At 37.2% G+C, this 71,501-nt stretch overlaps 7 protein-coding genes and 1 long non-coding RNA gene across 8 annotated transcripts; 1 reads left to right on the top strand and 7 right to left on the bottom strand.

The window, feature by feature from the left end:
- The first annotated feature begins 7,233 nt into the window (after window positions 1-7,233).
- Window positions 7,234-8,184, top strand: LOC109793536 (uncharacterized). Its single transcript, XR_002239331.3, has 3 exons — window positions 7,234-7,305; window positions 7,404-7,498; window positions 7,590-8,184. It is a non-coding gene; the product is annotated as an uncharacterized LOC109793536 (long non-coding RNA).
- Window positions 8,185-16,392: 8,208 nt separating this feature from the next.
- Window positions 16,393-41,620, bottom strand: LOC109807383 (uncharacterized). Its single transcript, XM_083068186.1, has 9 exons — window positions 41,229-41,620; window positions 40,849-41,143; window positions 39,196-40,689; window positions 37,561-37,781; window positions 37,369-37,478; window positions 36,978-37,254; window positions 36,784-36,888; window positions 26,593-26,705; window positions 16,393-20,763 (listed from the first exon to the last, which is right to left on the bottom strand). The coding sequence occupies exon 9, from the start codon at window positions 20,096-20,098 to the stop codon at window positions 18,542-18,544; it is 1,557 nt and encodes a 518-aa protein (XP_082924312.1). The 5' UTR covers window positions 20,099-20,763; window positions 26,593-26,705; window positions 36,784-36,888; window positions 36,978-37,254; window positions 37,369-37,478; window positions 37,561-37,781; window positions 39,196-40,689; window positions 40,849-41,143; window positions 41,229-41,620; the 3' UTR covers window positions 16,393-18,541.
- On the bottom strand, window positions 21,547-23,921 carry LOC109793537 (uncharacterized). Its single transcript, XM_083069612.1, has 6 exons — window positions 23,820-23,921; window positions 23,426-23,734; window positions 23,079-23,360; window positions 22,731-22,971; window positions 22,414-22,541; window positions 21,547-22,302 (listed from the first exon to the last, which is right to left on the bottom strand). The coding sequence occupies exons 1-6, from the start codon at window positions 23,919-23,921 to the stop codon at window positions 21,547-21,549; spliced, it is 1,818 nt and encodes a 605-aa protein (XP_082925738.1).
- On the bottom strand, window positions 23,261-26,717 carry LOC109793538 (disease resistance protein RPV1-like). The gene is made up of 5 exons (XM_083069611.1): window positions 26,613-26,717; window positions 26,178-26,426; window positions 25,916-26,097; window positions 23,820-24,896; window positions 23,261-23,734 (listed from the first exon to the last, which is right to left on the bottom strand). Exons 1-4 carry the CDS (start codon window positions 26,715-26,717, stop codon window positions 24,308-24,310), a joined length of 1,125 nt encoding a protein of 374 aa, XP_082925737.1. The 3' UTR covers window positions 23,261-23,734; window positions 23,820-24,307.
- On the bottom strand, window positions 40,468-41,561 carry LOC145949306 (disease resistance protein RPV1-like). Its single transcript, XM_083069610.1, has 3 exons — window positions 41,229-41,561; window positions 40,849-41,124; window positions 40,468-40,689 (listed from the first exon to the last, which is right to left on the bottom strand). Exons 1-3 carry the CDS (start codon window positions 41,559-41,561, stop codon window positions 40,468-40,470), a joined length of 831 nt encoding a protein of 276 aa, XP_082925736.1.
- Window positions 41,621-41,844: 224 nt separating the features above from the next.
- On the bottom strand, window positions 41,845-45,216 carry LOC109790655 (disease resistance protein RLM3). The gene is given in 3 exon segments (XM_083068187.1): window positions 41,845-42,306; window positions 43,315-43,427; window positions 43,430-45,216. Coding segments are annotated over 3 exon segments (627 nt in total). The 5' UTR covers window positions 43,760-45,216; the 3' UTR covers window positions 41,845-42,122.
- Window positions 45,217-51,063: 5,847 nt separating this feature from the next.
- On the bottom strand, window positions 51,064-52,149 carry LOC145954919 (uncharacterized). The gene has a single exon (XM_083069609.1). It carries the CDS (start codon window positions 52,147-52,149, stop codon window positions 51,064-51,066), a length of 1,086 nt encoding a protein of 361 aa, XP_082925735.1.
- Window positions 52,150-61,961: 9,812 nt separating this feature from the next.
- On the bottom strand, window positions 61,962-62,993 carry LOC145954918 (uncharacterized). Its single transcript, XM_083069608.1, has one exon. The coding sequence runs from the start codon at window positions 62,991-62,993 to the stop codon at window positions 61,962-61,964; it is 1,032 nt and encodes a 343-aa protein (XP_082925734.1).
- Window positions 62,994-71,501: the final 8,508 nt, after the last annotated feature.

Below are 71,501 nucleotides of genomic sequence, written 5' to 3'. Positions count from 1 at the left end.
ACAGAGAGATGACCAGCCACTTTCTAAAAATGAATATTTAATTTAATTAATTTATGGAATGAATACGCTCTTGACATGAGCTTGATAACCCTCCATTTTTAAGGCGCTGCCTTTTTAAAACAGAGTGTTACCACCCTCCTTGACTTATGATCTCTCCTCAACGGAGAATCTCGATAATTATGGGTCTCTTTTACTCATGTCAAGAGGTATTGGTGAACCTAGAATGCATGGTTTATGAGGATGCATGATATCTTATTGGTAATGATGCACATGCTCCTCACTTTTATTATATTTTCACACATGGTTTTTCCTCTCATGTCATGGTTTTTTCATGCATGGGGATTATTCTTTAGACCTTATCACGAGGTTATTTATTAATGCACAAACAATTTGCACATAAGCATTTACACAAACAATTCACTCATCCACGAACAGTCACGAGCGAATCACGAGGTAGGGGTTTCCTGCAGAAAGGTGCATATTCAAGGTGGTTCTAACTGTTCTCACCGGTCTGAGGCCCCCAAGGTGCCCCCATTATAGGGACCCAATTCCTCTCGTCGTAAGTCGATGGAAAGCTCCAACGCACTGTCGGACTCGAGTTCATGGTTATCACCTTGAGTGATGCTTTTCGACAACGGTCTACGGGCACCTATAGACCCATTCGACAACCGGCCGTACTAACATCCACTCCCTATGGCTTACCACTCATGCCCCCGGGTATAGAGGGAACTGTCGTGTGCAAAGGTTTGTGTGCAGTTTTATTTCAAACAATTGCGTAAAATTAAACATACAACAGTTATTAAAGCCATATAAATAAAGCATGTTATCATACAAACAAGGGGATAATGAAGTAATTTTAACTATTATTTGTTAAAAATAATCTGCCACTAAATGGGACTGACTCTCGAGGCTTCCCCAGTGGAGTCGCCATCTGTCGCCACCGGCCCGAAACGGGCTTTCGGCATTCGCGAGGGATGGTTGGACTCTTTTATTTGTTTAAAAATATGGATTGCTAGAATGACTTATTCTCAAACTGAGACCTCGTCAAACGAGCAATTTTATTAAAAGGCTCACCAATCCATGTTAATCTCAAGCGGGACCCTCCATGGATTAGTGGTTTTCATAAAAAGGAAGGGTTCATGGAGTCGCCACCAATGTTTTACTCAAAACATTGGAAAAAGAAGTTTAAGGCAATCGATTCAAAAATCGACTTCGGCCATTACAACCAGAGTCGGGTAAGGGAGTCGGTTACGCGTGGGGAAGGTGTTAGCACCCCACAGCGCCCCTTTCGGGTTCCCTATGACAGATTATTTATTAAATAATAGCGCAAAATTACTAAATTACCCCTATTTATTCTAAGCGATTGTAAATTAACTATCTACATGATGACAGTTAAATATACACACAGAAAGCAGTAAAAGGAAGGTCTTAAGAAGAAACCTTTGAAGCGTGCTTTTTATATATCAAGTAAAACTGGGAAGCTTTTTGGCGTTCCCTCGCTCTACAAGCCCGCTCGCTCCCTCCTAGAAAATTTTAACTATGGAAATCCGGAGGATTTCCCTTCGACTAAGTTCGAATCTCCAAGCTAAATGCTCGGAATTCGAGAACTTCGTCGGATCGACTCCCAGAGAGATTTCTAGGGCAGAACACTGCTCAAAAACCCCAGAATACTCAAGGAGGGAGTCAAAACTCAGTGTGAAAGTGTAGAATGACGTCCAATTGACGTCATATTTATAGGGATGAGGCTCAATACGGTTTCTGGGGGTCAATACGGTCCGTATTGAAGTTTTGAACTACAATACGGCCGTATTGAATTCAATACGGCCGTATTGAAGTTCAAAAACCTCAATACGGCCGTATTGAAGTTCAGTGCAGCCGTATTGAGTTCAAAAAACCTCAATACGGCCGTATTGAAGTTCAGTATAGCCGCATTGAGTTCAATGCAGCCGTATTGAAGTTCAGAAACTTCAATACGGCCGTATTGAACTTCTGGGAGGCCGTATTGGGCTTCATTCCCTCCACTTTCTTATTTTTTGCTACTCTAAGACCTCTAAACCTACAGATTGTCATCCTAGGGTCTTCCAGGGTCTTCCAGGAGTCCTTCCGGCTGACTTTCCTTTGATCTTCGAGAGTCTTCGAGTTTTATTTCCGACCCGGACAATTTTAGGGGTCTACATTGTGTTGCAGGCGATCATCAGCATGAAGATGTTGGTGATGAGGCTTAGACTTCAGTTGGGCATGCTCTGATAGGATATGTGACATTGGGGCATAGCTAGGCATAATTAGGACTTCGTTATTGTATTTTGTTTTAGAAGAACTCATGTTTCATTTTTTTCGCATTTGATCATGTTTTAAGTTTATGAATGTGAATTCTCTACTCTCATGTTATTGGAATTTTGTTTAACCCAATAAGATATTTCTTTTAATTATTATATATTTATATTAGGGTAGAGGGTGTCACATTTAGTGGTATCAGAGCAGGTCGATCCAATCGACCATGAGTTATGTACTTATCATGATTTTATTATGTACTCTGACAATGTTTTTTTTGTTGTGTAAGTTGATGATGCTTTTCTTTGATAATGATGATGATGATGTTCTCCTTGTGTTGATATTGTTGAGTTTTTTATACTGTTAGATTATATTGTAATTAGAGGAATGATAGATAGTTTTAGCTAATATCATTATGACGGTTCTTCTTCATTCTTATGAGTGCTTAATTGTTTGATATTTATTGCTTATGTAAGAAGTAATGGATGAGTGATATCATTTGTGTTGCAAGCATATGTGTGAATAGTAGTAGACAAGATATTGTGCTAATCAACTAGAAACTATTGGGACCTTAGATTTGGGTGAGACATTGATTTGTCGAGTGTATTGAGAGTTTATGGTTGATGGAGTTTTTGGAATCTATAGTTGTAATGATTGAATCCAAGAGATTATGTGTTGAGCATTGGAGTTTTGCCTGTTCTTGATGAAAGGTCGAAGTGTTAATTTCCTTAAGTTTTGATGCTTGCATATTAACCTTGTTAGGAGTTAGGTTGCATGAGGATTTTATTTCAGCTCTAAGTCTTTTGTGTGAAATATGTGAATTTTTTTGGTGTAGAATTGTAGTGGGAAGCTCGGATATGAGTTTAAGGAGGAAAGGAGTGAGTTTGAAAGGATAAAGTATTTTTGTGGCTTTAGAGGTTGATACACTATTGTTGTCTAGTGTAAGGGATGTTTGCTGCATTTTTGTTGTGCCCGCACGAGTTTTCTATTGACAGATTTAGATTTGATGGTCTTCACAAAGGTTGTAGCCTTGGACGTTATCTTTCCAATGGAACTGGAATCAGGTAAAACAGATGTCTAGTTGTAAGTGCTGAATATATTTGTGTTTTTGAATTTTTAGCTCAGAAGATGATCTTTTTGGAATCTTATGTCTTCGTAAGAGTTTTGGCTTATTCTCTTAGCTTTTTTTTAGATAGGTTTGAGATCAATTGGATGAGTATAACTCTATGTGCATCATTTTCTTTCATAGTTTTTGAAGAGAGATGTATGCTTTTATAATGTTTTTGGAACTGTTAGGCAATGCAAGGATAAGAATTGATTTGGTTATGATGTTCTGAGGTATTTTCATGTAGATTGAGAAGTTGTTTAAGGTTGTATGATGCTATGTGGTAAGGTTGGTTCATGTACATGCTATATGGAGTAAACGATGATTGATTCGTACATGCTTAGGGATGATATATATGAATGTTTAAAATAGGTGTTCTAATATGATTTGATATGCATGTATGTTGATATGAGGATAGATGACCTTATATATCAATTAGTGGGTGTTTGTGTGTTTAGTAAGATTAACCTTAAGATGTGATATCATCTAATTGGAGTTGAGGATGAGGATATATACTAGACAATTTTATGCTACTTATCTACGTGTGATTTTTGATTATATGAGGTGAGTGTTCTAGGCTCTGTAATTTCTAGCAGAGGTATAATGTAGATTTACCTAAGGTAGAAGTTGTGCTTAAGTGGGAGATACCAAAAGTCAATTAGTAAGGTTAACAATTTTCTTATATTAGCTTAGTATTATAGGAGAGCTATTGAGAAAATTTATAGGATAACATTACCTTTTACTAGATTGACTAGGAAGAGTGTTGTCTTTGTGTGGGATAGTGTGAGAGTAATTTCCATACTCTTAAGGAAAGATTGGCTAGTGTTAATATTTCCGGATTTTAGTGAGTCTTTTGTTACATAGTGATGCTTCTAAAGATGGATTTGGATGAAGTGTTGATGCAAGAAGGAAGGATAGTAGCCTATGTTTTAGGTAATTAAAAATTCATTAGAGGACTTACCTTACGCATGACCTTGAGTTAGTGGTTATGATATTTATACTAAGATTTGGATACACTATTTGTATGGTTCTAAGCTTGAGGCATGTAGTGATCATAAAAGCCTTAAATATCTTTTGACCAAAGGAGTTAAATAAGAGACAAATGAGATAATGGGAATTTCTTAAGGAATAAGATTTTAATCTTATTTGTTATTTGGGCAAAGCCAATATGGTGACTGATGCTTTGAGTAGGAAACCTCTATATTTATCTTCCCTTATGATTAGAGAGATGGATCTTTTGATTCAAATTAGGGATTTAAGCTTGACTTATGAGGTTACCCCTAGTAATGTGAGACTAGGTATGACTCGTGTAACTAGTGGATTTTCAAAGGAAAATTGAAGTAGCATAATTAGTTGATTCATTTTAGTGACAAGACTTGGAGACCGAGTATGTGTACCTAGGAAACTTACGCTTAGGTGTTTGATCTTTTGAGAAGATCATAGAAGTAAAGATGATATTCCAGCACATGTCTTGAGTAGGATGGATATTTATCTATTATTTTTGATGAATTAAGGGTTGGACCTAATTAAAGAGTTTAGAGACTTAAGCTTGGTGTGTGAGGTTACCCTTAAGAGCATTGGATTGAGTATGTTGGAAAGGACTAATAGATTAATGGATGATCCTTTCTTAGTGAACCAAGTGGAGAAGATTGGTATAAGTATAGATAACCTTTTTTGAGTAGGAACCGACGTTGTTTTGAGGTACAAGAACAAAATTTGGTAGCCTAGTAATCCTAAATTAAGAGAATGATCTTAGAGGAAGGACATAAGAGTATTCTTAGTATTCACTCGGAAGCTACTAAGGTGTATCAAGACCTTAAGAAGATGTTCAGGCGGCTTAAGGTGGAGAGAGAGAAGTAGAGGAATTTGTGTACTCATGTTTAGTATGCCAGAAGTTTAAGGTAGAATACTAGAAGTCTTTAGGATTTTTACAGCCTTTAGACGTCCTAGTTTGGAAGTGAGATTTTATATCTATGAACTTAGTTGTAGTTTTGCCTGATTTTCTTAAGAAATTTGATCTTATTTGGTTAATAGATAGATTCACCAAGGTTGCTCACCCTATCCTTATTCATATTAGATATCCCTTGAGAAGATTAATTGAGTTATACATCAGTGAGGTAGTGACGTTACATGATATTTTCAACTAATATAGTTTCTACATCAGAGTGGCGCAGCAGAAGCACGATGAGAAATATTTAGGAAAGTGTTATTCGGCAGTGTAGAGCAAGATTCATGAAGTTCATCCGTTCAGGTTTTCGGTAAATTTCGAGGAAGAAATTTCAAAAAGCGGGGGGGGGGGGGGAATTGTAACACCCCAGTTTCCATACTTTTTATGGAGGGTAATTTAGTAATTTTTATAAAATTTATTTAGGGTTTTTTTAGTAGCCCAGAACGAGTTGTTCTCAAATTGGAACGGGCCGTTCCAAGCTATTCAAAAGTTTATTTTTAGTAGCCTAGAACGGGCCATTCCCAAACTAGAACGGGCCATTCCAGACTACCAGAATGGCCTTTAACCCTAAATGGGAACGGGCCGTTCCAAAGATGGGAATGGGCCGTTCCAAAGATGAGAACGGGTCGTTCCAATTATGGCTGTTGTGGGTTAAACATAAACCCAGAACGGGCCGTTCTAGTTTGAGAACGGACCGTTCTGGATGTGAAATTTTACACATGACGAAAAGTCCAGAACGGGCCATCTGGATTTGGAACGGGTCATTCCGGTGACTCCTGATGCCTATAAATAGAGCGCTCTAGCACTCCCAAAAGCACACTTTTCATTTCTGACTTCTTTTCTTCTACATTCTCTGAAGACCAAGGAGAACCAAGAGAAAGAGGTCAACTAGATTTCGCTCTAGCTTCATCTTTGGCCTATCCAGGTAAGGGGGGAGTGAGAAACCTCACTCGGGAGTGTGGGAATAATTGTTGGGTAGTAGGAAATGGACCTCCGTTATGAAGGAAGGAGCTCCCGAAGCAAGCAAACAACAAGACAGGACATCAGAAGGCCTAAAGGTCAAATAAGGTGGTCATAGTAGCCTGGAACGGGCTGTTCCAAAATTGGAACGGGCTGTTCCGAACCCTAGAATGGGCCGTTCCAATATCATAACGGGCATTCCAACGTGATTAAAACACCTAAAGAGTCCTAGGTTGGAACGGCTCGTTCCAATACCAGAACAGGCCGTTCCAAACAAGTCAAATTTGGAATGGGCGATTCTGGAAAGGGTAACTTTGTGTTAATTTCCACTCTGGAATGGGCCGTTCCAGGGTGCATAATTTGCACATAACTACTGGCCAAAAATGGGTTGTTCCAAATCCGAAGCGGGACGTTCTGGCCCCCTTCTGATTCCTGTAAATAGAAGCCTCGGGCATAGTTCTCAGGGCGGCTAGAGAAATTTTGAATAAGACTCCTTTAAGCACGAAAATTCTCTATCTCTCTCCATTGTATTGTATTTCTTGATATTTGTGTTGCATATCTATCTTCTCTCTCCCTCCTATTGTATTTCTTGAGATTTGTGAGGCATACGGTAGTTTGAAAGGTTGCCACAAAGCACCTTCTCCATATTTGAAGATTCAATAAAGCTCGTTCAAGAGGTATTTCAGTCAATCTTCTTCTCTTCCTTTTATTTCTCATATTTATCTTTTTTTGTTATAATAAATGTCATAATGTAGATATTTTGGGATTAATCGCTTAATTTATATTTTAAGCATGTAAATAAACATTAATAAAGGGGATTCAATATTTAATTTATTAATTCTTATCGTGTTAATTTCATCATAGGGTAAATTGTTTAAAAATATCTAATTTCTTTTATTGATTATCATTACATTTGACTTTATACTAATCATAATGTCATTTTATCATTAGGGCCATGGAAGGATATCATATACTTAAGGGTTCAAAGATGAAGAAAAAAATGAGTTGGGTCTCTCCTAAAGTAAGATTTTAATTCTAGCAATGATATTTTTTTTAAGTAATTTAGTAATTTTCTTTAATTACTATTCTATTGAAATTGATTTTATATTCTTTTTGTAGTCTCATAAAAAAAAGGAAATTATGAGTGCGGATACTATGTAATGAAGACAATGCATACTATTGTCGATTCACAAATAGTATCTGGGTGGACTAAAGTAAGTTTTACAATTTTGAAAGTTTTTGTTTTAAGTTCTCATTCTATATATTTTATGAATTATTACTAATTATTTTAATTTTTCTTAACAGATATTTATAGATCGATCACCATTGCCGCTAGAAGACATAAACATCATTAGGGAGCAATGGGCCACATTTTTTATTGACCATTACTTTAACTAGTTTGGGCTTATGTTTTATAGTATTACTTTAACTAGTTAGAACTTACATTTCATTGAGCAATGTAGTCCATTTATGTATTAGATGTATTTAAAACTATTCAATTATATATATATGATTAACATTTATCATCTTGTCATTTGTATGCGATTTGTGCTTCACTGAGAAAATATTTTGAACTATCTGGTTTTTCTGCAGGTTTTTTGTTCTGAGGTGCTCCTAAAACAAGTCAAACATACAAAAAAAATCAATGCTTTTAAGATCGGTTATGCCATAACCGATTTTAAAAGTAGACTTTTAAGATCGGTTGTTGTTATAACAGATTTTAAAAGTCAAGACTTTTAAGATTGGTTATAAATCAACCGATCGTAAAAGTCTATTTTTAAAATCGGTTGATAACCGATCTTAAAAGTCTACCTTTTCAAAATCGGCTCTTTTAAGATCGGTTCCATAACCGATTTTAAAAGTCCAAAGTAACCGATTTTAAAAGCCTTTTTTCCACTAGTGGAAGTTATTTTTGCATCCTAGTCAATCACCGAACCCCTCTTGTTTTAAAGTCCATAATCTTTGAGCTAAAACATGAATAGAGTTTGGCGGTGTTTTCTAGGAGCCCCACATCCTTGACTTTAGTATATGAGCAACGCGTCTCATGTCTCCAGACTTTTTGACTTGAAGGGTAGACACGCAAAGAATCTTTCTATAATTTTATTTTTTATTTTTTACTACGTCAACAAAACAATTCAGTGGGTTTCACTTTTTGTTTTACGCTCAACAAAGCAATTCAGTGAAACTGAAAAGCTCATACCACCCAATAGGAACGTGCCCTCATTATGTACTATCCTCCTGTTAGTACCAAAAAAATAAATTTGGAGACACTGGGTGCTCGAAATTTTAGGTGATCAGAAAATGGTAAAGAAGTTTCTGAAGAAGGCATACGAAGCCTGAAGAGAATCAAGAGATACGCGAAGATATTTTTCGTGAAACTCTCGAAATCCTCGAACCAGGAAGGATGCTGCTCATGACAAAGGCTCACAGCCTCGCAACCTCTCAAAGTACAAGAAAAATCAAGAAACATTTAAGTGTAGTTTTCGTTGGTTACTCAAAATCCCAAGGATCCGGACATACACGAGCATACTTCGCAACCTCTCATAATGAAGAACTTAAAGAGAACACGATTTAATAGCGGTTGAAGTAAATTATGAGATAAGTGTCAAAGACTGCAGAACGGTTTGGGAAAGTTAATGAGCGGTTCCAGGAATGAGTCACGATGTGGAAGTTTAGAATGGTTATGCACTTTCGGGGCACGTCAGAAACAGTTACATTTCCTAAATCTTTGTCTATAAATTAAACGAGCCATGCTCGTAGCAAAGGGTTAGAAATCACACACCCACAATACCTCACACGCACTCCTCAGCATGCGCATAAGGCACACCGTGCATTCGAGACAACTTTGGGTATGATTTCTCGACCACCTTTCTTTTTCCTTTTTTCGCGTAGCATAGCATAGCGTAGCTTAGCATAGTCTAGTGTAGTGTAGTCATCTGAACCTGTTTCGTTATCCTTACGAATTGTAATTCTGTTACCATTTAATGAAGGATATGATTTCTACAGTCAATATACATGTCATCTGTTCAATTCACGTTAATTCTTACATGCATGAAATTGATTGTATAATTAGCATAGATCTTCTGATGTGCTAAACAAGCATAAATCTTCTGATGCGCTAAAACCAGCATAGATCTTCTGACGTGCTCAAACAACGAGCATAGATCTTCTGACGTGCTCAAACAACACCCTAATTTATTGAACTCTATTTGTTGCTTGTACGATTTTATTTTTTCACTGAAAGTCTTCGATTCTGTCATGTTGCGAACACGCATAAATTGAAATCGTGCTAGTTCGAATAAAAAGAACCTACAAACGAAATCCTCCACAAACACCTCCATGATTTAATATTTTATTTACATTTATATTAATACAATATAAATAATATGGTGGATAAGATTAGAAAATATATAAATTTACAATAAATAAGTGGTTATATATATCTCCTCTTTTTGAATATAATAATGATAATAATTATTATTTGAGAATTCTTTATGGATTGACATTTTTTAAAATTTGCATTTAAAATAAATTATATGCATTTCATTATTGATGCAAAGCACATGCTAATATTTAATTTAAATTAAAATAACCACTACTAATAATAATTAAAAAAAACATAATCTTACGATTTGATCCCTTAGATTAGAAGTTAATGTAATATTAATTCTTAAAATTAAAGAATTATCAAATAAATTCTTAAAGTATTAAATAAGTCCTTAAATTCAACTATTTATTTTAGTATCTATACATATACCAATATTATCATTCTAGTCACATTATTTTGAATTTTGGATTGCTAAGATTGTGATTTTATAATCTTGGGAAACATATTCACTACAAAAAAAATGCATGATTTGTGGCGGTTATTTTGGCAGTTTATGGCGGTTAAAAAACGCCACAAATCGCATTACCGGCGTCATTAATAACTGTCGGATCTACGGTCGCCAAAAACCGTTTGCGGCGGATATTTCATAAACGCTGGTGTTGGGCAGCAGAAAATTCAATCTCTTTTGTGGCGGTTTCAAACCGCCACAAAATGCATTTTTGTTTGACTTGTTTGAAATTTTTTGGCGGTTTTAAACCGCCACAAAATTGCATTTTTTTTTTCTTGATTCAACATCTGAATAAGTGGTCAGTTAAGATCTCAAAAATACTGAACAATTTACAGCTAATAGTGAGCTCCTAGTCCTGACTGCATAAGATTGTTCAACAGAGATTGATGAATGACAATATATATAAGGTACTGAGCAGCAGCAAAGGTGCCTGGAGGATAATTTAGCATTTCAACCTTGTAGCGTTTTATATGTAAATACAACACAAAAGATTTAGACAACCTGGTTGTTGTAACATACAATAGCAGAATTCAAATGGTTCAAAAGATATGGGAAGATACAAAACAAAAACGTTTGCAAAAGTACAACCAAGGAAAGTTTGCAGAATTAAAGCAACAAGAAACTAGCTAATCAAATCCTCAAGTTATAATTCCAAAAGAGCATATTGTAGGGAAAAGAATTTCTATACATCTTATATCTAAAGAAAATTTTAGATATTCAACCATGGTAATACTAATAACAAAAATGAACATCAGTACTTAACTACATGAACTTCAATTGAAACAACTATAAGATCTAGCAAAAACAATTTTTTCTCAGGATAGAAGCATCTCATGTTTTTCACTTTTGCTCCACAGAACCTATAAATGATGGTGTTGAGAACTTACTTTATAAGGAATTCATCATAAAATCCATATACTTGAGTAATCTACATTAAAAAATAATAAAGGAAGAATTAATTCATCATATAATAAACATCAAACAGCTACACAAGTCGCCAAAAATGTTCAGAAACAATAATTAGCTTAATCTAATCCAGTCCTTCTAGGAGGTTCTGTCTTAGTGAATCTCATGTTGGTCAGTGCAGTATGTATTGGTTTATATTTTTACTACAACAGAAGAAGTTCTACCAATAAAACTGTTGCAGAGAGCAATTTGCACAGTTTCCTTTGGAGAGCAACAAATAACTTCAAAGAAGAATTGGGGGTGCCAAATTAATTTGTTTTTTATATAAATTAAATTTTTTATTAATTAAAAAATCAAAAAATTCTCATTTTCTTTATTCAGTTTTTTTAATTTTATTACAATTAATAATATGATAATATATATATATATATATATATATATATATATATATATATATATATATAATATAGAAAAGTTTGGGAGAGCCGTGGCTCGTCCATGACACTACTAAAATCCGTCTCTGTACACAAGGCAGGATTCGAACCCCTGACCTTGCTTAAGCGTGGATCAACCTCTACCACTGAACCACACGCTTAGGGTTAAAAAATCACAGTTAATGCCAACAGTTGGATAGCTAAAAAGCTATACATCATAAGAAACATACAACCGCACTTTAACTCGTTTACCTCTATATTTGAAGAACAATTTATATTTGAAGAACAATTTTTTCCTGTCACTTGTACTCTCCTACCTTGACCAATGATATGTTGCTATGTCGGGTAATGAATTTCATTTTAGAGTTTGCTACTGAAAAAAATATTAGACTACAATCAAGTAATCTAGATAGTAGAAATATATTTAATTTCTATTTTAAACAAATGCTTTTATTTATCACAACAAAAAAATAGGTAATTACTAGCAGTTTTTTTTTGCAGTTTTCATAAACCACCAAAAAATGTTACATTTGTGGCATGGATGGTAACCATTGTTGACATTTTCTGGTGGTTTTAAATCCCATGAATGGTAATCACTACAAGTGTTGACACTTTTTGACGATTTTAAATCCTCAAATTTTTCAATAATTTTTATTAATTTTTTTTTTGTTGATTATACATGTCTTCCACATGACTGAAGCAGTTCTTTTATGAAATTAAAAAATAAATAAATAACTTCAAAATCAATTTAAAAGAAAATAGAAAACAATTTATTTTGTTAACAAATTAAGAATCCTAACATCAAATTGAAACTCACGAAAAGTTATTTCCCAGACTCACACATGAAACTCATTTCTTTACAAAACCCGTAGGCATTGAAGTTCATTTTTCATAGGATCTGCACGCAAGAGATGGTGAAAATTGATTTGAAATTCAAAACCGACTACTAAGAGATGATGAAAAATTAGAGTGATGAGTATTTTTATCATCAAATAATCAGGACTCAGGACTTGGTTAGTAACCATGTATTGGCGATTTTATTAGATCCTAGCCTTGGTGCAAGAAGTTTAGGATTGTTTGAGCAATGATTCTGAAAATTTTGTTTCTAAGAAATTTTAGAAATATGTAAAATAATGTGACCAAGAAAGCATTGATATAAAATTTCTTTTCATTCGTGTTTCTTTAAGGAGAAGATGTCAACAGAAATGAGTCAAAGTGACAACTCTGATGAAGTTTCAACTAATGATAGTATTAGTAAAGTGTTGGGAAAAAGATCATGTTGGAGGTGTATGTTGCTTAGGATTAGGAGGTCTACATAGTGTTGTATTTCAATCATCCACAAGATTTAGTGATGTAGGGTGCAATTCTTCAAATTTTGATTCCGTTGAAAATTCTCAATTGAAAAAAGAAGTAATTGGTTTGAAGGGTCGATTGACAACTTATCAAGAAAATGTCAAGATATTAAAAAATGTCATACTTGCTTACATATAAATGAAGAAAGGACATATTCCTATTGAGTTAGAAGTTATGTTTGGTAGTAGTACTAATAATGTAACGGTAAGTACTTTATATGTTTTGTACTAAATTAAATTATATTAATACTTAACTGAAGTTTAATATTTTATGCATATTTTATTAATAAGGATGAAATTAAACAATTTGTATTTTATAGGATGAAAGGAGTGGACATGACATCCCAACACCACAAGGAGAATCTTCATTCGATAGTAACCTTCATAGAGTTTGACATTATTATTGTTTTGTTTTTGTTAGACATGATGAACTCATGAATTTGAACCTATGTTTTTATATTTGAAGCAAGATTAATTTTGGAACAATTTACATATTTTTTTTTAGCATTGATCATGAATTTGGTTTGTTTTAGTTACTTAATTAATAGGTTGGATATATGTTTTTAGAGTTGATGGATGTTAATGTACGTCTTAATAATAAAAAAATATATGTCATGCTAAACCTACGGCTAGATGTTGTTTTGATTTTTTTTATAATGTGAAAGTTGTTAATTTAATGTATCTTTATATAATTTGAACAAGAAACATACAAAACACGTAAATATTATTATAATTGTAGGTAAAATTTAATAAATAAGTGAGCTAAAAATTCAATAAGTAAAATTTTTATTTAGCAATTACTTGAATTAAATAACAATATAATATAGTCATTATTAATTTTAAATTATTAAAATAAATAGTGACAATTTTAAATAATAATTTGATAAATATCTAAAATATATAGATTATTATTTGTCAATTTATAATAAGAACACACTTTTAAAATAATTTTAAATAATTTTTAAAATAATAAAAATGCATCAGTTTAATATAGAACGAAGTGCATTTTTTAGCGTTATTGTCAAAAAAAAATGTGAGACAAGTAAAAAAATACATTTTTGGCGATTTAAAACTGTCAAAAAAATGTGAAACAAGTCAGACAAAAATGTAATTTTGTAGCGGTTTAAAATTTCCAAAAATATTCAATTAGGCGAAACTAAAATACATTTTGTGACAATTAAAATGCATTTTTTGGTGGTTTTAAATTTCTACAAAGTGATTAATTTTCTGACATCCAAAACCAACATTTACAAAATATTTGTCACATCATTTTTGGCAATCGTGAATTTGACGGTTCTTAATGACATTGAAAATACGATTTGTGGCAATTTTTAACCCTAGAAATTGCCAAAAATAACTCCCACAAATCACGCATGTTAATATTTATATTTTAAATTTATCACATGAGACTTTTGTTCGTAGATGTGTCCTTGAATTCTAAGCGATAAAGTGAAAGATATAATAGTTTAAAAATTGAACTAGTCATCAAACTAATTAAAATATTAAGTCCATAGATAAAAAAAATCGAACTGGTGAATCACTAATTGAACCACATAATCTAATCTTTATTAATTTTTTCTCTAAAAAAAGATAGCATATATTTTATACCTATAAATTTCAATAAAATTTATATTATATTTTAATGAAATCTCCAAAAGAAATTATAGTCAATTTAATACTATTAAATAAACCAAATTATGAATTGTTGAACCACATATATTAATTAATATATATATATATATATATATATATATATACTTAAATTAAAAATATATTATATAAGTTATTTAACTCAATTGTATAATAACATAAGATGTTAAATAATTGCTTATATGTGAGTTCAAATCACATATTATCCAAAATTGCCTTTATTTTTTATGGAAAAAAAATAATTATATAAATATATATATATATATATATATATATATATATATATATATATATTATGTTTGTTAAATATATGAGGTAAAACTCATGTGACGAAGATATTTGGTATGTCTTGTGGAGGTATTATATTTAAGGTTTGATCCTTATTTTTAAGTGCAATTATCATATTTTTGTAAGCATAGCCTCCTCATTATACAACACAATCCAATCAATTTTTGATTGATTTTGTTTCGATTGGATTTATCAAAGAGTTTGTGATCCAAACAAATAAACAACAGTTTGATATGGTTTAATTAGTTTTCTTAAAAAAAATAGTAAATATTTATTTTTAAAAAAAGGAATACATTATTTTATCCTAAAAATTAAATAAAACCTATTATTAAAATAGTGTAAATAACATTTAAGAATAAATAAAAATAATAATAAAAATATCAAATTAAAACATTTAAACATAGTTTAACATTTAAAGTTAAAGTATATATTCAAATATTTAAAATTAAGATAGTCTCTTAATTTTTAAGTTACAATTATTATCAAAGAACTCTTCATCCATTTTCTTCTCAACTTGAATGTCAATATGCAAATACTATATTGAGTGAAAATAAATGCTAGAAATTTTTTGGTGATATGTCTAATGGCTAGATTAAGATGAATTAAACAGAAACTTTTAAACTAGTAAAACAGTGATAAAGTTGAATGATAAAGGACTTGCTTTGTGCATCTAAGTATGAATTGTATGATAACTTGAAAGAGAGTGTATGATAACTATTAAAATAATAATATTATAAAAGATGTTAATATTATCATTAAATAATAATATAAACAAAGAACTACCATAAATGTAGTATTGCTAGAGTGTTAGTGTGGTATAATAATATTGCACTTAAATGTTACTAGTAAAATCATATCATAAAATAATATTAAGATAATAAATATAATAATATAATAATAATTTTAATTGTTTCAATTTTAGAATCATGACATTTATAAAATACAAATCTGTGATCAAAGTCAACACAAGTTGGATTTAATTGATTTGGATCTTATTTAATCCAATCAAGAAATTCACTAAACCAACTTAAATAGTTTGATTCAGATCATCTAAGATATTAGATTGTCTGAATCGAGAAACATTTCTAGCACATCACAGTTTGATATCACTCATCTTATTGACAAGAGGGGAAAATAGGTTTTCCTATTTTGGATCATAAACTCATTATCATGAAAATTTAATATCACTCATCTACCGTAAAATAATCACCCTGTTTTTATTTGTAAATGATGTGAAATAGACCACCAATCCAAGTATTTCTTGGACTTTTGTACCATGCTAGAGCCCATTTCCCGCCAATATTCTTCGTAAGTATTTCAAAAGAAAACATGTTCAACGTTAGAGTACAACACAATGTTATTGCAATATGTAAGGTATAATCTTCTAGAATCAAGAGTATTTCCAACATATATCTACTATATTTGAAGGTATAATTTAATGAGTTAATCACCTATACACTGTTAGTGTAAAGTTTTTTTACACTGATAACCAATTATATCTTTTAATTGTGTCATGTCACTATAAACACATTTACTTTTGTGACATGACACAATTAAAAGATATAATTAGTTGTCAGTGTAAAAAAAGTTTTACACTGACAATGTATAGGTGATTAACTCTAATTTAATTTAAGAAATGAGTTAAAAATAAGGAGCCTACAAAGAAGAAGTGAAGTAGGTGAAGTTTCACACCGATGAAGTAATCCCATGAAGAAGTTGTCCCCACTCCAATTCATTATCATTGTTAGAGCCTTTAGCTCTAACCGATTCATGTTGTGACTCATTCTCACATATTTGAGTGATGGATTCTGATGGAAGAGGTTAGTGAGAAGTGATGAATGTTCTTCTCCTTAGCTCCTCCTAGCCACGGATCCTCTTTAAGGAGATATTACCGAATGAAATGGAACTTAATTGATGAAGCAACACGGATGGATGAAGGCTCAAGCCTTGGATGGAAGCATCCAAGCTCAAAGATCAATGGAAGACTCACTTCAAAGAGAAGGAAGAAGATGAACTCCCTAGGTTTTTGAGGTGAATTCTCAAGAAGACTTTGAAAAGGAAATTCGGCTCTTGGCCCTCAAATTTCATATAAGGTTCAAAGTGAATACAAAAGGTGAAAGAATGGCTTAAGTATGCACGGAATTGTGACCCATAGGTGCCTAAACTAAAGCCTCACAAAATGGCGCCTAAAGTTTGAATTCAAATTTGAATTTTGAATTCAAACTTTGGTGCACATGTGTAAGTCCGAAAATTTAGGTACCAAGGTGCATTTAGGTGTGATTTGAGAGTCATTTAGGGTTAATTTGAGTGGCACATGTTCAGCCACCCATGGTGCTAAACATGTGACTCAAATGTAACTTAAATGACTTCCAAATTAAACCTAATTTAACCTAATTAGCATACTTTAGTATTCTTTGTATTTTCCTATTCTAATGACCTAATTACATTGGTCAAACAATTACAATGGAAAGGAAAAATTACAAGAATGAAAATGAGCCCAATATTGGGTACCAAAAGCCCAAAGGCCCATGAAGCCCAAAACTAGGCCCAACTAGCCTAAAACCTAAAATGCTACTCTATGTGGTCCAAAATACAAGATCAAAATATATGATACCTATACTAACATGATGTATACAAAACATATGAAAATAGCTATAACAAAATATGGCCCATGAAAAGTTCAACTTGGGCCTTCCTAGGCCCATCAGGCCCATTGGGCCCTGACTGGCCCAAACCTTCATGTCTAGCCAACTCCTCTTGGTTCTTTGAGTATGTCACCTCTTGCACTCCAAAGCATGATTCCATCATCCCCTCCCTCTTGAAAAGGATTTGTCCTCAAATCTCGAGGATGAATGGAAGAAGAAAAATTAACCCCTACATATAAAACATGCAAGGAATAAGAAGTAACATGATAAGATAAAAGATCATGGATCCTAAGAGGAGTCCTAGTATCTAACCTAACAAAGAAAGATAAAATATTAGACTCTCTAGAAATAGGCTCCTCTTCTAAGCATAACCTAGAAGTAAAACCTAAAAATGTAAGAACACTATGACTAAGACAATGAAAAGACTGATTTTTAAACACTACAATATCTTGCCTAAAGTACCCTAAATGGTATCCTAGTCTTTTCCTAAAATATAAAGAAAATACTACTAAAAAACGTCCTAAACAATTTTGGATTTGATTGTTTATTAGATACTCATAGTCATATAATCTATTTTTGTCTTGTAGGGAAGGAAACATATTAAGTTCAAAAAAATAAGAACTTCCCATAAGATCAAACATAGAATATAGATTATTACAAGTTATATCTACTAAACAATGTAAACCGAAAATTGGGTGCTTTATGAAATCTAAAGAAATACTTCCTTCCTTGTGCACCTTCAAGGAAGTAGTATAAGGAGTAACACTAGGTATAGTCCACTCCTTCTTCACTATATCTCGAAGTTGAGAAAAATTCTTTACTTGAAATTCATTTTGTTCCTCATTCTCAACTTTAAGATAAGTGGCAGCATTAGGATAAGAGTCAAGACTTTTGTGAATAAAGAGAGTTCTTTTCAAGTCTTGTTTGGTCATAAAATAACTCTCTTTTTTCATAAAGGTCTTAGTGGAGTCCCCTTTATCCACACTCTTTCCTTCTTTCTTTTCTTTGTTTCTTTTCTTTTTCATTTGCTTTTGATCCTCAAACACTTGGGATGGTGTTAAAGGATTAAAAATAATTTCCTTATTTTTATGAGTGAAGGATATTTTGTTAGAGGAGGCCATCATGTATAGTTTGTTTATCAAATTGTCATGGCCTACCAAGCAAAATATGACAAGCTTCCATAGGGATCACATCACATAAAACTTTGTCTTTATAATCCCCTATAGAAAACTTGACCTTCACTTGTTGATTCACCTCCAATTCCTCACCTTCATTGAGCCAATGAAGTTTATAAGGGTGAGGGTGAGGAATGGTGGTAAGGGCTAACTTGTTAACCAACCTTGTACTACAACAATTAGAACATGATCCACTATCAACAATGAGAGAACAAGTTCTTTTAGAAACCAAACATCTTGTATGAAAGATGTTCTCTCTTTGAGATAGTGAAGTGGGACAAGGTTGGCTTCCAAGAAGCCTTTTGATCATAAGAAGATCACCATCCACAGGATATAACTTTTCAATTTTAGGATCTTCCTCACTAGTCTCACTACCACTTGAAGTGGTAGAACTAGATTCATCAAGACTACTATAAATGTCTTGTCCTCTCAAAATCATGACCTTTTTAGTTGGACATTGAGAAGCTATATGGCCTCTCCCAAGACATTTAAAGCATTTGATGTCACTAGTTTTACTACTAGAAGTGACAACATTTTTATCATTTTCTTTTTCTTTTTCTTGACTTTTACTAGAGCTTTTAGAAGAGTCATATTGACCCTCCCTCTTGTAGTCATTCTTGATATAAGAGTTAGCTTGAGTTTTTCCTTTTAAAGAATTTTTTCTTAAATTTTGTTGTTCCACCCTTATACAAAGTTGGACCAAATCATCAAGGTCCCTATAAGGGAGTAACTCAACTCTATCTCTTATGTCAAAATTTAGACCACTCAAAAACCTAGCAATGGTCAATCTTTCCTCTTCCCTTATGCCAGCCCTCATGAGATACAACTTCATCTTTTTTCTATACTCCTCAACACTCATATTCTTTTGTTGGAGTCTTTGGAGCTTATCCATAAGCTCCCTACTATAATAAGAAGGTATGTGCCTTCTTCTCATAGCACTCCTCAACTCATTCCAATAAGTGATTGGAGGGTCATTGTGAAGTCTTCTCTCTCTCTCTAAGGATGTCCACCAATACATAGCTTGTCCTTGGAAAGCTAAGGTGGCCAAGGGAACTTTTCTTTCTTCACCTACTTGGTGACAAGTGAAGATTTGCTCCACTTTCATTTCCCAATCCAAGTAGGCATCCACATCTTCTTTTCCATGAAAGTAAGGGAGATCAACCCTTGATTCCCTCAGTTTGTGTTCTTTAATGACTCTCCTAGGATGAGGTTGGTAGTATGCATCCATGTTCAAACTACCATCATATTCTTGACTTTGAGAATCATTGGAGCTCTTGGTTGAGCTCCTAGAAGAACCTTTTGGACTTTTATTTTTATTCAATCTTTTCAAAAGTTTTTCTTCTCGTTGCTTAATCTTTTGAATCTCTTGTTCTAAAGCCATGATTTGTACTTCCTTTTCAAGTTTTTCTTTTTGTTTTTGAAGTATTTCATCATGCTTCCAAAGTTTTAGTGCCTCAACCTCCTTGACAATTCTTTTAAAACTTTTAGGAGATTCAAAGTCACTACTACTTTGAGAATGTTGACTCATGATTAAGCAATAAGATTTTATATGCTATGCAAAAAGGTATAAAATGTTTTTTTTTTTTTGGGATTTTCTAGGAATGAAAATAAAACTTGGAAGTCTAAGTGTACAAGTTGCACTATCAAGGGAGGTGAGCTACAAAGAGCCACTTAATAACCAAGCCTTTTCAAGTGGAAATCACTAAACTCCTTTGTGGTATCTCCAATTCCCCAAAACTTTTCACAAAAATTTTGAATGCTTTTTCACAATTTGTTTGTTTTTTGAGACTAAACTAAACGTGAGCAAGTAAATCTACACAAGTCTAGACGTTTCAAGGCAGCAAAGTAAACAAAATTAAATTTCAAACACTTGAAAGAAGCAAGGATAATCAACTAGTCGGTTTGCCCTAGGTGGAAGCTTGAAACATATGAAATTTTCAAGCCACTTCCACTAGTACTACACGTGAGAAAGCTAACAAGGAGTTAGATATACCTGACCAGCTTCTTAATACTCCCTCCAAGCTTTACAAATTGATTTTAAAATACAAGAGAGATTGCAAAATTTAAACTAGCCTAGAAAGCAATAAATGGCGGTTTTGGTGACCAATTTAGTGACGGATTGTTGTGCAAATTTTCCAACACTTAATCAAGTGTTTAATCCGCCACTAATCCTTCAATATGATGCTACTGGACCTGCAAAAGAAACACAACAAAGAGGTTAATGGTGGCTGCCTCACAAGGTGAAAGGAATGGTCACTCAAGTGAAGGAAGTTTAGGAGAAGTTTTGGTCACTAAATTAGGTCAAATTTTTAGGTCCTAGTGTCCAAACTTTTCCTACTCTTTGTTGAGCAATGCTTGATCCTTGAGCAAGGATTTGAGGCCACTTCCAGCACAGGGAAATTATTGAAAGAAAACTAGACAAGCAATAAAGCACAATTTGGAAAGCTTATACCAAAAGTTAAGAGTAATATGTATATATGACAAGACTCAAAGAGGTTCAACAAGTAAAACTAGAAAATAAGACTCCAAATAAAGCTAGCACTCAGTTAGGAATGTTCCTAGATAGGTACTAGAGTAGATGAACAAAACAAAAAAAAATTGAAAGCAATTGGATAAGTATAGCACAAGTAGTAGTCAAAACAATAACAAGGAATCAAGTGATTTTTCACCAATGTACACCTCTCGGATTTTTCACTTTAAAATGCTTTCTCTAATTTTTTTTTAATTATTTCTTTTTCTATATTCAAGTTAAGAGTCCAGAGAGTATATTTGCCTTTTGTTTCAAATTTTTCTAAGATTCCAAGCTATAGAAACCGTGACTACAAGTTAGACAAAAATTCAAGTGAAAACAAGGAAACTAGTGCACTAGTTTTTAGGTTTTTGATTTAAGCTATAGATTCCAATCCATTTTCATTATTAGAGCCTCCAACTCCAACTCTAATTGCATCTCCATTTTCATTAGGCTGTGACTCATTATTATTGATTTGAGAAATGGATTCCATTAGATGCTCCAACTCCAATTTCTATGCTTGGGGCATACACCGGGAAGACTCCACACTCTTTTATTCTCTCTTGACCATAATCTTTATCACTATCCCGGTCATAGAAATGAAATTCAAATTTAAATGGTACGTCATTGGAAAGATCTTCTGGTTTAAAATACTGAAATAAAATGTGATCTGAAGTTAGATTTTTGGGGACTGAGTAATAGTAGTCGAAGTCCTCTTCGTCATCTTGATAGATGGAACACGAAACAAAACCACCGTATGATCCCCTGTAAAGAACAAGGGAACAAATGAAACCACACAAGTTCGACGGTGAGAGGTAAGGAATAGTTATTGAAGTCCCTGCTTTTTGAAACTTACACTTGTCGGTCACATGGTCTCCTGAGAACATGAAACATGTTTCACAGTCAATACTCAGTGAGTGACTCAACATGTGTTGTAATTCTATCCGTTGAGTGAAATCTGTCCCTAGAAAAGTGCAATTAATGGCTCTCACATATGTCACGGATGGTGGAAGCTGTGGCAGGGACATGAGTTCCTTTAAATAACTTAAATGAAGCACTCTTAGTGATGATGGAAGCTGTGGCAGAGACACGAGTTCCCTTAAATCACTTAAATGAAGCACTCTTAGTGATGATGGAAGCTGTGGCAGAGACACGAGTTCCCTTAAATCACTTAAATGAAGCTCTCTCAGTGATGGTGGAAGCTGTGGCAAAGACACAAATTTCTGACAATTTAGCAGGTAAAGTAATTTCAACAATGAAAGGTTTTGGATGTTGGCAATCAAGCTCACATCATTAATTCCAGTTAGCCATAATCATGGTTTTAAATTGCGGACCGCAACACCTGTTGCGGCCGCAATATTGCTGTTGCGACCTTGTCCGCAACGGCATCGGACCGCAATTGCGATGATACTGGAAATCACACATTTTTCCGCAACGTAACGGTGTTGCGTTCGCAACACATCTGCAATGCACCGCAATACATTCGCAATACGATAAATTGATACTATAATTTTAAAATAAATTAAATTATTTATTAAAATAATAGAATATTTAAAAAAAAGAATTAAAATGTATAAATCCTTAAAAATAAAATATATATTGATAATTATAAATTTTTTATATTTAGTGAAAATAATTAATAATTTCACACCGCAATAGCCGCAATCCGCATTGCAATACCCGCAATACCCGCGACCGCAGTAACTGCAACCGCGACCGCAACCGTGACCACAACCGCAATTTAAAACCATGGCCATAATGTTTCTAAAAACGATAAGTTGCCAAAGTTGTGATGGAGTGGTTGTGAGAATGGCATATTCCATGCATTGTGCTTCATGCACTCGGAATGGTTTAGTGTTGTAATCGACCCCATTCCTCCTTCCTTTGATAACCTTTCAAGATTGTTTGAGACTGTTAGATGAAGATCACTAAATTTCCCATTATTCCAAATTGATGACGGTAATGCACTTATAGTGGTTTTACGTAAGTTCAAACAAACCATTTCCTTTGATGTAATTGAGAATTCCTTGAGGGATGAACAATCATAGGCGACAAGTATACGAAGACATTTTGAATGAACTTTAAGGATTTCAATCTTTGAACATCGAAATAATCCCATAATTTTTAGGTTAGGGAGAGACACGATGGATGGATGGAGCTCACACAAACTTATACAATCCAAAAGAGAAATATGTTCAAGTTTTCTTGCCATAGATAAGTCTGGGATCTCAATCAGCTCTGGCAAGTCATGTAAGCGAATAGTCTTTAAATTCGAAAGATCCTATAACAAGAAAGATGCATCACAATGTTAAGAAAAAAATGTAGCAAGTGTAGTCACATTCCTACCTGAACCCCATCCCAAAGCCTTTTAACCTTGCTCAAAGAAATGTGAAGCTCTACAAGTTGTTCAGCACAAAAGTTAGATGACAAAGACTCGAGACAAAATCCATCCCATCGAAGGTACCTCAATTTATTAGACAATGACTTGAGACCATGAGGAAGGTACAAATTAAATTTGTACTCGTCCCAGTATCGCACTTTATGAATTTTAAGAAATCTCACATTAGCCATCTTTGCAAGGGTATCAGAGCTCAAACACAGATCCTCAGTTAATGCATCCAAATTTAAAATTATCCCTTCAACATCATCAGTTCCCTGTTAAAAAAAATTAAAAATAATAATTGGTTGGGCTATCATACTAGCTACAGTACATAAATAAACCATTAAATTTTTCACTTACCTTGTTATATTTCAATACTTCACACACTTCATCATGTTTCCATAATCGACTTTGTCTTCCAAGATCTTTGATGGATTCTTGATGAACAATTTCTTGACCCATTTGTTGTATCATTCATGCATTTTTATCTCATTGTAATTTGAAATTGTTAATGAGAGCTTTGTCCAAAAGGACTTCTATCCCAGATACTGCAAAGAAACCACAAGCTTCTAGTAGACTTGTTACCCAATCCCTTCTTTCTCCTTTTAGCAAGCATGCAATGTCTAAAAAATGTTCTTTTGAGAACGATCTAAGCCATCATAACTCAATTTTAAAATGTTATGAATTTGCATATTTGGGATCTTTTGGAGCTTTCTCAATTCACTTTCCCATACCTCTTCACTTCTTCGACGAAGACTTGCACCCAGAACTTTTAAAGCTAAAGGAATACCTTTACAATAGGAAACTACACTTCTTGAAAGATCTTCATATCCATGTTTAGGTTGTTTTTATCCAAAAACAGTCAAACATAAAAGTTGAAGAGATTGATCAGAACTCAATTCCTTGACATTATATACTTCATCAACTAGACTAAAAATTTGTTTATATCTAGTTGTAACAATGACTCTACTTCCTGTCCCCAAAAAATCATAATCTTCAATTAGATATTCTAATTGTTGCAAGGTGACCACATCATCCAACACAATGAAAACCTTTTTATGTTTAAGCTTACGCCTCACAAAATTCGGATCAAAACAATGATTTTTGATCTCTAACAACTTGGCGAAAAGTTTGTTACGTAAAGCTTTAAGTCCATTATGACTGCTTGAATTTTCTCTTTCATTTTCTAGGAAACAACAACCTTCAAACCAAGGAGACAATCTTGCATGCAAAGTAGTAGCTAGGGTGGTCTTTCCTATGCCACCCATACCCCATATTCCAATGGTTATAACTTCAGTTGACCCAATTTTCAGTACTGATTCAATTTCTTCACAACTGTCCTCAATTCCTACCAGACCTTTAAGTTGGTTTCGGTAACTAGGAGTCAATTTTCGCAAATCTTCTCCAACAATTTCCTTAAGGAGTTCTGGTTCAGTCCTAGCATACGAAAAAAGGAACAATGAAATAAATGTTGTGTTATTAGCCTAACAAGTACAATAGAAAACAAAAGGAATTATACAAATGATTATACATAATCATAGATCAATATATGTTAGTATAATAGAGAAAAAGATGTAATTGAGGAATAAAAATTCAATGACTTAGAGAAGATAAACAATATCTATGTTTTTTCTACACATTCAACTTACTTAAACTACCATGGAAGTTGTTATTATACATTCGCATGCTCTCATGCATATAACAGATATAAAAGTTTCCAAATACATACAAACAATATATGGATAGGACATAAAAAAGATATAAAAGAGTCAGGTTAATGAAGATATCAATATTTAAATTTATTTTTAGGTTATTGAAGAGAAAATATTTGAAATATTTTTCAATAGTGAACTTCATAGTAGATGAGTAAATTACAATAAATTATCATTGTTTACATGTTCACTATGTATAATAATATACTATGGGAATATTGTTCTTCATAGTGAAGACCTGGTGAGACCAACGGTTGAGGAGAATTTTTTTAAACAATGTAAAAGAAATTTTTGTTAATTAATTATCTCATTCTATCATTTATTCAACTAAAAGGAAAAAAATATTATTTTTTAACTCTTCACAATTAAACACAATAGTGGACAAAGAAATTCTATGAAGAACAACAATTGCATAGCACGGTCATACACAAAAGAAGGAAACAATTATGAGCATGTTTGAATACAAATCAATAAATGTTTTTAAGAACTTATTTATTGAAAGATATTCTTTATTTTTAGTAGAGAAGTTCTTAGAAATCTTTCTAGATTATATCTAAATAGGCTATATATCTTTCACTGTTCGTTTCAATTTTTTTTATTGATATCATATAATTGGTGTCATAATTTTAATTAGCATCCTTAAACTTTTGTTGTATTGACAACCAAATTTGGTTAACTCAATTTAAAACAACACATTATCTTTCTTATTTTTTTTCTTTCAAAAAAATCAATCATTTTATTTACCTATTTTGAGGTTCCCACCCAACTAAATTGGCTATTTCGTTGAGAGCAGTTTTCCATTTGTTGTAATTGGATTCTCCTTTATATTTTGCAAAGGCTTGCTCATAGCTTCCAGTTTGCTTCCTCACTTGGGATGGATCTATATTGTAAAATACAGGTATATCACCATTTGTCCTTGTTTTTTCCTACATTCTAAAATCTTGCTGAGTTCTTCCAAACACCACTTTGAGGAAGCATAGTTTGGTGAGAGGATGACAATAGATACAAGAGAATTTTCTATGGCTTGGATGAGTGCCGGTGAGATTTCATCTCCCTTTCTAAGCTCATAGTCTATAAAGGTTTCAACTTCCTTTTTCTTCAAAGCTTCATGAAGATGGCTTGTGAAGTTCATGCGGGTGTCCTCACCACGAAAGCTTAGAAAAACTTCATATTTTTTTGAAGAAACCATAGAAGAAGAGTTAGAGGAAGAAGCAACATCACTGATGATTTGCAACTCAACCATTATGATCTGCACCTGTAATGAGTTTAACACCACATTTGAAGAAATATAATAAAAGGATTTTATGTTTCACTATTTTCTTGACACTTCTCCTTAATATTTTTTTTGTTGGGATTTATAAATCTGTCTAATATGAGATCAAGCACTTCAAACTTCAAAGATCATAATCTTGCTCACTTACAAAAGAACAATTAGACAAACGTTTGCCAAATTGCTAGTGTGGCTTTGTGGTGTTTTGCGATCCTTGGAGATTTCTTTAGCCTTGATCACCGACTTTCTTTTGACTTTGAAATGCTGATAGTCCATTTGAACAGACCAAAAGATAAGTAAACAATTATATATAAAAAAAAAAGCCAAGTAACATGAATAATGAATCAAAACATCATATTACCCTATAGCAGTGCAGATCGAAACTTAAGTCCTAAACATAAATTATTATATCCAACATTGATTGAAAATTATGCAGTGTGTCAAGGCACTGCAGCTGTTCAAAGGATAGATTGTTTAGAAAATATCTCAACTTTAAAGACAAACTGGTGTTGATTAAAAGAGCTTAATTAATATGATATTGCCAATTGAATATTTGATGTTACAACTTTTATAGGTCAATTGATGCTTGATTTTCATCCATATACCAGAAAACAAAGACTGCTAAAAAAAAGGGAAGCACTTAGAATAGGAGGTACTACTAACTAGCCTTAAACAACCAAGGCCTTGAGAAAAAAATATTATCTTTCGGACTTGTCGGTCACTTTTTATTTAAAAATCCCTTGCGAAGGCATCTGGAAGGGTAGAACCACAAAGAATCTTTCTATTACTTTATTTGTGATTATGGGTTGACTTTCATAATTATTTGTTGGTCTTATTTTACTATTTTTTTAAGAAACAATAGTCATTTTTTAACACGAGTCAATCTTGCTTAGGCTGTGCATAGGATTAATTTTGTTGTTTAAGTTGCTTAATTCACATCTTATGCATAATTAAGGATTAAAATTCAATTCTCTCTTTACACATACAGACTTTATTGCTGGTACTATTTTATCTTATAGGGATTGATATAATGAAATGAGTTATACTCTTGACTCAACTAAAAATAATTGTCTAGAATTATTTAAATAAATAAGTTTTTCTCTTGTATTCAATGCTTAGATTTTGCTGATTAGGGTCGATCTCAAGTTATCTTTAATGTTGTGTTTGTTTTCGTAGAAATAACTGTAAAATAGTGTGGACTGTGGAGAGAAAAGAAAAAATTCAGTAGAACTATTTCTATTCATTTGTTTAATACAAAATTCATTAGATGGGAAATTAATCGAGGTAAATCCCACTTCTATAGATTTCTTTGCAAAATCAAGTGAAAATTTGAAAGAGGTTAACTTTTTAATTTTTTTTATTCAAATATAATTCATTTCATTTGAACAGAGTACTTCATTGTTGTATTTGAATGCATGAGGTATTTTATTCGAATACAAAATTGAGAGTATTTGAATATGATATCCAATTATTGGATATGTCAACAAAACAATTCAGTGAAACTTAAAGCTCCTACCACCCGATAAGAACGTGCCTCTTTATATACTATCCTTCATGATGCCAGCTATTTGAATATGTTAATCATTTATTTTCATAAAAATATTGTGATGGAGGAGGCCCATGGGATAAGGGCCCAACTACTAGGACTATGGCAAGGATGATGCATGAAGAGTGGGCCCAAGCCCAAGGAAGGCCCGCCACTTTGTTTTGTTGGGCTTTGTCTCAAGCCCATTAGATTAGGGTTAGTGTAGGATTGGGCCTTAGTGCCTTGTATTTGTTTTGGCCTTGTATTTCCGGCCATGTAGCATAGAAATTTCATTTCATGGTCATTTAGATTTAGGGTTAATTTAGGTTAACATGTTCACTTTCATTTGAATGTCATTAGATGACATTTGAAGGTGCATTTCGGCCATGTGCACACATGCACATGGTGTGACCGAAATGCAACTCAAATGGATACTAATCACATCCAAATGAGTGCACATGGAGGGGGTGGCCGGTTGGCACCAAAATTTGAATTTTAGAATTCAAATTTTGGCGCCTAGAGTTAAGTTAACCATACCATGGTTTTACTTAACTCTAGGTAAACCCAACTTAAACCCTTAACCTAATTTATACTATAAATCTTCATATGACCGAGTTTTGTATCACTTTGGTTAATATTGAATGAGATTTTCTCTCATAGAATTCTCCTTCTCCGAAGTCACCTTTCTCCTAGCTTCTACCCTACTTGAGAGCTTCTCCTTGTAGAGCTAGGACACCTTATCTTCTTTGGACTTAGCTTGAATGCAAGCTTAGGTCACCTTGCACCTTTGAGGCGTCTCAATTCCTTGAAGAATCATCCAAGGAATTCCGTGAAGGTGTGAAGAATCCATGTGCATCCAAGTGGAAGCACATCAAGTGGTATCAAGAGCATCCGGTTTTGTCTTCAAGAGATAAGTCTTGATCCTTATCTTTTGTGGTGTGATCTGTGGATAATTGTGTTCATCTTGTGTTCATCTTTTTGTTCATGTCACTTTAGAGTTGATTCCTTCCTAGATCTATTTTCTTGTCTTAAATTTGATGGATCTAGTTTCTTTTGCTTGAATGATTCATATGTGCATTTTTATCTTGAATTGCTCTCCATGAATCATGTTCTATTCTATTGCCTATTAGGAAATTTTCTACCTAAGAACGTTTTTACTTTCTTTGAGTCATATTTGAAATTCTATTCGGTCAATTGTATGCTTGAGTCTTTTATTTTGAAATCCATGTCTAGTAGGATTGTGTAGTTCTTTCATGTTCATCATTCCTAGCTATGCTTGTTGATCCGATTTGATTTTCATTTGGATTGCATCTTAAAAAGTATTTTTCTGGATTTGGCCGAGATCCATATGTGATTAGTATAAGCTCATAATTTTTGTTTTGAATTGAGTTCATAAACTACTATTAGATCATTAGTAGTTTTCTTAGAAAATTTTTAGGTTTCCAAAATTTCAAAATGTCTTAAAAATTTCTTCCATCCGTGAGTATTTGATCTTCATTGCTTAGAAGTGTGCTGAAAATTGTGTTTGTGATTCAAATTTGAATTTGATTTGTGGAGCCTAAAACCGTGAGCATGTGCCATTCAAATCTACAAGCATGAAAAGCATGTTACATTTGTCTTGAATTTGAACCTAATTTGGCTTGTCATTTGGTATTTCTTTTGAATCCGGTTTTGGTGTTTCCTCAAAGTGACCGAGACTTATATGAGACATAAAAACCTTATGGTAAAAGGCAACTCCTAAAGATTAAAAAAAAATTAGAAGAAAGATCAAAAGAAATTCAAAACAAAAGTGATTTAAAAAAAAAAAGTGCTAAATCTAAATTTGAAAAGCAAAAGCCAATTAAGGAGTTTTGAATTCTCATTTGTTTTGTTTCTTCTCGGTTTGTACTTGTTTTTGATTCATAAAAATTTCAGCTATTGTAACTTTGAGTGTTTTGGTTTTGTGCATCCATTCTAGCACTAATCTAGGTCAATTCTTTCTTGTTCTAGTCATCTACTTGTTTGTGTCTTCTAAACTTGTCATCTCCTAATCTACTCTTATCTTCCCTACTTCTTCACTATTCTTTGATGCTTTTATATTTGATTGAACTCCAAAGTGTGGCCTAAGTTTGACCTAGCCTATCTTCCTAGAAGCTAGTTCTACAAGGGTCATCAAAAGAAGCCTAAGGAAAGGAGGAGGAAAGGATCATAGGTGGCTCTCGGTTTTGGAAGACTTCAAACTTAAACACTATATACACTTCGGCTGGAAATTTGTGATGGCTGGACTGGACCAAACCGTGAAGATTGGTGGAGATTCAAATTGAATTGTATTTGTAATTGTTTTAAAAAATATATATATATAAGTGTTAGTGACGGATTTTAGTGACTAATTTTCCTTACTAGTTTGAAAATTTGTTTTCAAATTTAGTCACTAATCCATCACTAATTCTTGGTGGCTGTTTTCATACATTACTTTAAGCCACTTGTTCTTTGCTTTTCGGTTTGATTCATACCTTGTATTTGGGCCATTTCAAGGAGTGTCTTGGGAGTGTCTTTGGTACACAACCATCTCTCCTTAAGTTTACCATTTTCGTTAGTACTTGGTGGGAGTGGTCCTTGATTGATCTTTGGTATCTCTCAAGCTCTCACCCTAGGACACGTTTAGGTAGTTTAAATTCTTGCTTAATACTTGTCTTTAATTGCTTTTTCACGACTAGTATATCATAGTTCATAAAACATCAAAAATAATTTTCATTGAAAAGAATTTGGTAGAGATTAACTACAAAGGGGATTAGTAATTTTTACTTGAAGAGGCTTGGTTTTTAAGTGGCTCCTAGTAGCTCACCTCCCTCCAAAGTTCAATTTGTATACATAATCCTCCAAGTACTTAGTCTTAACCTTGCATTAAAAAAAAAATTGCTTTTCAAACTTCTTTCTTCAAAAAGAACCTTTCACCTATAATGGAAGAATTTTCTACTCCTCATAGTGATACTAATTCAAGTGATAACAAAGATTTTGCTAAGTTATCACGTGAATTAAGATCACTAAAGATATGGAAAGAGCAAGAATCACAACAAAGACTTAGAGAAAAATTGGAAAGAGAAGCTCAAATTGCTCTTATGGATGAGGAAATTCGTCGATTAAAGGAAAAAGCTAAAAAGAAACATCATGGTCAACATAGTTTATACGCTCAGAGTTCCACTCTAGGAGAGTCAATGCATGATAGCCTAGCTTTAGGAGATCATTATCAACAACCTCCTAGAAGAATCCATAGGACTCCCAACACAAGGGAATCTAGGGTAGATCTCCCTTATTTTCATGGAAAAGATGATGTGGAGGGGTATCTAGACTGGGAAATGAAAGTGGAACAAATATTCACATGCCACCAAGTGAGTGAAGAAAGAAAAGTTTTCCTAGCCACCTTGTGTTTCCAAGGTCATGCCATGTATTGGTGGACCTCTCTTGTGAGAGATAGGCGTCTCCATAATGAACCTCCAATTCAATATTGGAATGAATTAAGGAGTGCCTTGAGGAGGAGGCATATTCCCTCTTATTACACTAGGGAGCTTATCAGCAAGCTCCAAAGACTCCATCAAAAAAATATGACTGTGGAAGAATATAGACAAACAATGGAGTTATATATAATGAGGGCTGGCATTAGGGAAGAGGAAAATATTACCATTGCTAGGTTTTTGAGTGGTTTATCTTTTGAGAGAAGAGATAAGGTTGAGCTTCTCCCTTATAGGGATTTGGATGATTTGGTTCAACTTTGCATTAAGGTTGAACAACAAAATTTGAGAAAAAGTTATACAAGCTCATACTCATCTTCTTTCTCTAAGGTGGATTACAAGAGGGAGGGTAAGAAAAATGACTTTGAAAAGAAAAATACTTTTCCCTCCAAAAATCTAGACAAGGGTAAAGAAACAGAAAAAGAAAAAAAAATCAACATCTCACACACTAGCACTAAGTCTAGTGATATTAAGTACTTTAAGTGTCTTGGGAGAGACCACATTGCTTCTCAATGCCCTAACAAGAAAGTGATGATTTTAAGGGGCCAAGACATTTATAGTATCCATGATGAAGCTACTACTTCTTCATCTTCAAGTGAGGATGAAGAAGAAGCAAGTGAGGAAGAGTCATGTGAGGTCACTTACCCTTATAATAGGGAACTTCTTATGATGAGAAGGGTTCTCAATAACCAACCTAGTGATACACAATCCCAAAGAGAGAACATCTTTCATACAATATGTAACATTTCAAACAAGGCTTGTTCTCTTATAGTGGATAGTGGATCTTGGTGCAATTGTTGTAGCACTAGGATGGTTGAAAAGTTGGGTTTGACTACCACACCCCATCCAAAACCTTATCAACTTCATTGGCTTAATGATGATGGGGATATGGTGGTCAACCAACAAGTAGAAGTAGAGTTTTCTATTGGGAACTATCAAGACAAAGTTAAATGTGATGTAGTTCCCATGGAAGCTTGTCATATTTTATTAGGAAGACCATGGCAATTTGACAAACAAACTCATCATGATGGTCTAACTAATAAAATAAATTTCACACATAAGGGTAAAAAGTTTGTGCTTAATCCTTTATCACCTTCACAAGTGAAGGAGGATCAAGTACAATGAAGGACAAACGTGATAAAGAAAAAGAGAAACAAAAAAAAGTTGAAAAAAAAAAGCTCTAAAAATTGATGAAAAAGAGGATCCTAGAGAGACTAGTGTTCCCTCTCTAGAGATAGTTCAAGAAGAGATTTTTGACTCAAAACCTTTATACAAAACGTCTCTCTTCCTTGAACCATCTTCTCATATCCTCATATGTAGAGGAACACTAACTTGCACTGCCACATCTTCTTTGGAAACTTCTCTACCTCTTGAGGTAAAAAAACTTTTAAAAGAATTTGGTGATGTATTCCCTAGTGAAGGACCCATTGGACTTCCACCTTTTAGGGGAATAGAGCATCAAATAGATCTTGTGCCTGGGGCTAGTCTTCCAAATAGGCCAGCCTATAGGACTAACCCACAAGAAACCAAAGAGATAGAGAAGCAAGTACAAGAGTTGTTGGAGAAGGGTTGGATTCAAAAGAGTCTAAGTCCTTGTGCTGTACCAGTAATTTTGGTGCCAAAAAAAGATGGAAAATGGAGGATGTGTTGTGACTGTAGAGCCATCAACAACATCACCATAAAATATAGGCACCCAATTCCTAGGCTTGATGACATGCTTGATGAATTGCATGGGTCATCCATATTTTCCAAAATAGATCTTAAAAGTGGATATCACCAAATTAGAATCAAGGAAGGTGATGAGTGGAAAACTGCTTTTAAGACTAAGTTTGGTCTATATGAATGGTTGGTTATGCCTTTTGGGCTTACTAACGCTCCTAGCACATTCATGAGGCTAATGAATCATACCCTTAGGGATTGCATTGGTAGGTTTGTAGTTGTTTATTTTGATGATATTTTAATATATAGCAAGAGTCTCAGTGATCATGTGGATCACCTAAGACAAGTTTTACTTGTTCTTAGAGACAATCACTTGTTTGCCAATGTAGACAAGTGCACTTTTTGTGTGGATAATGTTATTTTCTTAGGGTTTGTGGTAAGCAAAAATGGGGTTCATGTGGACCCTGCAAAAATCAAAGCCATCCAAGAATGGCCTATTCCTACTGATGTTAGTGAAGTTAGGAGCTTCCATGGTTTGGCAAGTTTTTATAGAAGATTTGTTCCTAACTTCTCTACTTTAACTTCACCTCTCAACGAGTTGGTGAAGAAGGATGTGGCTTTTAAATGGAAGGAAAAACATAACTTAGCTTTTCAAGAACTTAAGCTTAAACTTACTCAAGCACCTGTTCTAGCTTTGCCTGATTTTTCAACAACTTTTGAGCTAGAATGTGATGCTTCAGGTCTTGGCATAGGAGCTGTGTTGTTACAAGGTGGTCACCCCATAGCTTATTTCAGTGAAAAACTTCATGGGACTGCCTTGAACTACCCTACCTATGACAAGGAGTTATATGCTTTAGTTCGTGCCCTTCAAACGTGGGAACATTACCTTGTGACCAAGGAATTTGTTATCCATAGTGATCATGAATCACTTAAATACTTGAAGGGTCAACATAAATTAAATAAAAGGCATGCAAAATGGGTTGAGTACCTAGAGCAATTTCCTTATGTCATCAAATATAAAAAGGGCACTACCAATGTAGTAGCTGATGCTTTGTCAAGAAGACATGTTTTATTGAATACCCTAGGTTCTCAAATATTAGGGTTTGATGACATCAAGGAGTTGTATGAGAAAGACCTTGATTTTGCTAACTTTTATTCTTTATGTATTCAAAAACCTTATCAAGGGTACTATATTTCTGAGGGGTATCTTTTTAAAGAAAACAAACTTTGCATACCCCAAGGATCTATTAGGAAACTCTTGGTTAAGGAGAGCCATTAGGGTGGGCTCATGGGGCATTTTGGAATTGAGAAAACTCTTTCACTTTTGAGAGAGAAATTCTTTTGGCCTCATATGAAAAGAGATGTTCAAAGGTTTTGTAGTAGTTGCATTGCTTGTTTACAAGCCAAGTCTACTACTAAACCTCATGGACTTTACACCCCCTTGCCCATATCCTCTTCTCCTTGGGTAGACATTTCCATGGATTTTATCCTTGGATTGCCTCGAACCCAAAGAGGAAAGGATTCCATCTTTGTGGTTGTGGACCGTTTTAGTAAAATGGCACACTTTATTCCATGGCACAAAGTGGATGATGCAAGTCACATTACTAAATTATTCTTTCAAGAAATAGTGAGACTACATGGGTTACCTAAAACTATAGTTTTAGATAGAGATGTTAAGTTCCTTAGCCATTTTTGGAAAACTCTTTGGGCAAGGCTAGGAACTAAACTTCTATTTTCTACCACATGTCATCCCCAAACTGATGGGCAAACTGAGGTAGTAAATAGGTCTCTAGGGACTATGTTGAGGGCAATCCTCAAAGGCAATAAGAAGTCATGGGATGACTATCTCCCTCATGTGGAGTTTGCCTATAATAGGGTGGTTCACAAGACCACTAACATGTCTCCTTTTGAGATTATTTATGGCTTTAATCCTCTTACTCCCTTGGATTTATTACCTCTCCCTGATGTTGCTTCTTTTATTCATAAAGAAGGCACCTCAAAGGCTGAGTTTGTTAAGAAGTTACATGAGAGGGTTAGAGACCATATTCAGTCCCAAACAGAAAAATACCAAAAATATAATAATAAGGGTAGGAAAAAAGTTATCTTCAAGGAAGGTGACTGGGTTTGGCTACACCTTAGGAAGGATAGGTTTCCTTCCAAAAGAAAGTCAAAGCTTAGTCCTAGAGGGGATGGCCCTTTCCAAATCCTTAAGAAAATCAATAATAATGCCTATGTCTTAGATCTCCCTTCTGAGTATGGAGTTAGTTCTAGTTTCAATGTTTCTGATCTATCTCTTTTTACAGGACTAGCTACCCAAGAGGAGGATGCTTTGGATTTGAGGACAAATCCTCTTCAAGAGGGAGGGGATGATGGAGGAGGCCCATTGGCTAAGGGCCCAACTACTAGGGCTATGGCAAGGATGATGCATGAAGAGTGGGCCCAAGCCCAAGGAAGGCCCGCCACTTTGTTTTGTTGGGCTTTGTCTCAAGCCCATTAGATTAGGGTTAGTGTAGGATTGGGCCTTAGTGCCTTGTATTTGTTTTGGCCTTGTATTTCCGGCCATGTAGCATAGGAATTTCATTTCATGGTCATTTAGATTTAGGGTTAATTTAGGTTAACATGTTCACTTTCATTTGAATGTCATTAGTATGACATTTGAAGGTGCATTTCGGCCATGTGCACACATGCACATGGTGTGACCGAAATGCAACTCAAATGGATACTAAATCACATCCAAATGAGTGCACATGGAGGGGGTGGCTGGTTGGCACCAGAATTTGAATTTTAGAATTCAAATTTTGGCGCCTAGAGTTAAGTTAACCATACCATGGTTTTACTTAACTCTAGGTAAACCCAACTTAAACCCTTAACCTAATTTATACTATAAATCTTCATATGACCGAGTTTTGTATCACTTTGGATAATATTGAATGAGCTTTTCTCTCATAGAATTCTCCTTCTCCGAAGTCACCTTTCTCCTAGCTTCTACCCTACTTGAGAGTTTCTCCTTGTAGAGCTAGGACACCTTATCTTCTTTGGACTTAGCTTGAATGCAAGCTTAGGTCACCTTGCACCTTTGAGGCGTCTCAATTCCTTGAAGAATCATCCAAGGAATTCCGTGAAGGTGTGAAGAATCCATGTGCATCCAAGTGGAAGCACATCATATTGTTTATTCAAAGAAATATATTTTTTTATTTGAATAAACAATTATTTTAGCATACATTTAATTGTTGTATTTAAATACTATGTATATTATTCCACTACAAAAATGTGTGACTTGTAATGGTTATTTTTGTGATTTCTGATGGGTAAAAATTACAAAGCACATTTCCAGCGTTATTAATAATTGTTATTTGCTTGATTCAACCTTTTTGGCCGTTTTAAACAGCCGCAATATATCTTCTTTTTTTTTCACATTTTCTGGCAGTTTTTAACCACCAAAAGATGTATCCCTGTTTGTCTGCAATTTTTGACAGCCAAAAGATGCATTTTTTTTACTTAATAATCATCAAGCCCAAAGAAATAGCAGTCAAAGCACTCACATCAAGTGGAACTTTAGTATCATTCAGTATAGCTTTCAATAAGCAAGAGTAAATTAAAATCTTTACATTTGCAAATAGGAAGTAACATGTACATCAACAATATTTAAAAAAATAGAGAAACAGCTCACCTACTCATTCTGGGAACCAGCATATGCAATTCCCAAACCCACAATTGCACCAATCCTGATTGAAGTGTCTTCTTTATCTATATAATCACCTAGAAGTGCCATTGCCTGAAAATTGGACAAATAACATCTAATATAGAAACAAAAGCTACACCATACTCTCATATCAAGCATAGGGAAAGGCAACAGAAACTCACAGGATCACAGTCATTCTTGATACCACAATTGACAATTCCAACTTCCAATAATGCACCAGCAATGACATGATTATCATTACTATGGAAGTATTTGTTAATTTGAGCAAGTCCCGAGTCAACATGCCAGAGTAAAATCATACCCTGTTATGATACATAAGTATTGCAAATGAAATTATATAGTCCACACCACAGATAAGAAAAACTCATTCAACAGTAAAGGCCAATTTCCAGAAGAACCACTGCATGAAGACTTTGATGAAACGGTCATTAATTTATCCTGCAAAACAATAATGGGAAGTGAGGGAAGTAGAAGATTGAAAAGAACAAAAGAGATCATTAACCCAAAATCACTACAATTACAACATACAAAATCGTGACATATGAAATACACCTGACCAAAGCCAGCATTTACAAATGGCAATGCATTGACAAAAGTAGCAGCAACTGTCTAGTTGAATCAACAGTTGCTCCAGCACTAACCCGGCCATCAAGCAAGTGCGCCTACAAGATGTAAAAATCTCAGGGAGTTATATCTTGTACAGAATACATTTGGGCAAAAGTAAAATTATCATCAAAACCTCACCTTGTATATATCCTCAGGCGACTTGGGTTCCATGACTTCAAGATCACTCATTACCATCATAGTTTGATATATCACTCATCTACTGTAGAATAAATAATTTCTTTTTATTTGTAAATGAGGTGAAATAGACCACCAAAGAGTTCTGAATATTGCTTTGACTATTCCACCATGCTAGAACTCATTTCCCCCCAATATTCTCCATAAGTATTTCAAAAGAAAACCTGTTCAACGTTGGAGTAGAACACAATGTTATTGTAATATACAAGTTATAATTTTTCAAAATCAAGAGTATTTCCAGCATATAACTACTATATTTGAAGTTATAATTTAATTTAAGAAAAGAGTTAAAATAAGGAGCCTACAATGAAGAAGTGAATTAGGTAAAGTTTCATACGGATGAAGTAGTCTAATAAGCATAAAATCCCCACTCCCATTCATTATCATTATTAGAACCTTTAACTCTAATCGATTCATGTTGTGACTCATTCTCACAGATTTGAGTGATGGATTCCAATCCATTTTCATTATTAGAGCCTCCAACTCCAACTGCATCTCCAATTTCACTAGGCTGTGACTCATTATTATTGATTTGAGAAATGGATTCCAATACATTTTCAGCATTAGATGCTCCAACTCCAATTTCTACGCTTGAGGCATACACTGGGAAGACTCCACACTCTTTTATTCTCTCTTGACTGTAATCTTCACCACTACCCCATTCATAGAAATTAAATTCAAATTCCAAGGTATATAAATTTTTATTCAATTAATAAAAAAAAAATTTCTTTTAATCCTATAAATTAATTATTTACTTAGAATTATAGTGCACTAAACTACTTTTTATTATAGTTTAGTCTTTAATAGTCTAGTTTAGTTTAGTTTTTTATAGTCTAGTTTAGTTTAATTTTTACAATAGTTTAGTTTAATATAATTTTTTGAACACCCCTAGCTAAAGTGTTAGTATAGTATAATAATATTGCACTTAAATGTTACTAGTAAAATCATATTATAAAATAATATTAAGATGTTAAATATAATAAAATAATAATAATAATAATAATAATAATTTTAATTATTTTAATTTTTGAATCATCACAATTATAAAATACAAATCCGTAATCCAAGCCAACACAAGTTGGATTTAATTGATTTGGATCTTATTTGATCCAATCAAGAAAATCACTCAACCAATTTAAATAGTTTGATTCATATCATCTGTAATAATATATTGTCTGAACCGAGAAACATTTCTAACACATTACTGTTTGATATCAGTCATCTTATTGATAAGAGGGGGGAAAAGATTTTCCTATTTTGAATCATAAATCCATTACCATTATAGTTTTATATCACTCATCCACCGTAAAATAACCAATCTCTTTTTATTTGTAAATGTGAAATAGACCACCAATCCAAGTATTGCTTTGACTTTTCTACCATACTAGAGCTCATTTCCCACCAATATTCTTTGTAAGTATTTCAAAAGAAAACATGCTCAACGTTGGAGTACAACATAATGTCATTGCAATATGTAAGGTATAAATTTTCTAGAATCAAGAGTATTTTCAACATATATCTACTATATTTTGAAGGTATAATTTAATTTAAGAAAAGAGTTAAAAATAAGGAGCCTACAAAGAAGAAGTGAAGTATGTGAAGTTTCACACCGATGAAGTAATCCCATGAAGAAGTTGTTCCCACTCCAATTTATTATCATTGTTAGAGCCTTTAACCCTAATCGATTCATGTCGTGACTCATTCTCACATATTTGAGTGATGGATTCCAATCCATTTTCATTATTAGAGCCTCCAACTCCAACTCTAATTGCATCTCCATTTTCAGTAGGCTGTGACTCATTATTATTGATTTGAGAAATGGATTCCAATTCATTTTCAGCATTAGATGCTCCAACTCCAATTTCTATGCTTGAGGCATACACCGGGAAGACTCCACTCTCTTTTATTCTCTCTTGACCATAATCTTTATCACTATCCCGGTCATAGAAATGAAATTCAAATTTAAATGGTATGTCATTGGAAAGATCTTCTGGTTTAAAATAAAATGTGATCAGAAGTTAGATTTTTGGGGACTGAGTAAAAGTCGTAGAAGACCTTTTCGTCATCTTGATAGATTGAAGACGTAACATGACCACCGTATGACCCCCTGTAAAGAACGAGGGAACAAATGAAACCACACAAGTTAGACGGTGAGAGGTAAGGAATAGTTATTGAAGTCCCTACTTTTTGAAACTCACACTTGTCGGTCACATGGCCTCTTGAGAACATGGAACATGTTTCGTAGTCAAAACTCTGTGAGTGACTCAACATGTGTTGTAATGCTATCCGTTAACGTTGAGTGAAATCTGTCCCTAGAAAAGTGCAATTAATGGCTCTCACATATGTCACGGATGGTGGAAGCTGTGGCAGAGACACGAGTTTCCTACAGTCAGTTAACTCAAGATTGACAAGGGATGGTGGAAGCTGTGGCAGAGACACGAGTTTCCTACAGTCATCTAACCAAAGGCTGCGAAGGGATGGTGGAAGCTGTGGTAGAGACACGAGTTCCCTTAAACCAGTTAAATCAAGCACACCCAGTGATGGTGGAAGTTGTGGTAGAGACACAAGGTTTTGACAATTTTCCAGGTGAAGTACTTTTAGCAGTGAAAGGTTTTGGATGTTTGCAAACAAGCTCACATCATTAATTCCACTTAACCATAACTTTTCTAAAGACGATAAGTTGCCAAAGTTGTGGTGGGTATGGCATGCATTGTGCTTCACACACTCAGAATGGTTCAGTGTTGTAATTGACCCCATTCCTGCTTCATCTGATAAGCTCAAAGTAGTCATTTCCTTTGATGTAATTGAGAATTCCTTGAGAGATGATGAACAATCAAAGGTGCTAGGTTTTCAAAGAGATTTTGAATGAACTTTAAGGATATCAATTTTTGAACATCGATATAACACCAATGCTGTTAGCTTAGGGAGAGACGTGATGGATGGATGGAGCTCACGCAAACTTATACAATATTTAAGAGAAATACGTTCAAGTTTTCTTGCCATAGATAAGTCCGGAATCTCAACCAGCTCTGGCAAGTCATCTAAGAGAATTGTCTTTAAATTCGAAAGATCCTGTAACAAGAAAGATGCATCACAATGTTAAGAAAAAATTTAAATTGATAATCATGAGCCTTAACTAAAAGAGAAACCTAACTAGTTACCATTCAAGGCTCACTTGTACCTTTAAAAACTTAGAGGAAAAAAATGTAGCAAGTATAGTCACATTCCTACCTGAACCCCATCCCAAAGCCTTTTAACCTTGGTCAAAGACAAGTCAAGCTTTACAAGTTGTTTAGCACAAAAGTTAGACGGCAAAGACTCGAGACAAAATCCTTCCCATCCAAGGTACCTCAATTTATAAGTGAATGACTCGAGACCATGAGGAAGGGACACATTAAATTTGTTCCGACTCCAATGCTCTGTATGGATTTTAAGAAATCTCACATTAGGCATCTTTGCAAGGAAATCAGAGCTCAAACACAGATCCTCAGTTAATGTATCCAAATTCTTCAACATCATCAGTTCCCTGTTAAAATAAATTAAAAATAATAATTGGTTGGGCTATCATACTAGCTATAGTACATAAATAAATCATTAAATTTTCCACTTACCTTGTTATATTTCAATACTTCATACACTTCATCATGTTTCCATAATCGACTTCGTCTTCCATGATCTTTGATGGATTCTTGATAAACAATTTCTTGACCCATTTGTTGTATCAAGTCATGCATTTCTATCTCATTGTAATTTGAAATTGTTATGAGAGCTTTGTCCAAAAGGACTTCGATTCCAGATACTGCACAAAAACCACAAGCTTCTAGTAGACTTGTTACAAAATTCTTGTTTTCTCCTTTGAATAAGCAAGCAATGCCTAAAAAGATGTTCTTTTGAGAATGATCTAAGCCATCATAACTCAATTTTAAAATGTTATGAATTTGCATATTTGGAATCTTTCGGAGCTTTCTCAATTCACTTTCCCATACCTCTTCACTTCTTTAACGAAGACTTGTACCCAAAACTTTTAAAGCCAAAGGAACACCTTTGCAATAGGAAACTATACTTCTAGAAAGATCTTCATATCCATGTTTAGGTTGTTTTTGTCCAAAAACAGTCAAACAAAAAAGTTGAAGACATTGATCAAAACTCAATTCCTTGACCTCATATACTTCACCAACTAGACTAAAAATTTGTTTATCTCTAGTTGTGACAATGACTCTACTTCCTGGCCCCAACAAATCATAATCTTCAATTAGATATTCTAATTGTTGTAAAGTGACCACATCATCCAACACAATGAAAACCTTTTTATGTTTAAGCTTACACCTCACAAAATTCAGATCAAAACAATGATTTTCAATCTCTAACAACTTGGCAAAAAGCTAGTTACGTAAAGCTTCAAGTCCACTATGATTGCTTGAATTTTCCCTTACATTTTCCAGGAAACAACAACCTTCAAACCAAGGAGACAATCTTGCATACAAAACAGTAGCTAGGGTGGTCTTTCATATGCCACCCATACCCCATAATCCAATGGTTATAACTTTAGTTGACCCAATTTTCAGTAATGATTCAATTTGTTCATAACTTTCCTCAATTCCTACTAGACCTTTATGTTGGTTTCGGTAATTAGGAGTTAATTTTTGCAAAACGTCTCCAATAATTTCCTTAAAGAGTTCTGATTCAGTCCTAGCATATGAAAGAAGAAACACAATGGAATAAATCTTGTGTTATGAGCATAACAAATACAATAGAAAAAAATAATTATACAAATAATTATACATAATCATAGATCAATATGTTAGAATAATAGAGAAAATAATATAATTAAGGAATAAAAATTCAATGACTTAGAGAAGATAAACAATATCTATGTTTTTTCTACACAATGAACTTATTTAAACTACCATGGAAGTTATTATTCTACATACGCATGCTCTCATGCATGTAACGGAATTAAAATTTTCCAAATACACGAACAATATATGGATAGAATAAAAAAAAGTTATAAAAGACTCGGGTTAATGAAGATATCGATATTTAAATTTATTTTTAGGTTATTGAAGAGAAAATATTTGAAATATTTTTCAATAGTGAACTTCATAGTAGATGAATAAATTACAATAAATTATCATTGCTTACATGTTCACTATGTATGAAAATATACTATAGAAATATTATTGTTCACAGTGAAAACCTGGTGAGATCCATTGAGGAGAATCTTTTCAAACCATGTAAAGGAAATTCTTGTTAATGTATTATCTCATTTCTATAATTTATTCAACTACAAACAAAAAAAAATTATTTTTTAACTCTACACAATTAAACACAATAGTGGACAAAGAAATTCTTTTAAGAGCAGCAATTGCATAGCATAATCATACACAACAGAAGGAAACAACTATGAGCATGTTTGAATACAAATCTATAAATGTTTTAAGAACTTATTTATTGAAAAATATTCTTTATTTATAGTAGAGAAATTCTTAGAAATCTTTCTAGATTATATCTAAATAAGCATTATATCTTTCACTGTTCGCTTCAATTTTTATTTTGATATCATATAATTTGAGTCATAATTTTAATTAGCATTGTTAAACATTTTGTATTTACAACCAAATTTGGTTAACTCAATTTAAATCAACACATTGTCTTTCTTATTTTTTTTATTTCAAAAAATTGGATCATTTTATTTACCTATTTTGAGAGTCCCACCCAGCTAAATTGGCTATTTCATTGAGAGCAGCTTTCCATTTGTTGTAATTGGATTCTCCCTTATGTTTTGCAAAGGCTTGCTCATAGCTTCCAGTTTTTGATTCCTCACATGGGATGGATCTACGTTGTAAAATACAGGTATCACCATTTGTCCTTGCTTTTTCCTACATTCTAAAATCTTGCTGCGTTCTTCCAAGCACCATTTTGAGGAAGCATAGTTTGGTGAGAGGATGACAATAGATACAAGAGAATTTTCTATGTCTTGGATGAGTGCCGGTGAGATTTCATCTCCCTTTCTAAGCTCATAGTCTATAAAGGTTTCAACTTCCTTTTTCTTCAAAGCTTCATGAAGATGGCTTGTGAAGTTCGTGCGGGTGTCCTCACCACGAAAGCTTAGAAAAACTTCATATTTTTTTGAAGACACCATTGAAGAAGAGTTGAAGAAGAGTTAGAGGAAGAAGCAACATCACTGATGATTTGCAGCTCAACCATTATGATCTGAGCCTGTAATGAATTTAACACTACACTTGAAGAAATATAATAAAAGGATTTTATGTTTCAATATCTTCTTGACACTTCTACTTAATATTTATTTTGTTGAATTTATAAATCTGTCTAATATGAGATCAAGCACTTCAAACTTCAAAGATCATAATCTTGCTCACTTACAAAAGAACAATTAGACAAATGTTTGCCAAATTGCTAGTGTGACTTTGAGGTTTTGTGATCCTTGGAGATTTCTTAAACCTTGATCACCGACTTGCTTTTGACTTTGAAATGCTGATAGTCCATTTGAACAGACCAAAAGATAAGTAAACAAGTATATATAAAAAAGCCTAGTAACATGAATAATGAATCAAAACTTCAGATTATTACCTTATAGCACCGCAGATCGAAACTTCAGTCGTAAACATAAATATCATATCTATATTTCCTTGACATGTTATCAAACAGATGACTATCTTATATCCAACATTGTTTGAAAATTATGCAGTTTGTTCAAGGCACTGCAGCTGTTCATTGGATAGATTGTTTAGAAAATATCTCAGCTTTAAAGACAAACTGGTATTGATTAAAAGAGTTTAATTAATATGATATTGACAGTTGAATATTTGATGTTACAGCTTTTATAGATCATTTGATGCTTAATTTTCATCCATATACCAGAAAACAAAGACTGCTAAAAAAAGGTGGAAGCACTTAGAATAGTAGGTACTACTAACTTAGCCTTAAACAAACCAAGGCCTTGAGAAAAGCATTGACATAAAATGGAGAAATAAAAAAAAAAGTTATTAACCCATTCTCCTACATTTGCAAAGCACATCCCACAATCCCATTAGATTTCAACAATCAGATATTAAACCAATATACCAGTTAAAACTGACAAATCTAATAACTCAAACTCTGAAAGTAGGCCTACCTTAGATTAAAAGAGAAATTATTAGAAGCTGATAACTAAAGCATGCTTGACATTACTTAAAAAAGTATAAATGAATGTTTATAAGCACTTCAATGAAAAATTCAGTGTCTCACCAAATAAATTCTATAAAAGAAAACAGAAATCAAGTTATTTTTGCATCCTAGTCAATCACAGAACCCCTCTTGTTTTGAAATCCATAATCTTTCAGCTAAAACATGAGAACACAATAAGAAATCAAATTAGTCATTCTGTTTCATCATCTATTATTTCTAACTGTGGTTAAATATGTAAATGGAGAGAATGATCTTACTGTAGAGCAGACCGATTTCTTGCAAACTGAGAAGAATACAGAGATTCTTTACACCAACACGACAGCTTCTCGGGTCAGCAGAGAAGATATAGACAACAATTGTACAGTGTATATAAATATACCCTTCATGTCATTGTCTTGTCTATTTATTTATAATGTTTCAAAAGGATGAAAGAATAATTAAACAAAAGATATGTAAATATACAGTAATGTCGTGAATGTTTATGAGAAATTTCGGAGAAATTTCTAGTGGAGCCCAACATCCTGTAATATATGAGCAACACGTCTCATGTCTCCACACTTTTTGACTTGAGTCTGTTTTTTTACTTTTTTTTTTTTTTTTTTAAGCTTCATTGTATGCTGCCTTAATTGCTTTTTTTTTTTCCAATGACTTTAGTCTGCTTGTTAATACTATTTTATAGGGATATAAGTGGGTACGGGTAATATGCGAATCCAAATTAGTCTAATAAGTTTGGATTGAATTTTTTTTGGTGTTTGAATCAGATCTAATCCAATTCGACAATATACAGGTCGGATAATGGATTTTTTTGTTTTCAACCCATTACGCAATTTAACCCAGTCATAATAATAATAATAATAATAATAGTGTTTGAATGATCATTTATTTATGACAATACTCATTATCACTCTTACTTAGTGAGTTTTGTATTTTAGATTGATAATATTGTAACAATATAATATATTTATTTTAAATTTGATTTTGTATTAATTAATGTTGGTTCTTTTAGTTGATAATAATGTAAAAAATTAATAAATTTATTTTAAAATTTAATTTGTATCATTATTTTTCTTATATAAGTTGATAATATTGTATTTATAATAATATATTACATGATTTACATCTATTTTAAAATATTTAAATTTTTACAAAAAATAAATAAATTTAATTATATTGATCCGATTAAGCCAACCCAATCCAAACTGTTTGTAATTAGGTTAGGTTAAGTTCAATTTAAAAAAAAAATTGTACAAATCTAACCCAACCAAACCCATTAAATTTTGATTAGATCAGATAACAGATTCATTCAAACCCAGCCTAAGCCAGCCCACTTTCACTCTTATTATTTTATCTTATAGGAACTGATATGAGGAAATGAGTTACACTCTTGACTCAACTAAAAATATTGTCTAGAATTATTTAAGTAAATATAAGTTTTTTTTTAATTTTATTGTATTCAATGCTAAGATTTTACTAATTAGGGTCAATCTCAGGTGATTCTTTAATATTGTGTTTTATTTTCGTACAAATAACTGTAAAATAGTATGAAGAGAAAAGAAATAATTCTGTTGAAATATTTCTATTCGTTTATTTAATACAAAACTTGTTCCTGCATAGAACACTCCTCCTGTCGCTCCTTCCTTGCGATCTTCTAAGTCCTCGGTGCCGACCGAATGATATCTCCCAAGGGTGGGGAGGGTACCTGCAAAGGCACTCCAACGCTCAAGTAAGTGTTCGGTATAGAGCGGAAAATATTTATACTAGATAAAAGCGTACCTCCTTTATGTCACTTCACTTGTGTATTTATAGTGACATATTTGGGCCTGGTGGCCTTCTGTCTTGGGATATGGGTAATACCTTAGTTAATCCTAATCTCTGTTAATTAGGTGCAATGATCATTATGTAATGAGTGACTTATCTCGCCTCTGTTCCATGTGGGTTACGTGTTCGGCCAAGCTTTTGGCCGAAGGGGGTGTTCGGTTGGTTGTATGACCGAAGAGGTGTTCGGCCAAGCTTTTGGCCGAAAGGGGGGCGTTCGGTCTTCCTCCAAGTTGTGTGGTGGTGGCTCGGTCAGGCTCGAGGCCGAAGAGGTCTTCGGTAATGAGTGAAGTCGAAAGGGTCTTCGGTCATGGATGAAGCCGAAGGGGTTCGTGGGGGGTACTCGGCCTAAGGGGGTATTCGGCCCATCTGTTGGCTTAATGGTTTATTCGACCCGAGGGGGGGTGTTTGGTCTTCCTCCAAGTTGTGTGGTGGTGGCTCGGTCAGGCTCGAGGCCGAAGACGTCTTCGGTAATGAGTGAAGTCGAAAGGGTCTTCGGTCATGGATGAAGCCGCAGGGGTTCGTGGGGGGTACTCGGCCTAAGGGGGTATTCGGCCCATTTGTTGGCTTAATGGTTTATTCGACCCGAGGGGGTATTCGGTCTATTCACCGGCCTGAGGGGGGTACTCGGCCTAAGGGGTATTCGACCCATTTGTTGTTCTGATGGGTATTCGGCCTGGAGGGGTGCTCGGCCTAAGGGGGTGCTCGGCCTGAGGTTGGATCCAGCTTGAGGGGGTACTCGGCTTGAGGGGGGTACTCGGCCCATTATCCTGATGGGTACTCGGCCTAAGGAGGTGTGTTTAGTGTTGACTTTGAGTGGTGGTGTGTAGTCCCAGTACACTGCCCCCCCAAGCCCGAGGATGAAAGACAAAGGGGTTTGTGAGTGAACATGCAATTGGTTTAAGGCTTCCGTACGTGTCTAGGGAGTCGTATCTGTCCATGACTATGACCGTTGCATGCTTAGCCGATTAGTAAGTACTTGGGGGATTTTAATGGTTCGCTCTTCACTGAGCTAGAGTGCTCGGGAGGGAGTGTTTTCAACCTTTGCCGAGTGAGGTACTCGGGAGGAAGTGTTTTCAACCTTGGCCGAGTGAGGTACTCGGGTGGGATTTAATGACTCAACCTTAACCGAGCTAGAGTGCTCGGGGGGGAGTGTTTTCAACCTTGGCCGAGTGGGGTACTCGGGAGGGAGTGTTTTCAACCTTGGCCGAGTGAGGTACTCGGGAGGGAGTGTTTTCAACCTTGGCCGAGTGAGGTACTCGGGAGGGATTTAATGACTCAACCTTAACCGAGCTAGAGTGCTCGGGGGGGAGTGTTTTCAACCTTGGCCGAGTGGGGTACTCGGGAGGGAGTGTTTTCAACCTTGGCCGAGTGAGGTACTCGGGAGGGAGTGTTTTCAATCTTGTCCGAGTGAGGTACTCGGGAGGGATTTAATGACTCAACCTTAACCGAGCTAGAGTGCTTGGAGGGAGTGTTTTCAACCTTGGCCGAGTGGGGTACTCGGGAGGGAGTGTTTTCAACCTTGGCCGAGTGAGGTACTCGGGAGGGATTTAATGACTCAACCTTAACCGAGCTAGAGTGCTCGGGGGGGAGTGTTTTCAACCTTGGCCGAGTGGGGTACTCGGGAGGGAGTGTTTTCAACCTTGGCCGAGTGAGGTACTCGGGAGGGATTTAATGACTCAACCTTAACCGAGCTAGAGTGCTTGGGAGGGAGTGTTTTCAACCTTGGCCGAGTGAGGTACTCGGGAGGGATTTAATGACTCAACCTTAACTGAGCTAGAGCGCTCGGGAGGGATTTAATGGTAGTGATGAAGTGTAGTTCTTCAGCCGGGCCGTGTTGTTGACACGGCTTGCACTGTTGGGTAAACTTCATGCAATCACTCGTGAGGGTGGGCCAGTGATAGCCGGCTCGGATCACTTTGGTCGCTAAGGTTCGTCCCCCTGAATGCGTTCCGCATATGCCCTCGTGGATTTCACGGAGGACATAATGTGCTTGATCGAGTGCAAGGCATTTCAACAAAGGTGAAGAAATGCCTCGGTTGTACAGCTCTCCTGCAATCAACGTGTATCGGGCAGCTATGACCCTTAGCTTCCTGGCTGCGAGGTGATCATCGGGTAATTCCCCGATCAAAAGATGGTGTGTTATGCCGGTCATCCAATTGTCGTCCCCCTGTTGGACCTGCAAGCACTCAATTTCCCCGACGCTTGGGATTTGCAATTCTTGTTGTATAACACTGCGCAAGTGGCTAATTTTCTTACTACTGGCTAGCTTGGCCAATTGGTCGGCTCCCGTATTGAGTTCCCAGGGTGTGTATTCAATGTGGACATCTTTGAAGTTGTCCTAGTGTTTCTGGAAAGCATGGAAGTAAGAGTAGCGTTGGTTCTTTAATTTGGAAGGTGTCGTTGACTTGGCCCGTTACTACTTGTGAGTCGCTCCAACACTTGATTCTGGTGACGCCCAAGTCGTATGCCAACCTTAATCTTGCGAGAGGGGCTTCGTACTCAGCTTGGTTGTTGGATGTCTTGAAGCCGAATCGTAGTGACTGCTCGACCACCACCTTACCAGGACCTTCCAGTACAATGCCGGGTCCACTGCCTTGTTGGTTTGACGACCCATCTACATGCAGGGTCCAGACGTGCGGCTCGGGAAGGATTTCTGGGGTGGATTCACTTATGAAGTCAGCTATGCTTTGTGCCTTGATAGGTCCTCTTGGTTCAAAACGAATATCCAATTGTGACAGTTCTATGGACCAAGCAACCATCGGTCCGGCTAATTTGGGCTTCTGTAATACCTTGAGAATCGGGCTATCAGTCTTGACTACGACTTTGTGGCTTTGGAAGTAATGCCGAAGACGCCGGGCTGTGTGCACAAGAGCTAAGACCGTCTTCTCAAGGTGTTGGTACCGGGTCTCGGCTTCTTGCAACGCTCGGCTGATGAAGTATACCAGCATTTGTTCCCTTTGTTCTTGCACTAGGATCGTGCTAATGGCTTTGTCTGATATTGAAATGTAGACGATCGTCTCTAGCTGGGTGTTTGGTTTAGCAAGCAACGGCGGGGCTGTAAGCATTGTCTTGAAGTTTTGAAACGAGGACTCGCATTCTTCAGTCCATTGGAACTTGCTGGCCTGCTTCAACAAAGACATTATGGGTCTTGACTTGTCTGCCATGCATGGCAGAAAAGGAGCCACTGAGGCTATGCGTCCGGCCATTCGTTGCACTTCTTTTACCTTACGTCAGCTTCTCATATTAACAATGGCCTGGCATTTATCGGGGAAAGCTTCTATGCCTCTCTTTGACAACATGAAGCCCAAGAACTTATCGCCAGCGAATCCAAAGGTGCACTTTGTTGGATTTAATCGCATGTGATGCCGCCTTCATCGAATATCGTTCTGAGATCCTTTACGTGATCGCTAGTGGAGGCTGATTTAATCACCATGTCATCCACATACACTTCCATGCACTTTCCTATCTGGTGCCGGAAGATCTCGTCCATGAGTCGTTGGTAGGTTGCCCCCGCGTTTCTCAAACCAAACGGCATTACTTTGTAGCAAAAGTTGCCTGAATCTGTGATAAACGCGGTTTTCCCTTCTTTTGGTGGGTAGACGAGTATTTGATTATACCCCGAATAGGCGTCTAAGAAACTTAGCCTTTGATGTGCTGCTGCTCCGTCGACCAATGCGTCGATGTGTGGTAGGGGGTAGGCGTCTTTTGGGTATGCCTCATTTAGATCTGTGTAATCGGTACTCATCCGCCATTTGCCATTGGCCTTCTTGACCATTACCACATTGGCCAACCAGGTGGAGTACTTGACTTCCCGGATGAACCCTGCTTGTAGTAGTTTGGTTGTCTCTTCTTTTACTGCTTCGACCCTCTTTTCTTCTGGGTGATGGGTGTGGCATCTCCTCACACGGAGAGCCGATGGCAGTGGAAGCTTGGGTCGATTCCAGGCATGTCAGCCGCCGTCCCGGCAAATAGATCCGAGTACTTTACAAGGATTTGCTTAATTTCTCTTGCTTCGTCCTCTGACAATTGAGAACTTAAGTACGTGACCTGTTCCTCACTTGTCTCGAGTTGAAAGGGGATTGTTGTCTCGATCGGTTCAACTCGGTGCTCGTCCTCAATTCGTGGATCGAGCTCCAAGTCTATGACCGGACTCTGGTGGTGGACATCGCCTATGGCATTGACTTCTCGTCTCGGCTTTGGAGTTGGCTGCACCTTTAAGCTAGCGAAGTAACATTCTCGGGCCGTCAGCGTGCAGCGTGATGACCATGCCTTCTTCTAAGGGGAACTTCATAGCTAAGTGAGGGGTGGAGACGATAGCTCGGAGCTTATTTAGGGAGGGTCGGCCCAACAGGATGTTGTACGAGGTGTTAGCATTGACTACCACATATCGTACTTAGATCCTTCGCCTTTGTTGGTCGTCTCCAAAGTAGGTGTATAGGTCTATCGTCCCCCGGGTATCCACTCTTTCACTGGCATTTTCTTTACAATACAATTGTTGACCTCTACACTGATGACCATGGGGTCGTCTGGCACTGGGTCGACCCCTTTGAAGTCTTTGTCAGTGAAGGTAATTGGCGGCATATGGATCATTCCTGCCTGTGTTACTGCGTTAACTGATCTGATTGCTCTTAGGTGTCTTTTTCGTGCCGAAGATGTGCTTCCACCCCCTGCAAATCCTCCGACTATTGTGTTTATGACCCTCCTGGGTTGATTCCAGTCTTGCTGCCTACCGTTTCTCTCCGGGGTCCTGCTTCGTTCCCTAGATCTGTGCCTCGAAGGTGCATTTTCATGGTTCCCTCTTCCGGACTCCCTCTTATCATGGAAGTTGTCATATCTCTTCCTACCCGATGGTCGGGTGAAGTTTTGAAGATGACCAGACTTAACGAGATCTTCAATGCGATCTAGGAGGGCTGTGCATTCCTCCGTGGTGTGTCCCCGGTTCCTGTGAAACTGGCATGTCTTGATTTTGTCCGTGTGGGGTGGAGTCATAGCGCGGCGGGGCACCGCGAGGATTTCTGTGGCCAATGTCTGCTCCAACACCTTGGTCCTACTGGCGTTGAGCGGCGTATATTGTGCATATCGGGGGCCCCTGTTGGTTCTATCTCGATCGGGCGCGTCTCGAGGGCGAGGTCTTGGATGATGTTCCTTTTTGACTTCTTTCTTTCCGGGAAGAAGGTCGGTCCGGTTCTGATTTCTGAACTCGACCAACTCTTCCATCTGCATATACTTAGTAGCTCTTTGCCGAAGGTCGTCCAGATCTCGAGGCAGCTTTTTACACAGGCTGTTTACAAAAGGGCATAGCCTTAATGCCGTGATAAGGTGGTGCATTGCCACCACTGGATCTAGGTCTCGGATTGAGAGGGTCACTTTTCCGAACCGTTCCATGAATGTCCTTATGAATGTCCTTAGGGGTTCCTTCTTTTCCTGGCGGGAATTGACTAATGCCATCAAAGTGAGCTGATGAGGTCGGCTTGTGGCGAATTGTATTACGAACCGGGAGGACAAGGTTGTGAAAGAGTCCACCATCTTGGTGGGAGTCTTGTGAACTAATTCAGTGTCGGTCCCTTTAAAGAGGTAGGGAAGACTTTACACATGATCGAGTCGTCACCAGTGTATAACCCGACTTGAGTAACAAATGCATCGAGGTGTTCTTCGGGATCGGCGGTTCCATCGTATTTTTCTAAGGCCAGATTCTTCCAATTGTCGGGCAATCGAGCTCCGGCAATGTCCGGGGTGAATGGCTTCCTCCCTTGCTTTCGTTGCTGATCCATAGTTGTTGTCTCTTCGCCAGGTGGCCAAGGGGCCTTCGTCTCTTTGTACCACCCCGACGACTCTCCTTGGTCACGCGTCGACTGAGTGTTCGGGGTGCCACAGGATGGGGGCTAGGAACGATTTTCGCTTCGAAGCTCGGCATTTTCTTTCCTAAGGACCGAGAAGTCGTGGGCGTCCTTCTCTCGGAGCCTCTTGAGCTCCATCATCTCGGCTTTTAGTTGCTCGATGGTCGAAGAAGGATCGGGAGGTGGCGATCGGGCTGTGTATGACTCCTCCGCCCCTTCTTCGTTCTGATTCATTCGCGGGGGATCTCGGGGCATCCCGAGGTGAATTGTTGCGTTGTCTTGTTGACTCCTTATTGTTACCATCTTGCTCCTGGGTCGAGAACCGTTTTGGTTATCGGCCCCACGGTGGGCGCCAAAATGTTCCTGCATAGAACACTCCTCCTGTCGCTCCTTCCTTGCGATCTTCTAAGTCCTCGGTGCCGACCGAATGATATCTCCCAAGGGTGGGGAGGGTACCTGCAAAGGCACTCCAACGCTCGAGGCCGAAGACGTCTTCGGTAATGAGTGAATTCGAAAGGGTCTTCGGTCATGGATGAAGCCGAAGGGGTTCGTGGGGGGTACTCGGCCTAAGGGGGTATTCGGCCCATTTGTTGGCTTAATGGTTTATTCGACCCGAGGGGGTATTCGGTCTATTCACCGGCCTGAGGGGGGTACTCGGCCTAAGGGGTATTCGACCCATTTGTTGTTCTGATGGGTATTCGGCCTGGAGGGGTGCTCGGCCTAAGGGGGTGCTCGGCCTGAGGTTGGATCCAGCTTGAGGGGGTACTCGGCTTGAGGGGGGTACTCGGCCCATTATCCTGATGGGTACTCGGCCTAAGGAGGTGTGTTTAGTGTTGACTTTGAGCGGTGGTGTGTAGTCCCAGTACAAAACTCATTAGACGGTAAATTTCTTTGCAAAATCAAGTAAAAATTTGAAAGAGAGGTTAACTTATTAATTTTTTTTATTTAAATATAATTCATTTCATTTGAATAGACTATTTCATTGTTCAGTTATATTTGAATGCATTATTTTATTGGAATACGAAATTGAGAGTGAATATGATATTCATTTATTGGAATGGCCATTAAAACAATGCAGTAGAGTAGAAGGGGTGGGTTATCTCTTTCTCTCAAAACAAACGATTTTATTTTCACTCTATTTCTATTGATTTATTTTTCTCTTCTATTTTATTAAAGCCAATTTCTCAATTTTTTCTTTTCTCAACCAAACACAATGTAAGTTCTAAAAAGGAAGTAGCATTCCTCCTTTCTAATTGTAGGTGGATTTCCTCCTGTTCCGGCCAAAGGGTGGACTAGGGTTTTTTCCTAGATCGTGCCTTAGAGCCAGAGCATTCAAAAGTGTAATCTGCCTTCTCAACTCTAGGGTTTTGGGTTTTATGATACGTCGTTCATGGGCCTCTTGGGCCCCGAGAATCAAGGGATTTTCCTATCCGTTTTTATCAGGATGACGCGGGGTTAGCGGGGACGAGATCGGTCGGATTCTGATCTACTGGGCCCGTACCAAGGGTCCAGTAAGGTAAATGCCGAGTAGTTCCCTTGCCGTCTTAGCTTAGCTGGTCGAGTCGGACTATGACCGATTAGGACTGTACTGAACCTTCAATCGGGTTAATGCCGAGAAGGAGATCATGCTCGCCTTATTGCCGAATGCAAGATTAGGTCGGATTATGACCTGGACGGTACACTTTCAGCCCTGAGCCTATAAGGCGAGAGGGCTTAAGGTATGGCAACCTGGTCGGGTATTGGTCGAGTGAGGGGTTACGATCGCCCTATCACCGATAAAGGACTCAAGTCGGATTACGACCAGGACGGTACACTTGCCTTCCAGCCCTGAGCCTATATGGCGAGAGGGCTTAAGGTATGGCAACCTGGTCGGGTATTGGTCGAGTGAAAGGTCGCGATCGCCCTATCACCGATAGTAAGATTAGGTCGGATCATGATCCATAAGTTGTCGGATTAGGACGGTAATTAGGTCATTACCGTGGTTTTTCAGGGCCTGAAAGGAGGTGTCTTTTCATCTCACCCGGGGAGGGACATGTATTTATTGCAGGGTGGCTTTTTAGAGAAACGATGAAAGTAGTGCCACGTGTCTAGAAACGTATGGAGAGCTTTAATACCAAAAGTTGTAACGTTCCAAACATGTGCCGCAACTCTTAAACGCGAGTTTTTTCGTTAAAACGCCGCGTTTCATTCGCGGCTTTTCGCATACGCCTCGTTGCTTATAAATAGAAATGCCTCAGGGGCCTTCTCCCATTTTCTACTGTGTTTTTTCTTCCTCCCTTTTTATACTTCGTTCTCCTGCGTGGTTCCTCAAGGCTCGTTGGGATTCACTAGTGATATGTGGCGGTCTACGGCGGCGCTTCGAAGTTTATTTGAGTTGGAGGTTGTTGTGTGTCCCCCTAGGTACGCCTATCTGCACCATTTTGGCCATATTTATTCGTAGTAAAGCCTGAGTTGTTATTTAAGTTAGGTTTATTCTTATCAATGGCGGTCGTGAACTACGAGGAAATGTACAAGTGGGTGAGGGATGATGTTTTGCGCTGTGAGTCCTTAATAAGTTCCTGGGATGCCATGGAAAATTTCTGTAGAGAGCACGTGGTGTGTGGTGAGGGTGACCATATAATTATTTGTGAACCCTGCGTAGATAGGGAACCTGTGTGTATTGAGGGGAGTTTAACGGAGAAATTTACCTTTTGCTACTGCACTTTAATTTCCAAGTTGAAAGTGAGGTGGCCTCTTACTAGTTGTGAAAAAGGAGTGCTTCAAGCCCTAGATGTGGCCCCTACTCAATTTCATCCCAATAGTTGGGCTTTTGTCCGAGGGTTTGAGGCTCTTTGTTTGGGCTTAGGTATAAACCCGACCGTAGATAAGTTCTTTTACTTCTTTGAGAGTCGCACCAATAAACGTAGCAGTTGGGTGTCTGTACATGGGGTGTCGAATCGGGGGCTCTTGACTTTGTTTCAATCGTCCTATAAGGACTTTAAGAGATCATATTTCCGAATACGTTGTACCTCGGGTAATGAACATGTGCTAGAAGGGTTCCCTCTATATTGGAAAAAAAAGACGATATCTTGTGGGGGCTATCTGCCGAGAAACTCTCCGAGGCCGACCAGGAAGATGTTAGGAAACTGGAGGCTCTTAAAACAATTTTCAACACTGCAAAACTTCTAGAATTAGAAAATAGGCCCAAGGAACTGAAAATTTATATAGGTACTCGGTTTTTGGCCGATCACCCTTTTCTAATGATGTTTTGTCCTTGCTTTTCTTGTTAACTAACATTCCATTCCGTGTTATTTCAGAGAAAATGGCTAGCATGAGCAATCGGGAGTTGATGAAGCTATGGAAGCAACAAGAGGCTTCCAGAGCCATCGGCACCGCTATGGTCGGTGGAGAGACGAGAGGTTTGGGAGGTTCTGCCCCGAAGAATGTAGTCGGCGAGAGTCCCCACAAGCGTTGCCGAGAGACCGAAACACCTATTACTCTCGTGAACTTGGAGACTGAGATTGGGGGGGATGAGGCCGAGAAGGACGTTGAAGTTCAATCGGCAGAGCGAACTATAAGTATGTGTATTGGCGAGAACTGGGAGCCTGTCGATCAAGGAAATGAGCAAGGAAGAGTCCCATCTTTTTGGGATGAGAAGTTCAACCATTCTTCCCACATCCGCCATACCGATTTGTTGGAAGGGGATAAGGACGACCTAGAGAAGATGAGTGCCTTCTCTATTGCCAAAGGCGTGGAATCTCTAACGAATCGCCTCTCAGCTTTGTCTCTTATTAACGAGGACAAGATTCGTGGGATGGCCAAGGAGATCAAGCTGCAAGGGAAAAAGATCAGTTCCCTTGAAGAGAGTGTCGCCAAGGGCAAAGCTGACCTTAAGTGGGTTGCCAATGAGAGGGACAAGTTGTTGGAAAGCCGACGAGCCTTCGAAGACGATCGGAAAGCTTGGGAGGCCGAGAAGTCAGTTATGGAGAAGGATCTCGAAGAGGCTCGTCTGGCACGAGACAAGAACGCTGATGCCGCCCAAATCTTCGAGAACGAATTGAATCTAGCAAAAGCAGAGATTGAAAAGCTGCAGGTGGACCTCCATGCCGCCAAGATGGACTCTTTGAAGAAGTTTGTTCAAGGCTTTGATGCGGCGACTTCCCAGATAAAGTTTCTTCATGCTGATCTCGATATTGGGAGTATGGGCTACTTTAAGGAGATCGTTAATGGCGAATTAGTAGATCCTCCCGAGGATGATTGAGTGTTAACTCACAATGTTGTATTTTCCTTCATGTTTTCATGCTTTTTGATAATTTCTGTTAAGAACTATTGTAATCCTGCCTTTTGGAATTCTATAAGAACTTTATGCGTTGCTTTTGATATGAGTTGGGTAATTCGATGTGTGCGGAGATGTGGATCATTGTTAAATCACGGTGAAAATTCACAAAGCCATAACGGCCAAATTCCTGTTTTTATAATGCGTGAATTTTTTCTAAGTTAGAAATGAACATTCGTGAGGCCAAACGGCCAAATTCTGATTGCTATAAAATGAGAGTTCATGAAGTCAATCGGGCGAAAATTCTAATCGATGTAACTCTGATGTATGTAAAATCCGACTTAATCTGTAGAGATTCTTTCAAGTTAACAAAGGCACTATACAATCCGACTTAATCTGTAGAAAGCGTTCTCCAAGCTACTCGGCTGAAATTCGAGTTAAAAATTGAACAAATCTTCGGACTGAGGATTTTTCCACTCTTACACGACTAAAATCCGACTTCAAACAAGGAGATAATTTATCAGTTGAATAAGCATTCTCCAAATTTGACGAAGCCGAGTCATTTGACGAAGGTAAAAATTTCTAAATTAAAAGTGATATTTGTTAGGATAGTCGGTCAAATGCCGACCTGTATGAACTGAAGTCTCTAAGTTAAAGTTGAATTTTTGCGACTCCAATCGTCTAAATTCCGATTGATATGACGCGGAAAATGTTCTAAGTAAAATTGATACCTCTAGGTGTCAGTCGGTAAAATCCCAAATCTGATGATAATCTAAGCTAAATTCCGAAGCATATCACAGTCCAGAAAGTTGTCTGAGTGAGATTATTGTGCGCATGAAGTTGGGAAAATTCTGACTCTCATGATAATTTAATCAAACTTCCGATGGTGAGGCATCAGTCTAGGAAGTCGTCGAAATTCCGAATCGAGTGACGGGTGAGAATCTTGTTCGAGTTGAAAATTGAAATTCCGAAGCATATCAATGACGAGTCAGATTCTTTTACCGATCAGTGACGAGTTCTTGGATTTAGTTATACTCGCGCCAGTCGGCCTTTTACCGATCAGTGACGAGTTCTGCGATTTAGTTATACTCGCGCCAGTCGGCCTTTTACCGATCAGTGACGAGTTCTGCGATTTTAGTTATACTCGCTCCAGTCGGCCTTTTACCGATCAGTGACGAGTTCTTGGATTTAGTTATACTCGCGCCAGTCGGCCTTTTACCGATTAGTGACAAGTTCTGCGATTTAGTTATACTCGCTCCAGTCGGCCTTTTACCGATTAGTGACGAGTTCTTGGATTTAGTTATACTCCCGCCAGTCGGCCTTTTACCGATCAGTAACGAGTTCTTCGTTGTAGTTATACTCGCGTCAGTCGGCCTTTTACCGATCAATGACGAGTTCTTCGTTTTAGTTATACTCGCGTCAGTCGGCCTTTTACCGATCAGTGACGAGTTCTTGGATTTAGTTATACTCGCGCCAGTCGGCCTTTTACCGATCAGTGACGAGTTCTGCGATTTAGTTATACTCGCTCCAGTCGGCCTTTTACCGATCAGTGACGAGTTCTTGAATTTAGTTATACTCGTGCCAGTCGGCCTTTTACCGATCAGTGACGAGTTCTGCGATTTAGTTATACTCGCTCCAGTCGGCCTTTTACCGATCAGTGACGAGTTCTTGGATTTAGTTATACTCGCGCCAGTCGGCCTTTCACCGATCAGTGACGAGTTCTGCGATTTAGTTATACTCGCGCCAGTCGGCCTTTTACCGATCAGTGACGAGTTCTTGGTTCTTCAAAACAACAAAGGTTAACAAGCCAAGGTATGAAAGAATGAGACAATATTTATTATTAGAATTGAAAAAATGGTGCCTCGTTAAAAACCTTCTCAGCAAAAACCCCTCTTATTTTTACGGGGACAAAATACTGAGTTAGGAAAAGAGTGCACCTAATACAAAAAGATTAGCTATAATAAAAACGCAAATTCGCAGCGTTCCATGTCCTCGGTATCATTCCTCCGTCCAAGGTCCTCAATCGATACGCACCTTTGCCGACCACATCGTCCACTTTATAGGGGCCCACCCACTTGGCTGATAGCTTGTTCCTCATTTGCGTTGGCTGAGCACGCCTCAAGACTAGGTCGCCTACAATGAAGTCTCTCGGATTCACCTTTGTGTTGTACTTGAAAGCTGCTCTTCTTTGGGCCGCTATTTGATTTATTCTTGCTTTTTCTCTGGTCTCTTGGATCAAATCTAAATCGACTCGTCTGCCTTGGTCAGACTCCTCCGTCGAAAAAGCCGTAGTGCGGACTGATGGTTCCACGATTTCTATCGGGATCATGGCGTCGGTTCCGTATACCAAATTGAAGGGAGTATCTTGAGTCGTCGAGTGGACAGTTGTGTGATACGACCATAATACTTGGGGAAGTTCCTCCACCCATGACGCGCCTGACTCTTGTACACGTTTCTTCAGACCTGAGAGGATTACTTTGTTGGCCGACTCTGCCTGGCCATTGGACTGTGGGTGCTCGACGGACGTGAACGTCATTCGGATACCAACCTCTTTGCAGAAATCACGAATCCTTGTACTTGCAAACTGGGTCCCATTATCGGAAACGAGCATTTGAGGGACTCCGTACCTGCACACCACATTCTTCCAAAGAAAATTTCTTACTTTTTCTGCTGAGATGGTCGCAACTGGCTCCGCCTCGATCCACTTATTGAAGTAATCGACCGCCACTATCAAGAATTTCAGTTGCCTTACCGCAATCGGAAATGGCCCGAGAATATCAATCCCTCACTTGTGGAAAGGCCATGGAGACAGAATTGAATGCAGTCGTTCGGCCGGGGAATGGATCAAAGGGGCATGTCTTTGGCATCCGTCGCATTTCTGGACCCAATTGACGCAATCGTTCTTTAGGGATGGCCAGAAATATCCTGCTCGGGCAACTTTATACACCAGAGCTCGGCCTCCGATATGGCTTCCGCATATTCCACTGTGAATCTCGTCCATTACTCTCTTTGCTTGTGGCATGGTCAAACATCTTAGAAGAGGAGAGCTGTAGCCCCTTCGGTAAAGTCTCTCGCTAATGACCACAAACCTGGCAGACTCTCTTTGTATCAACGATGCTTCCCTTTTATCCTCTGGTAATTCCCCCCGAGTCAGGTACGCGATATAAGGTCCCATCTACGAGTTGAGTTCCTCTTGGATGAAAAGAACACTCCCCAGTGGCTCATTTATACTCGGCTGAGCTAAAGTTTCTTGGATGACCGAACGAGTGGCTCCTGGCTTCTTCGTGCTGGCTAACTTGGAGAGGAGATCTGCTCTCAAATTTTGCTCCCTCGGCACGTGGCTAAGTGTGAATGCTCGGAAATTTTCCGATAACAGTTTGACCCTTTCCAAGTACTTGGCCAATTGAGGATCCTTGGTTTGGAAAGTTCCCGCCACTTGTCCGGTGACTAATTGGGAATCACTTCTGGCTGACAAAGTCGTCGCCCCCATCTCCTTGGCCAAACTCATCCCTGCCAATAGCGCCTCGTACTCGGCTTGGTTGTTGCTTGCCCTGAATTCAAATCGTAGTGACTGTTCTAGCAGGATTCCGCCCGGGCCTTCCAAGACGATTCCAGCTCCACTTCCTCCTCTGTTTGACGCACCGTCAACCGATAAAATCCATTGGGTTTCACCGACCGTGTCCTCCTCGACCGGAGGTGTTAACTCCATCAGGAAGTCGGCCAACACCTGGGCTTTGATCGCTCCTCTCGGCTCATACTTAATGGAGAATTCTGAGAGTTCGACTGACCATTTCATCATTCTACCCGCCAGATCGGGTTTTTGCAAGACTTGTCGAATCGGATGATCAGTACGAATTATCACCTCGTAACTCTGGAAGTAGTGCCTCAATTTCCTCGCAGTGATCAGTATCGCGAGGGCCAGTTTCTCGATTCTCTGATACCTTGTCTCTGCTCCCTGCAAGACCCTACTTACAAAGTAAATAGGAACTTGGGAAGCTTCACGCTCTTGCACTAGAACTGAACTGACAGCACGATCGGATGCCGAGATGTATACCAACAAGGGCATGTCCAGTCGTGGTCTTGTCAGGATTGGCGGAGATGCCAACGACTTCTTGAGCTCGGAGAAAGCCTCTTCACACTCGGTCGTCCAAGCGAATCGGTCGTTCTTCCTTAAACATTGAAAAAGAGGCCGGGCTTTGTCCGCCGCTCTTGATATAAATCGGGAGAGTGAGGCCATCCTTCCCGTTAATTGTTGTACCTCCTTTACTGTAGAGGGGCTCCTCATGTCGATGATCGCCGAGCACTTGTCTGGGTTCGCTTCAATGCCGCGGTGAGTCAGCAGGAAACCGAGGAATTTTCCCGCCTGGACGCCGAAAGAGCACTTCTCAGGATTCAGTTTTAGCTGGTATTTGCCGATGGTGTCGAACAATTCCTGTAAGTCGTCAAAGTGCCGACTGACGCTTTCCGATTTCACCACCATGTCGTCAACATAAGCCTCCACATTCCGACCGAGCTGATTCACAAGGATTTTGTCCATCAGTCGCTGGTAGGTCGCCCCTGCGTTCTTCAAACCGAACGGCATAACCCTGTAGCAGAAATTGGCCTGATCGGCTATGAAGGCGGTCTTGTCTTCATCTGTAGGATGCATTCGGATCTGGTTGTACCCCGAATAGGCATCCATGAAGCTTAGTAACTCGTATCCCGATGCCCCATCCACCAGGCAGTCTATATTTGGCAACGGGTACGAGTCTTTTGGGCAAGCTTTATTAAGGTCAGTGAAGTCCGTACACATTCTCCATTTCCCGTTGCTCTTCCGCACCATGACCATGTTTTCCAACCAGGTCGGGTATTGGATTTCTCGAACGTGTCCTGCCATCAGTAGTTCTGCGTCTCTTCCGCGATAGCTCTTCGCTTTTCCTCGCCAAATTTCCTTCTCTTCTGAATCACTGCCTTTGCGTCGGGGTCAATGGACAACTTGTGACACAGGAAGTTGGGATCGATCCCAGGCATGTCGCTGGAATGCCACGCGAATGCTAACACGTTATCCTTTAGAACCCTCACCAATTTCTCCTCGTCTTCTGGTGTCAACGAAGTACCTATCTTTACGTTTCTTCCTTCCATTACCTCCACTTCCTTAACGTCTTCTGCTGGGGCGGGTCGGTGGTCAAACTGTCCCATCCTAGGATCCAGTTCGACTGAATGAATCTCCTTCTCTACCTGCGTGGTGTACAGTCGTCTTCGCGTCTTTAAACTATCCCCGTTGCATTTTCGTCAACCTCCTGATCTACCCTGAGAACCCCCACAGCACCACTTGGCAACGGGTACTTTACCTTCAGATGGGGAGTGGAAACGATCGCTCCTAGCTTGTTCAAAGTCGGCCTTCCGATCAGTATGCTATACGACGACTGAGCATCGACCACCAAATACCGAACAGCCACCGTCTTCATCTGGGCTCCTTGGCCAAAGGTCGTCTCCAAATCGGCATATCCCCTTGCGATGACTTGATCCCCTGCAAAACCCACTAGAGTCCCTGCATACGGAATTAGTCGGTCGTTAGGAATTTTCATCCCCTCAAAGGTTTCCCAGAATAAAATGTCTGCGGAACTTCCTTGGTCAATCAACACACGTTTCACATTGTACCCCATGACAATCGCCGACACGACGATGGGGTCATCCTCATGAGGCGCTACTCCTTCGTAATCCGAATCTGAGAACGAAATCTCAGGCTGAGATGGTCGCCTGAATTCCGAGACCATCAACACTGACCGAGTGTACCTCTTTCGGGCCGCAGAAGTAGGTCCTCCGCCGGCAAAACCTCCTGCTATGGTGTTGAAATCTCCATGGATGGGCTGCTGATGAGTTTCCGAGACCTTTGTTGGCGAGTCTCTGGGAGGAGTTTTCTCTCTACGCCGATCCCTCCTGGCGTCATCATGTGTGCGCCTAGACCGCTTATCGGACGAGCTTCCTTCTTGCTTTCTCGCCACAAACTCCCTCAGTCGTCCCTCCTTGATCAGGCGTTCGATCTGTCTTCCTAGGACGAAGCAATTTTCCGTAGAATGTCCATGAGCCCTATGAAACTCACACCAGTCGGTTTTCGAGGGCCCCAACTGACGCTCTGTCGCCGCCGGAAATTCGAACAATGATGCGCTGTTGACATCGCGGAGTATCTGTCGCCTGGGAACAGTAAGTGGGGTGAACCTCTCTTCCTCATTGTTGCGTGTCCATTCGCCCCTTGCCCGACCACTTTGTTCGGCCTGCCTGTGACTGCCCTCCTTCATGTTGTATCGGTCACGCCGTTTGCTCTAGTCTGAGCGCGGTCGAAGATGCTTGTTCCCCTCCTTATTGCTGCCCCCTGCTTCTCGGTCCTCCGCTGCCCTTTTAATAATCTGATTCTCCTCCGTTTTGATGTGGCTCAAGGCGAAAGCCCTCACCTCCGACATCGTTTGACAGTTCGCTCTTTCGAGTGCGATGTCGAAAGCTCCCGATCTCAAACCTTTCTGGAATGCAATGACCGCCATCCTCTCGTCCAATGACGCTATCTTCAGCGCAACCTCGTTGAACCTTTGCAGGAAGTCTTTCAGCGACTCCTCGCGTTGCTGCCTGAGGTCGAACAGGTCTGACGTGATCGGCGGTTTCTTCTTGTTATCGGCGAATTGTGCCATGAAGAGCCGGCTAAAGACGTCAAAGTCTGTGATTGATCGGTCCGGGAGTCCGCTGAACCAGTCAAGCGCTGCCTTCTTGAGTGTGCCCATGAACAATTTGCATCGAGCCTCCATGCTTCCTCCACAGATCAGCATTTGAGCACGGAAATCCATCAAATGCTGATTAGGGTCTTGAGTTCCGTCAAAGGGCTCCACTTGAGGTATGCGATGATCCCTAGGGATGGCCTCGGCCTCTATTGCTTCCGAAAAAGGTCGAAAATCCCTGGGGACTTCCAGCATGACATCCTCCTCTACCGTCCTGGCGCTAGCTTCTAACCTGGCCTCCATCTCATCCGCTCGCCTCCTGATTGCCTCATTCTCACGTTGAATGGCTTCCTCTCTCTCCCTAGAACGCGCATTCTCTTCCCTTAAGCCATTGATCATGGCCATCATCTCCTCCATCGTTGGAGGTTGTGCGTTGTTGTTGTTGTTGTTGCCGCCTCTTGCCATGGTAGATCGCCGATTCTTCTCTGGGATTTGGGGCGTAGGAAGAGTTTTACCGTAGCCCCACGGTGGGCGCCAAAATGTTCCGGCCAAAGGGTGGACTAGGGTTTTTTCCTAGATCGTGCCTTAGAGCCAGAGCATTCAAAAGTGTAATCTGCCTTCTCAACTCTAGGGTTTTGGGTTTTATGATACGTCGTTCATGGGCCTCTTGGGCCCCGAGAATCAAGGGATTTTCCTATCCGTTTTTATCAGGATGGCGCGGGGTTAGCGGGGACGAGATCGGTCGGATTCCGATCTACTGGGCCCATACCAAGGGTCCAGTAAGGTAAATGCCGAGTAGTTCCCTTGCCGTCTTAGCTTAGCTGGTCGAGTCGGACTATGACCGATTAGGACTGTACTGAACCTTCAATCGGGTTAATGCCGAGAAGGAGATCATGCTCGCCTTATTGCCGAATGCAAGATTAGGTCGGATTATGACCTGGACGGTACACCTCCTTATGATGATATTAAATAAGACAAAAGTAACCAAACTAACATAAATTCACGGTGTCTCATCAAATAAAATCTATAAAAGAAAACTGAAATGAAGTTATTTTTGCATCCTAGTCAATCACCGAAGCCCTCTTGTTTTAAAGTCCATAATTTTTGAGCTAAAACATGAATAGAGTTTGGCGGTGTTTTGTAGGAGCCCCACATCCTTGACTTTAGTATATGAGCAACGCGTCTCATGTCTCCAGACTTTTTGACTTGAAGGGTAGACTTTATGAATAAGTGGTTATATATATCTCCTCTATTTAGAATATAATAATGATAATAATTATTATTTGAGAATTTTTTATGAATTGACATTTTTTAAAATTTGCATTTAAAATAAATTATATGCATTTCATTATTGATGCAAAGCACATGCTAATATTTAATTTGAATTAAAATAATTAACCACTACTAATAATAATATAAAAAAAACATAATCTTACGATTTGATCCCTTAAATTAGAATTTAATGTAATATTAATTCTTAAAATTAAAGAATTATCAAATAAATTCTTAAAATATTAAATAAGTCCTTAAATTCAACTATTTATTTTAGTATCTATACATATACCAATATTATCATTCTAGTCACATTATTTTGAATTTTGGATTGCTAAGATTGTGATTTTATAATCTTAGGAAACATATTTAACAAGTTTTTAGTTTCTTTCGAGGCTTCCAAATTTTCAGATTGAATTTTTGGATGTTAACTCCAATCTTATCGTGACGTGATTTTGCTTTTCTGCAATTCCATGCCAATAATTAGTATTGCTATCTATTGATACAGTCCGAACTTTGAAGCGTAAAGCTAGCTAAAACAGATATTTCATGAATAAAAAATACTCACTTAAACATGTCCGTTAAATTTTAATTTTTTTCCAATTCTATATATACGTAACAATACCCATCCTAAGAGCTGAAAAAATTCATACAAAGCAATATATATACCTTGTACCACAATGTAATACTCTACACTCAACAACCCGCAAAGATGGAAATTCTTCACATAGGCAAAGAAATGAAAGAGAAAAGCATTTGTTGGTATTACTTAGTATTCTTTTGATGCAAAGTGAAAAAAGAAACAAGCCAAGAAGAAGCCTATATTTTGGTGTCCTTTGGAATGAATTTGGGGAATCAAGTCATTCCAATGCTGCTAGAACTTCCACCATAGGTGGTCTAAATTTTGGGTCAATGTTGAGGCATTGCAATGTAAGTGCAACTACAACTTGTGCTCATTTCTTATTGACCCCCAACCTTGTGTCCATTATTCTCAAAACTCTTCTGCTATCATATGAAAATCTAGGTCTATCTTCTTTCACGGTATGCCTTCTTGTCAATAACTCTAACAAGACTACACCAAAGTTGTATACATCACTCCTTGGAGTCAAGTAACTTGTTCATTTCAATGCCAACTTAGAAATAAGAAAAAATATGATCACAAATATGCACATAACATAACTGCATAGGGAAATCTATATGTAATAGAATTAGAAGTTTAGACCTGTTATTGCTTATTTTGGTTAAATGGTTTACCAAACTGAAACTCAAACTAGTCATTGAACTAGTAAAGAGGTTGAATTAGAGTTACTAAGAGTTTCCCATAATAGTTTTGTTAGAAATATAATATAAAACCTTTCATGTGCTAACAACTTTGGCTTTTGATGTTGTTGGTTCATGACATGGTATCAAATCCTCATGATTAATGGTGTGTTTGGTTTCACGTTTGAAATCCTTAAACATTAGTTTAACCCAAAGTAACAAGACAATATCTTCATTGTCAAAGTGTCTTCAAAGTTGTGACAACTACTAACCAAACCAACCCTATGTGGTATTTTGATACTTTCTATCCATATACTTCTAATAAAAGGTTTAAATAGTAACACTATCATCTCATAACTCTTTTTTAATTTGATAATTGCTATTGAAAGCTCTTGATGGCATCCTCACTTGCATGAACTTGAGATGATCAACAAAGAATATAGGACACCTTCACCAAGGATCAAGTTCTTCAAAGGTGGCACAAGGTTTTAGGGTGGATGATGATGGAATGAACGAAAATGGAGGTTGCGTAGAAGGTGTTTGAGGAAATGCTTGAGAAGGGCACTCTAGGGTTTGGCTCACTTCAAGGTAGATGAAGGCCACTTCTAGGACTTTGCTCTCAAGGTGGAGATAGGATGGGTGGTGGCCGGATTTAGCCAAGGGTGACTAAGGATGATATAAAGGCAAAAATGCTCTCTTTATATTCAACTTCCAAAGTATTTACAAGGTGTGGTGCCTAGGATATTTATAGGAGTGGGAGGCATCTAGGGTTGCATTTAGGGTGCCAAATGCACACCAAATGAAACCCAAATTAACCCTAGATGCAACTTGATGGCCAAGGATGGAATCTTTGGGTTTAGTTAGGCTACATCTAGGTGCATGATAAGACCATGCAACCTTTGCCCTCCACTTGGGCCTATGCCTTTCTAAGTCCAAAAATAGGTCCAAACACCACCAAAAATGTGTCTAGCTCCCTAATTAAATACCTTAGCCCAAAATTAAAAACCTATGATCCAAAACACCCCATAATACAAGGGTAAAATGGGAAATACAAAAGAAAATAAATCCTATGACTAAGATACCCCAAAATACAAGGGTAAAATAGGAAATTAAAGACAAGGGCAAAAATAGGAACAAAAATAAATGCTATAAAAACTTAGGAGCTAAGGCCCAAAAGTATGCTTACTCCTCCTATGGTTTTTCAACACTAACCCATTCCTCTTGCCTCCTTCAATATATCACCTCTTGGTCTTCTTAGCCTTAGTGTTATTCCATCAGCTATAGGGTAGACAGGCCCTTAGAGCACATTGATCTCTAGAGGGTTGGACTAGAGGTAAGTGGATCCAACTTAGAAAAGGTATAGAAGGAAGACTTTCTTTTCCAAAAGGAAGCTCAAAACTTTAGGGAGAGCTAGAAGGGATTACTTTTGTCTTACTTTCTTCTTCTTTTCTTCATTTTCACTTAAACCCTTCTTTCCCTACCATTTCTTAGGTAATCAAAGAGGTGGTGAATAAGTTTGAGCCTTGGGGTCGAAACTTCAAGCATGTGGTGTACAAAATCACTTTTTTTCTTCTCTCTTAGAGATTTGAGTCTTGAGGAGGCAAGGGAAGCAATGATTCAAATTTAAGGTGTATTACAAGGATGTGATGATTGGAATGAGTTGTTTATTTCTGTTGATTGAGAAATGATGAAATTGAAAGGGGTTTTCAAGGGTTTTGAGAGTTCAAGATGTTCATGGAGGTTCATGATTGATTGGTGATCATTTTTAGATGCATGTTGTTTTTGATGATGAATTTATGTTGTATGTGTTGTATAGATGCTATTTGAGGTGTTGCATATTGTGAAATTTTTATAATTTTTAGGTATTGTGCGAAATCGGGTTCTACATGAGGGTAGAATTTGATATTGCATCGAGGGCGCCTTCAAGGCGTCGGGCGTGGTTCTAAAGGAGAGGTCTCTATGGCACTCATGCTGAGCGCAGGATTGGTGGCACTGGGCATGAGAAGAGAGACTTGCACTACAAGAAAAACTGTTATTATCTATATAATATTACCTATGAATTTCTGTAGATAATTTTTTTAGTTATTTACAGAATATTTCCTATGAAATTTTTTCTGTAGATAATGTTTAGTTATCTACGGAATATTACCTATGAAATTTTTTCTATAGACAATGTTTAGCTATCTACAGAATATTACCTACAAAATTTTTTCTGTACATAATTTTTAGTTATCTACGAAAATTTTCATTAAATAACATATGATGGGTGGGTAATGAAAAAATTTAGATTACCTACAGAATTTTTTCTGTAAATAATTTTTAGTTATTTATAGAATATTATTTATGAAATTTTTTTTTGTAGATAATGTTTAGTTATCTACGGAATATTACCTACGAAATTTTTTCTGTAGATAATGGTTAGTTATCTACGGAATATAGTCGAAAAATTAATTATTTTGAACTATTTAACTAGAATCTTATTGACAATTTACTATATGATCTTGATATTTTTGTATAACTAATATCTGGTTTTAAATTTGATATGAAAATATTATGATATAATTAGATAAGATTTTAAATTAGTATTTTATTAATAGTTGATAATTAGAAAATAAAACAAGAATAAATACATTTTTTGAATTTTATATCTTAGATTTAAGATGAATAAATATATTAAGTTATTTAATAATTTATTTAAAATGTTAAAATTTAAGTTATAAAAATAATGTTTTAAAAGAGAAGGGTTATAATAACACCGGTGTAACTTTTACTAAATATTACACCTCTCAATAACTTTATATTAAATGTGAATTTTATAAATTCAACCATTAGATTGAATGTTTTTTACTCTTAGCTCATATATACAAAATTTTATATTAATTCAAGATGATTTGATACTTTATTCTTGTAAAACAAAATTGACGTAATATATACATTTCAAAATATATTAAAATATGAACACTTTGATTACCTTCAAGTTGTTGTTCAATTTTAACAGAATTTCATATAAACATATATAGTGATATGAACTTTCAATCTAACGGTTGGATTTACAAAATTCACATTTAATATAATGTTATTGAGTGGTGTAATACTTAGTAAAAGTTACACCAGTGTTTTTTTATCTTATCATTTTAAAATATATAAATTATTATTTAAACTTTTAAATTTATAATAAATAATTTAAATTGTATCATAATATTAATTTTAAATAGAAATAAGTAGATTGTTAATTATAAAAGTAAGTATATATATAAATAAAGATTAATTAAATATAATATAATTATTATTATTGGTAATTTAATTATTATATTTTTTTATATTTTTATAGCAGTCCAGACACATCGAAATGAGAGGGATCCAAAGATAGTATAAGTATGAGATTGTATAGTTCAGGATGACTTAAATGAATTAACTTGTACTACTTATATACTGACAACATGCATCTGTTTTCGATAGCTTATCTCATAAAAATTTCACAGTTAAGCGTGCTTGACTTGGAGTAATATAAGGATGGGTGACCTTGAGAGGCCAAATATGAGGGTTGTTACATTAATAAATTTATTAAAATTAAACAAAAATTTTCTTATGAAAATATCCGTGGATATGTTATCTACAGAAATAATCCGTAGATAATTTCGTAGGTAAGTCTTTTAAATCTTATCCGTAGATATAATCCGTAGATAACAACTTTTGTGGGTAATCCGTAGATATGTCTGTATATAAGGTTATCTTCGGATAAACTTTCCGTAGATAACGTTATCTACAACCTTGTTATCTACGAATTTTTGGTTGTACATAATTCGTAGATAATTAAGACTTATCTACGGATTTTCATTTCCGTAGATAATCTTGATTTTTCTTGTAGTGTCGACTAGATAATCAAGGAACTACTTAAACCTTGGGTTTAAAGGAGTATATCCTGACAATAATCAAAAATGGCATGGATAAAAAGGAATCGTCATCATTAACCTTAACGTGTACAAGTTAATTTCCCGACATAAAAAAAAAATGAATTGCATCTTTAGGAACAAACACATGAACATAAACTGCATCGCATGCATATGAGGTAGGGGCATATGGAAGGGCGTTACACAAAAAAGAATAAATATAATAATAATAATAATAATAATAATAATAATAATAATAATAATAATAATAATAATATCACTCCTGTCTTGCATTTTCATTGCATCCATGCATCCATGCATTCTGCTTGCTATGGGTCAGAAGGAGTCATCAGGACGAAGCACAAGCTAAATAGCCAACCATGAGCCAAGCAGTGGCAAACGGCAACCCTAAGTGATTCTATGTGCCCACTAAGCAAAGACATATCAACAGTGTAATAGAATAGAGTCGACCAAATAAGCAAGCCCATAAGCAGAAAGAGGCCATCGCGCTTCACTTCTCAACCGAATGATGATCCATAAAAATGCCAAGACCAGGAATGTTTTCCTACCAAAGCTAGGAGTGGCTTCCAAAATAATACTCATCAATAAAGATTCAACAAATAACATCATCATGTGATCCCTCCACCAATGATGACAACAAAAGATAAAAACAGAAAAAGGCAAGCTTCATACACGTTGAAAAATGCCTAAGCATTTAGAAAAATAGCAGAAAAAGGCAAGCTTCATACACGTTGAAAAAAGCTGAAGCATTTAGAAAAACAGCAGAAAAAGGAAAGCTTCAAATATGAAAGAGCCGAAGCTAAACAAAAATGAATTTCAGAAAATATTTATCACAAGCAGCACCTGAAGAGGCATCATAATACTCGCGTGGCAGGGGCAATATTGGAATCCCTGCCAGCCATCCACTTCTCTGCCCACCAATACAAGGGCACAACAAACATCTCTTGCCCATCCACCTAGGGGCAGTTGTTCATTCCACAACCATCCATCAATAATCAAACAAGCAATCATCAAAAGGACTCAGCATTGCACCTGGAGAGGCATCATAATACTCACATGGCAGGGGCAACACTAGAATCCCTGTCACCCATCAACTCTTTTGCCCACCATCACAAGGGCACTACCTACCAACAATCCTCGTCTTCATCGGACGTCCTCCCAAAGAAAAGGGGCAATCACATCATCATCATAAGCAGGCAGCCTGGAGAGGCCAGACATAATAATACTCAGCATTTACTCCTTTGTCCACCATCACAAGGGCACCACCTACCAGCAATCCTCGTCTTCATCAGGCGTTCTCCCATAATAATGGGGCAATCACATCATCAGCAGGCGGCCTGGAGAGGCCGGCACAATAATACTCACAATATCAGCAGGCGGCCTGGAGAGGCCGGCACAATAATACTCACAGTATCAGCAGGCGGCCTGGAGAGGCCGGCACAATAATACTCACAATATCAACAGGCGGCCTAGAGAGGCCGGCACAATAATACTCACCATATCAGCAGGCAGCCTGGAGAGGCCGGCACAATAATACTCACCATATCAGCAGGCGGCCTGGAGAGGCCGGCACAATAATACACTACAAGAAAATTCGGTATTTCAGACGGCAAAAATCCGTGGGAAATGCCCAAAATCCGTGGGTAATGAGGCATTT

The sequence above is a fragment of the Cajanus cajan genome, chromosome 2 (assembly GCF_000230855.2).
Source record: "Cajanus cajan strain Asha chromosome 2, NIPB_CcT2T_4, whole genome shotgun sequence".
NCBI classification, from domain to species: domain Eukaryota; kingdom Viridiplantae; phylum Streptophyta; class Magnoliopsida; order Fabales; family Fabaceae; genus Cajanus; species Cajanus cajan.
The sequence above is the reverse complement of the archived record's forward strand: the minus strand, read 5'-3'. Positions and strand labels throughout refer to the sequence as shown.

Bases quoted from the DNA above. Each gene is read 5' to 3' on its own strand.
- LOC145954919 (XM_083069609.1), bottom strand. From the start codon at position 52,149: ATGGTGGACTCTTTCACAACCTTGTCCTCCCGGTTCGTAATACAATTC.
- LOC145954918 (XM_083069608.1), bottom strand. From the start codon at position 62,993: ATGAAGGAGGGCAGTCACAGGCAGGCCGAACAAAGTGGTCGGGCAAGG.
- LOC109793537 (XM_083069612.1), bottom strand. From the start codon at position 23,921: ATGGGTCAAGAAATTGTTCATCAAGAATCCATCAAAGATCTTGGAAGA. The intron at 22,972-23,078 runs GTTTGTTTGAAC...CAATCTTGAAAG, and splicing joins CAATTACATCAAAGGAAATG to GTTATCAAAGGAAGGAGGAA. The intron at 22,542-22,730 runs GTGTGAAATTAT...GGTGCATTGCAG, and splicing joins TGCGGATTGCGGCTATTGCG to ATGTGTTGCGAACGCAACAC.
- LOC145949306 (XM_083069610.1), bottom strand. From the start codon at position 41,561: ATGCAAATTCATAACATTTTAAAATTGAGTTATGATGGCTTAGATCAT. The intron at 41,125-41,228 runs GTAAGTGGAAAA...ATGATGTTGAAG, and splicing joins AAGTATTGAAATATAACAAG to AATTTGGATACATTAACTGA. The intron at 40,690-40,848 runs GTAGGAATGTGA...TTCTTGTTACAG, and splicing joins GGCTTTGGGATGGGGTTCAG to GATCTTTCGAATTTAAAGAC.
- LOC109807383 (XM_083068186.1), bottom strand. From the start codon at position 20,098: ATGAGTCAACATTCTCAAAGTAGTAGTGACTTTGAATCTCCTAAAAGT.
- LOC109793538 (XM_083069611.1), bottom strand. From the start codon at position 26,717: ATGGACTATCAGCATTTCAAAGTCAAAAGAAAGTCGGTGATCAAGGCT. The intron at 26,098-26,177 runs GTATCTATTGTC...TTTAGAATGTAG, and splicing joins AAGCCATAGAAAATTCTCTT to GAAAAAACAAGGACAAATGG. The intron at 24,897-25,915 runs GTAAATAAAATG...TTCGTATGCTAG, and splicing joins GGGTGGGAACCTCAAAATAG to GACTGAACCAGAACTCCTTA.